The following is a 72,089-nucleotide window of genomic DNA, read 5'->3' as shown; positions in this document are numbered from 1 at the left end:
CTCTGAAAGTCAAAGGGTCTTAAATCTGAAGAGATTCTGGAAGAACAGATGTGCTTAACTTACGCAGCAAAGTGGGATATGTGGTCACCCCTCATAAGATTAATTCCCCACTAATTTTATACTAATGACATTTTAAAACCAGAGTCATGTCTTTTCAAACAAAGATTACTTTTTCCAGCTTCTCTTAAAGTTATATGGAGCCATGTGTTTAATTCTGCTGGCCGGAATACCATTGGTGGTAAACTATTTTATATCGGATAGACAAGGGCATGAACTAAGAATGGCAAAGAGTGTGGAATGAGCTTCATATTATGACACAATATCATAACTATCTTTCCTGATTGTTATGAAATAGAGTTATTATAAAAGCCAAAATTTTTAACAAGAGATAAACTTATATATGTCTTTTTAAACTGCTGTTATTATATGTCTGCCATCTGCAACTTAACTTATCCTCACCAAAAAAACACAAAATATAATAATACCTAACAGAACATGTAAAGAATAACAATGTATAGTAAAAATATTTTTTCAGACTATTGGCAACAGTAAGATGTATTGTTTTAGATAATTATTAATTTATTTAGAGGAACAATCTAGGACATAAGTGGAAAGAATATATCTGGGAATCCAAGCAATTAAATTAATCAATAAGATATTAAGTAATGTATTAGTTTTAGGAGAATCATGATGACTGAAGAGTAACTATCTAACTAAATCAATCAATCAATCTACCTATCAAATTATACAAGATCAAAATATTTTTAAAGAAAAATTTGCATATTCATCCAACATGGCATAGAATAAATTCAGTGAAATTAATATGATCAAACACATATGTCTGTGTAGCTGATACAGGTTGTTTATCACTTATTCAGAATGCTTTGGACCAGAAGAAATATTTTAGATCTTGATTTGTTTGTATTTTATAATGTTTGCATCTACATAATAAGCTATCTTGAAGATAGGACCCAAGTCTAAACATGAAATACATTTGTGTTTCATGTACACTTTATACATACAGATTAAAAGTAATTTTATAGTGCTATTTCAATAATTTTGTGTATGAAACAAAATTTTAACTGCGTTTTTTATTGTAACCCATCACATGAGATCAGGTGTGAAATTTTTGCTTCTGATGTAATGTTAGACTCGAAACATTTTGGATTTTTTTAGCATTTTGGATTTTAGATTTCCAGATTAGGGATTCTCATGCTGAATAATTAATTACTACCTTGATAAATTCTTGACTACATATTATAAAGAGTAAATCAATGAAAAACATGTATAGCATTATAATGCATCTTGAAATGCAGCTTATGTTTTTCTTGAAGATTTATTTTCTTATATTTTTATAAGATCAATGCTAAATTATTTTGAAGATCACTTGGCTATTGTCATTGTTTTGCCTCTCCACCCTCAAAATCAATCCCCATTCCTTATATTTTATATAATCTCATAATTTATAAAATGTTTTTGTATCCATACATGATCTTGATTGGCTTGACAAGCAAGTTTTAATCTTTGGCATGCATTTTATATATTTCTTCATACAAACAACCTAAACACATTGGATTAAACAGATGTCAACAACTTTTTTCTTTAAAGGACCACATAATTATCTGTGGATAACATGAAGTTTTTGTTGAATATTATTGTTATTATTATTATTGTTTCTTAGAAAAATAAAACATTTAACTTTTCAGCTCAAAGTCCCATATATAAGTGGTTTGCAAGTTGGATTTGGCATGTGGTTTGTGGTTTCCCAGCCCTGGTTTAAAAAGACACCATTTTATTTCTTTATAATTCTGTGGATCAGAAATTTGGGTTGGACTTAGCTAGGCTATCCTTCTGCTTGTCTCACCTGAGATCACTGTTACGGTTGTGGTCAACTGACAGCTCAATTGGAATTGTATGGTCTCAGACAGCCCAATTCACATGTTGGGGGTTGGTGCTGATTACACAGAGTGCTTCTTTCTGTAAGTGTTCTCTCTCATCCTCAGGAGGCTGGCCCAACTTCTTCACATGGTTTTCTCAGGGTCCTAAGAGGGAAATACTGGGAACTGCAAGTAACAAGGCTGGCCTTGATTCAAAGGGCGAAAAAATGGGCACCGCCTATTGATAGGAGAGTTCAAAGCCACCTTGTAAAGAAGTATGTATATGTACACAGGAATAATTATAGTAGTTATCTATATAAGCAATATAACTTTAAAGATCTTGAAACATTACTTTTTTTGCTGTTTGTTTGTTTAGTGATAATACATTTTCCTGGAAGAAAGTCGTATGAGAAACTAAACATGAAATCCAAATTTACTAGTTTTCAATAGGATTTATGACTGCCAGGTACTCCAGAATGCTTGTGTCAGGCAAAATAATGTTTTCTTCTCCATAGGCAGTCAAAACAAAAGCTTTTCTTCTTACTTTTGAGAAGGAAATAGGATTGTGTTTGAAGTGGGGGACTTGAGGTATGAGTAGCGGTAGTTAAATTTTTAGTGGTTACTATCTTTGGGACAGATGCTGTGAATTGGTTCTCTCACCGTACCTGACAGCTTCCCACAGGCCTATCTTCCTTTCCTGCAGAAGCATGAAACACCATCACAGAATTTCCAGACTCCCCTGAAGCTGATATCACCTACTAACTACTACTATTGGTTTTATAATAAATTGGGAATCACACGGTATGAAATGAGCTCATCTTCCAAGCACTATGGTGATGGTACTTCCATACATACCACGAAAAATCTCTGGCACCCAACCTACCTATACATTCAATATAATTAAAACAAACATTTCTGGAGAAGTTTTGTAGAATTTGATTTAAAATTGTTGATGTAAGAGTTAATGCCCACAGGTGTATAAAAGAGTTTTGAGACAAAGAAAGATATTTTTTTTATCAGATATTAACACACACCAAGGATATAATAAGAAGAATGTCATGATATTTGTATGTGACCAGAAAACTAGGATTATGTAATAAAATAGTCTATAAAATTGTCCTTTAATATAGGGAAACTGTATGCCATTGGTATGTCTTAATAAATTTGTAAGGAAAGAATGGTTTGTCCAAGAGGTGGGATTGAGAAACCGGATGCTATCTGCAAAAAAAATAAAGCTTTTGTGGACCTCACAACAGTATAACTGTGAACTTTAATTGGATCCAAGATGTCAATGTGAAAGGCAAAACACTTTAAATAGAAAAAAAGACACTACTTTTATTACCATAATGTGAGGAAGTATTTTTACTTAACTCCCTCAAGAATGAAATAGGTTTGCTCGTATTTCTCTTTGGGGAAGAGCACACCAGATAATTCAAGAGATGAATTACTGACTGGGAGAGGATGACTGAAACAAAGAGATCAGAAACTAAAATATATCAGAAAATCTTGTCCATTAATAAAAAAGAGACAGTGAACTAGAAGGAAAATGTTCAAAATATATAAATACTTATCAGAAAGATTTTTTGATGGCTAATCTGTTTATGAGAAGATGTTAAACTTCACTAATAATCAAATAATTAAATGTAATTAAAACATCAGTGTTATAGGGTGACTGTTCATCCAGTTTTGCTTAATCTCAGTTTATGATTGAAATGTCTTTGCAGTTATTGTCTCTTAATTATCAAAAGATTTCTTAATAGTTATTATGTCATATGCATCAGATATGAAAAAATAGCAAATGAATTAACACCAAGAGTTGGTGAGAATATAGAGAATTGAAAGCAAGTCTATCTTGCTAATATAAGTGTAAACTAGAAAAGCCATTATAAATGGCAAACTACCAATCCTTAGTAGATTTGTGCCTTTGTATTTCCTATGACACTACAATCCTGCAAGAGTGTGTGGCCAAGGGACATTCTCATTATCTGTTATTCCATGGCTGTTGAGGGCACCTAAGGTGTCTTTAAACAGGTAAATGGAAATATGATGGGTTGTAATAGAATATTATGCAGAAGTTAGGGCAAAGAAATAGATAAACATACAAAAAGGATCTTAAAATCTAGTATTGAATTTAAAATTGGAAAAAAAATGTATAGGTGAATATCATTTGTCCAAATTAAAAGCATATACATCAATGACAGTACTATTTTAAAAAATGAAAGTAAGGGCATATTAAAATCTATACTAAACACATCAGTGTGGTTAGTGAGGGGAGGAGAGTACACAGGGAAAAACTAGTGATGAGGGGCAAACAACTAAATGTGAATGAAAGAGCCTTGTATAGATGATAATATCATCGCAGGAGATGAACAGTACACTTACGTCTGCCCCTTACATAATGGTAACTCACATATAGAGAGTGTATATATGTAAACATGTGACATTCACGCATGTATATATGTATGGTTCATAATGTTAAATATGTGACTGCAAAAAAATAATTCTTATGTTTATTTCTTTATTTGTTTAGTTGTTTCCTGAGTGACTTAGTGATTAGCTTTTTTTTAACTTTCCTTGAGCTTTAATCTCTGAGTAGTAAGACTATATAAACAGTTATTTATTTTTAAAGAAAGGGGAGAAGGAAAGAAAGAATAAAAAGGAGTGAAGGAGAGGAAGATAGAGGAAGAAAAAGAGGGAGAGAGAACGGGAATGTTGCTTTTTTTAAAAAATGGGCATTGAAAACCTCTTTTATGCCAATAATTGTACTTAATAGTGGCTGATCAATATTTCATTTAAACCTATGAGTAGGTGTGATGTGGTACTGACAAGAATGTATTTTTTATGTATTTAAAGTGGAGAGCTCTATAAATGTTTATTAAGTTTACTTGTTCCAGATCTGAGTTCAAGTCCTGGATATCCTTATTAATTTTCTGTTTCGTTGATCTATCTAATATTGATATTTGAAGTCTCCCACTATTATTGTGTGGGAGTCTAGGAAGTCTAAGTCTCTTTATAGGTCTTATGTATCTGGGTGTTAGGATTGTTAGCTCTTCTTATTGCATTGATCCTTTTACCACTATATCTTTGTTGCTTTAAAATCTATTTTATCAGATGCAAGAATTGCAACTCCTGCTTTTTATTTATTTATTTATTTTTGCTCTCCATTTGGTTGGTAAACATTTCTCCATCCCTTTGTTTTGAGTCTTTGTGTATCCTTGCATGTGAAATGGGTCTGGATGTAGAATACCATTGGGTTTTGGCTGTATCTTTTGATTGGGGAATTTAGTTGATTTAAATTTAGGATTATTGCTGTTTGATGTTAACTGGCTGTTTTGTCCATTCATTGATGTAAATTCTTCATTATGTTGATGCTCTTTACTTTTGGTATATTTTTAGAAAGGCTAATACTGGTTGTTCCTTTCTATGTGTAATGCGAAAGAAGCATTATAAAGCAGGCTTATAAAGCAGGCCTGGTGGTAATAAAATCTCTGAGTACTTGCTTGTTCATAAAAGATTTATGAACAAGCATAAATGTGTTGGTGGTGTTCTCTGTATTACCTGGGGTTGAATATTGTCCTGCTTTGCTAGGCTGGGAAAGTTTTCCTGAATAATATCCTGAAGAGTATTTTCCAGCTTGGAATCATTCTCTTCATCATATTCAGGTACACCTATCAAACGTAAATTAGGTCTTTTCACATAGTCCCATATTTCTTGGAGACTTTGCTCCTTCCTTTTTATCCTTTTTTCTCTATTTTTGACTTCTCGTTTTATTTCATTAAGTTGGTCTTTGACCAACTTGGTCATTTATTTATTTATTTTCCCATCAATTATTGAAACTATTTCTTCAATCTGTTATTCTTCATTAGATGCTCAGGAATAGCTGAACATAGTTATTTTAAGTATTAGTTTGAAACTCAATTTAAAATTTAAAGAAAAATATAGTAATGTTGATATATACTGTGAAATCAATTAATTTCAGCAGACTAACACTGATCAGTTATAAGAATAAAACACTTAATTTATTTTTTTGACAGTGTAAATCAATTGCTGACTGATGCCTATAGCAATGATGCCTATAGACTGATTCTTCTATATTTTAATTGGCTTGGCTGTATTTGCATTTGGCTTTTGTGATAATAGAATATAATAAGGAGAAGCATAATTCAACAAGTATAAGTATAAATGAGTTATTGATATAATATTTCTCTAACTCAAAATTCTCACAAAACAGAGAATTATTGATTTTACTCTAGAAATAAAACAGATATGTTCATACAAATAAAGTATGTCTGTTAAGCAGTTGTCCTGCTAAGTTTTCTAACATTCACTGATCACCCGGCCTTGACTCTTCTAATTGCTTTACATTTATCACCCTCATTTAATCATCATAGTAGCTCAATAAATTAATGTTTAGTATGAGCTCGATTGAGGACAAAGGGGATCCTTCCCTGTAATTTAAGTAGAGATTAAATATGGAAAATGAGTGATTATGGAACTATGGAAAAGGCTGGAGGATCCATTATTAAGTTGGGTCCCAAAGAATCACTTTTGGCAAAATCCCAGATAGACAGCTTACTGAGGGTTGCATCTGTGACAATCACAAATCTGGGTAACTTGGTCACAGATTCTAGAATCACACTACATTTGAAGATCTGGGTTTTAATCTCGCCTAAACAACTCTGGGACCTCTGGCAAGTTACATAAACTCACTGAGCCTGAGATTTCTGTCTGTAAACTGAAAACACAGTATCAGGTTTGATGCCTAGCTTTAACATTTACCAACTGTGTGACTTTGGTAAAACCATCTCAACACTGTGTGGCTCGTATCTTCTTTGTAAAATGGTGATAATGGTCATACTTCCTTCCCTAGGCACTTTACCCAAGTGGCTAATAAAGGAAACCTCCAAGGTCTTAAATCTAATTGTATATTTATAATTTTGTAAAGTCCGCCTACCTGTCTGGGAAGTTTTAATATTATTATGTTTCATAATGACTACTGTCTTTCAGGATTAGGTGGGTGACATTAAGTGTCATGTCTAAGTCAAAGTAGCTGCTTAATTAAAGGTAGTTTTAATAATAATGTTGGCATTTACTATTATTGTTATTCTATAAAGACAAAGTCATCACATCAACTTTGTTCGTGTAATTTTTCCATGTGCAATTTATAATTCTTAAATTATTTACTCAAAGAAGGTTTCTATACCAGTTAATTCTCATTTGCAAAAGTATCTCTTTCATGTGTAGGTATGCATTTTGTTGGTTAACAAAAATAAAAATAGTAATTTTTACTCTCATTATAGTTAGCATTTATTGAGTGCTTACTCAGTGCCAAGCATTCAGTAATTGCCACCTGTAAAAACAGCAGAAAATAAAGTAACAGTGAGTAGTCCATACTGACGCCTTCTGAAATTATATATTTTTAATTTTCATGAAGTGTAATAAAGTAACATGACAGTGTAGCAGGAAATAGATAAATTATGAAATATGATCAAAGTCCTATAGCTTGAAGAGGCAAAGTTAGGATGTGAATGTAACTCTGTCTGACTATTGAGTCTATATTATTAAAACACTACTCCATAATGGCTTTTCATGTTTATAGACACCCTAAACTTATAACAACATCAGATAGAAAAAGTAATATACCTTAGTTCTGAAATATTTGTCGCTATTTTGTTTTCTCAGCATTCATTTCTCCCTTTCTTGGACACCCTGACTTCCTTTTCAATTGTTACTTCCTTTTCACTTTGAGTGATCATAGTGGGGCTGCCAATCCAGACATCCTGCACTCCTCAAAGTTCCTTTTAGAACTCTGTAAAGCAGTGAGAACGTTCTCATGAGATTTGTCTGTCTAGTTGAATTTGAACCATGTCCTTTAATTTCTAATAAACCATTTTGCCATAGATATCAGATTTTTAAACCTAAGGCTGATTAGACTTTTGATAGTCAGAAAACAAGTCTTTATAGCATCTTTCATTGGATGTGAATAATATCATAAAAGACACTCTATAATAATAAATTATTTATCAGTGATGTAAAAAGTAGTGGAAAGTGTGATTCATATGACAACTATTTCTGTTAAAATATTGTTTCTTTAAAAAGTTAACAATCTATCTTGAATGAATGAAAAATATGGTGTTTTTTCTCTTAAGTCAAAAAGTTATGACATTAAGACTCTAATATAAGTTCTAATTAGGAAGTAAAAGTCATCTGTACTAGTTGGTTCTCATGTTGTTATAAAGATACTACCGGAGACTGGGTAATTTATAAAAGAAAGAGGTTTAACGGACTCACAGTTCCACATGGCTGGAAAGGCCTTAGGAAATTTAGAATCATGGTGGAAGGTGAAGGAGAAGCAAGGACCTTTTTTACATGGCCGCAGGAGAGACAAGCGCAAGCAAGCGAAATACCAGACACTTATAAAATCATCTGAACTCCTGAGAACTCACTCACTATCATGAGAACAGCATGGGGAAACCCTCCCCATGATTCAGTCACTTTCTTCCCTTGATACATGGGTATTACAGGCCCCTCCCTGGACATCTGGGGATTATAATTCGAGATGAGATTTGGGTGGGGACACAGAGGCAAACTATATAATCATATTTAAAATAAATTTTAATATTTTTTTAACACAGTGTATCCCAAATACTATTATTTTGACATGTAGTTAATATAGAATTTTTTTTCTTTTTTTATTATACTTTTAAGTTCTGGGGTACATATGCAGAATGTGCAGGTTTGTTACATAGCTATACACATGCCATGGTGGTTTGCTGCATCCATCACCCTGTCATCTACATTAGATATTTCTCCTAATGCTATCCCTCCCCTATACTCCCACCCCCTGCTATCCCTGTCTTAGCCCCCCACCACCTGACAGGCTCTGGCATGTGATGTTCCCCTCCCTGTGTCCATGTGTTCTCATCGTTCAACACCCGCCTATAATTGAGAACATGCAGTGTTTGGTTTTCTGTTCTTGTGTCAGTTTGCTGAGAATGATGGTTTCCAGCTTGATCCATGTCCCTGCAAAGGACATGAACTCATCCTTTTTAATGACTGTATAGTATTCCATGGTGTGTATGTGTCACATTTTCTTTATCCAGTCTATCATTGATAAGCATTTGGGTTGATTCCAAGTCTTTGCTATTGTGAACAGTGCCACAATAAACATATGTGTGCATGTGTCTTTAAAATAGAATGATTTATAATCCTTTGGGTATATACCTAGAAATGAGATTTCTGGGCCAAACAGTATTTCTATTTCTAGATCCTTGAGGAAGTGCCACACTATCTTCCACAATGGTTGAACTAATTTACACTCCCACCAACAGTGTAAAAGCTTACCTATTTTTCTGCATCCTCTCCAGAAACTATTGTCTCCTGATTTTTTAATGATTGCCATTCTAACTGGTGTGAGATAGCATCTCAATGTGGTTTTGATTTGCATTTATCTAACAACCAGTGATGATGAACTTTTTTTTTTATATGTTTGTTGGCTCCATAAATGTCTTCTTTTATTGAAGTGAAGCCACACAGTTCACTGAAACAGTGACATACCTTGGGTCACCACATTAAGACAATAAACAACACCAAAATTATACAGTAATCTCTGACACGTGACATAATCCACCAGAAACACTTAGAATAAATGAGAAAATTTCTCTAAGTAATCATAGAGAATGTTTATTTCATGGCTGGCTGATGTTAATGGGCAGTGAAAAGGACTTTAATGAAACTGTATGATGTGTGAGCTTGATAACTGCTGTGATCAAATTCCTTAAATCACTGCAAGGCTTATTAAAAAAGATCCAAATGCCTTTGATTAAAAGAGCCATGCTTCAGCAAGTCTGCAAGGAACATCCAGCTGTGTGTCATTCCACGTGGCTCATGGGTTAGTTTCTGGTATCGTGTGTCAAAGATTTCAATATGAAAATTCAATTAAAAAAGGGAATTTTGGTAGCAAGCAGTACTGACTTCTGGAGAAACCTTAGCAGTTTTTGTCCCCCTCTCTCTCTTTTTTTAACCCTTTATGACCTAAATGTATGAAATAATTTTTATTTGCAGAATATGTTTAGTAGAGTAAATCTTTTTTTTCCTTTCATGTACAACAACCAGATACTCCTGCATACCATACTCTTCAGGCCTTAATGATCTGGAGAATGCTCAGAAGTGACTGATAAACACACTGCTTTTAATAGCAAGACAGTGGTCAATATGCCCAATTGTATAGACCTAAAAGGCAAGTAGAGATACCCTACAGATAGCTTTTAAGAAGAAAAAGAAAATCTATTTTATATATGACCTCAAACATTTTTAAGGCCTCTAAACATTATTCTGTGTTTTTGGTTAATAGCATTTTTGAAATATCAGAGAGATTAAGACAATAGACAATGAAAATCAAGTGGAAAAGTACAGAGCATCAGTAATGTTTTATTTTAAAATTTCTCTAAAAATAAACTGTAACTTGTATTTGTTTACCTTATTTGTGCTCTTTCTCTATAATGTGTTGAGTATATGAGCCACACATGTAGTGGACATATGATTAGTTTTGGTTTGTGTAATAAACCAATGAATCAAATTTGTAGGTTATTCATGTTAATATATTTTTGAACATAATAATGTTGTGAAAATATAAATTATTTAAGCAAATGTTAATGTAATTCTATATTAATATCAACATTGTATATTTCTTCAAATATGTTTCAGCAAAAAAAATTGATGTTTACAACTTGAAAATAATATTTTGTTTTTAGTAATTTATTGGTTAAGGATTAATTTTGTGAGACAGTAAATACCACACAGAAATTATTGAAGACATTTTTATATTTTTGAATTATATTCTTAGTATCTCCAGTTTCTCTGGTGTCCTACACATATAATAGTACTTAGATTTGTGAACAAACATCACGTCCCTGTTTATTAGAGGTCCTTGAAAAACTCTCTTTATGTCAGTGTTAATCTTTTTCATATAGTAAATGGTCTAAAAAGAAAAACAAAGAAATCTTGTAATTCCTTTGAGAGGGTGAATATAGCCTAATGTATCACTATGAAAGAGAAGAGGTAAGTTCTTCCCTGGAAATCACAGGTATGAAATTAGAAGACTAAGTTAGAAGGCTGTGATAGAGATTTATTTTTTACTTAGTAATTCTTATCAAATAGTCTTTGTAGGTTATATGATTCACTTTAATGCTTTAACAGTATTGACACTTCCAGGGTTACTAAAGAAATTAAAGTAGTGATTATTTACACAGTTGAATAAACAACTAATTTATTTTTCTAATAATGACTTGTGTAAAATAAACTTTGGTAAATTTATGTCTTGCTAGCTAATAAGCTCTCAATGTCTCAAAAAATAATTATTTTTAAAAAATTAGCTATATTACAGGAATTGACATTATACAGAAGAACAAAAGTTTCTGAATATTATGAGGGCTGAGTCAGAAGCTGAAAAGTTTCATTACTATTTATTTGTACACAACATCTATAATACTTAATATAAAAGCAATAATTTTATCAGTGAGATCCCTGTAGCTTTCCAATGCAACTTATCCTAATAGGTGAATTATCTCCTGGTTTTGAACTGTGGTAAACATGAATTTAGTATTGCAATTTTTATGTGTGGGTTCTCTTCTCTCTAGTGTCTCATATTGTTCTTTATTGGAATATGAAGTGAAATGGAATATACTAACTAAATCAGGGAGAATAGCTGCTTGAAGCAAAGGCTGACTTACCAAAATTAATAGCTGTTAACCAAGCATAACAAAGATAACTGAATAGTTCAAGTGATGAGAACAGCAAAAATAAAGGCAATAAAGTGTGAAATTAAAAGTTAAGTGGAGTCGCTAAGATGGACAAAAATGGACTTCTTTTTAAATCACAGAATAAAACCAATTAAGCTAATCGATTTGTTAACAGTGAACACATTCTGCAGACCTCTGGTGATATATTTCAGACTTTTCCCCTAAAATATGAGGGTACAACTGTGATTTTGGTTTTGCATCTCTTCCTGGAGCAAACATCCAAAGCAGAGAGCTTACAATGTAAAGTAAACCACTGTGTTCCCTGTTTTAAGGGAAAGTTGATACCCCCCAAACCATCATAACATCATGAACGCTTAGAGGGTCCAGAAGGAACACCTACGTCCCTGTACTTAGATGCGTTGGAGTTATCACACACCCATGGTATCAAAGCTGGAAGAGGAAGCTGTATGGACATAATCATGAGCATGCTGGAAACAGGTGTGGAAGCACCTCTTGGGAGACTTCTGCTGGTCAGATGTCATAGTCTTCTTCTTATGGGAATTCTGCCATTCATGTTGCAAGTGTTTCCACCATAATAATGATGTGACTTTAAGTAAACCACTAGTGACTAAAGGGCACAGCAGAGCAGAGTGGTTATATGCACAAGAACTAGATAGATTTCCTGCTTAATTACATTATAGAGACTCATTTTCCCTATTTTGGAAAGTGAAGTTCGTAATACTTCTCTCAGGGTTCTGTGTGGGTTAAACAAATTAGATAACAACTGTCATCTTCTTTAGTTAGTGTTTGTCACTTGGGGTAATTGTGTAAACACACGTGTGCTTGAAATCCACATGATCTAGTTTCTTTGCAGATTGAGTCTGTTCATATGTATTTTGAAAGAAGTTCCTGAGAGATTTTGTGAACATATGCATAATGAAGGAAAGCATAAACGTGCAGAGGTCACAAAGGGGAACATGTTTTATTTCTCCTTCCTGTGCCCGCTGTTAGGACTTTTGGATGTCAAAGGAAAATAATGATTTAGATTAGGGAACCTTTTTGTTTGAGACCATTGCATTTCCTTGTATGCTGTTGCTGGCACAGCAATCCTTCTGACTTTGTAGCTTTGCTCTGCACTACTCTCAGTTAACCACCATCTATCAACGTGATGGTTATTGGTTTGTAACTGTTGGCTATTTCACCACTTCTGAGTTCTGGACTTGAATGTAATTCCTTTTCTGTCCTTTAACACTCACCTAGCCAAAGGATGGATTATTTAACATCGTATTACACATTAATGAGTTCTATACCTACACATTAATGAGTCAACACAGATTCCCAGATCAGCAAAGAATTCCAGCTTTTAAATTTATGTGTAATAAATACACACATAATTTAAAAGTATTAGGTACCAATATTTTAAAACAAAACAGAATTACTGAATATATAATATATTAGATGTTTTGCAAACTATCAAATACATTTGCAACCAGCTTAGAAAAAGAATAGATAAAATTTTAAGTGGTTAGTTTTAAAGATTATGTGGTATACTTCAGTTCAGTGGCTCTCAAGTTTTACTTACTAAAATATAAAGAGGTTTATATTTCATTATGATATTCGATAACTGTGAAAATTAAAAATTTCTCTCAAAAATGTTACTCTTAATAGCAAATAGTATTAAATATAAAGACGTACTGAAAGGCATAGTATTTGATAGCAGTGAAGAAGATTGAGAACCTTAGTGAGGGATATGTCATAAAATCAAATGTTATCCAAATTAAATTTAACAAAAGACCCCTAAGTTAAAAACTACAAAACAATGATGATAGAAACTTAAAAGACCTAAGTAAATGGAGACATAAACCAAGTGCATGAATTAAAAGTATCAATTTATGCAAATACAGATCAATGAAAGAGAACAAGGTACACACACACACCCATACACACACATTAGCAATTGATACAAACAAAATAAAGGAGATAAGGTAATTGAATGGGAAAATAAAACTCTCAACAAGTGACACTGAGGGTATAACTACCTTTCAGAATTGCTGTGATGTATTATTTATCATTATTGTGTAATAAATTATTCAAAAATTTAACAGCTTAAATACAAACACATATTTACTCAAACCATTCCTTAGAGTTAGGGGCCCAGGAATGGCTTAGCTGGGGCCTCTGACTCAGTGTTGCTCACAAATTTAAAGCTATCAGCTCAAGCTACTATCTTGTCTTTGCTCAACCAGGGCTGGAGACCCCACTTCCTACAGAGCTCACATGACTGTTGGAAGGCTTCACACTCCTTGGCTGTTGACTGCAGGCATTAGTTCGTTTCCTTGTTGCCTTTCCATAAAGATTCTCACACATTACAGTTCGCTTATCCCAGAGTGAATGATGAGAGGGAAGGAACACAAAGAGTGTGTGAGGGCCCAGATGGAAGCTTTTAAAATAACCTAATCACAGAAATGGCATACCACCCCTTTTTCTGTATACTCTTGGTCACAGAACAAACCCAGTACAATGTAGGAGGGTACTGAACGAGAGTGCGAATACCAGGAGGTGAGGACCACTGGCAACTATCATAAAAGACTCTCTCATGAAAATAAAGGAGTTAAATGTATAAAGCACTCAGAACAGTTTCTGACAAAGAAGAAATACTATGCAAGCATCATCTATTTCTATTACAACCTATACCAATTATTTTTATATTCTTGACAATAAAGTATCACGTTTGAGATAGCATTATTACAGTTTATTCCATATTTGTAATTATGATTTTTTTCCTCTTATATCCTTTGAGGGATGATTGGTAGTAAGTTCACTGAAATTGATGTTTCAAATGCAGAGAATTTATTTTAGCATTTAATGTGAAGTTTCCAGAGTGAGATATTTGAGTGAATACAGGGACTGTCATTTCAGTGTCAATGTGAATTTGGGGAACTGCCCTCATAATTACAGGCTGATTCTGATTGCATTATATCCGATGATGAAAGTCCCTCATTCTAGACTTTGATAAATTATGCCATGTGGCAGTTTCCAGTTTCAGCATCAGCAAGTACAGCCAATGTGCCAGGTGCAAGCTGAGATGATGTTTCAATGCACAACAATTTGGATGCCAATGTTAGTGCTTTACTTCCTCTGGGTCAGCTCATCTTTCTGATATTGAGCTGTAATTGGGTCAGTGCTCTGGTGATATGAGGTCAAAATAAATGAAAGCCATTGTGGGTGATTCTTGTAGGACACGTATCTTTGCACCGAAGTTGTTAACTTTATTGCTGCTTAATATTTTCCTTTTCAGAGTTAGACTCATGACCTCTTTGAAATTTCGTAGGTTGAGTGAGTGGATTTATAGTATCTGAAAATTTTTAGACCAACTTATAAAGTAAGGAAACATAAAATTTTAGATTTTTTGAGAAAAATGAGAAGACAAGTTTGTGTCCAGCATAATTTTACAGTTGCCCTGACTCTGTTACAAGGTGTATATCCTTGAAAGAATGCCTTGAAGATGATAAACAGGCTATAGCACACAGTACCCCAGGTCTCTTGCCTCAGACACTACATTCCTTAAAAGAGAAATAACTCTGCTTCTTGCCTTTTCTTACACATAAAAAAGTGCCTGCCAAGTTTAGCAATTATGCTCCTGCAAACTATAACTAGATATACTCTTAAATACAAGCTCTGATATAATTTGCATGTACTGAATTTTAATTGACTAAATAAAAAGTGGAAGCGAAATGCTGCGTCAGAGCTGACAGAAATTCTCTCAAAGACCCTCCGAGGTTATAATCCTCAGTAAGACTGAATACAGCAACTTTAATTCTTTAAAAATCTGATTTTTCTTTAGTTGAAAATTTAAATAGGCAACTGTGTTTGTTTTTGTGTTGCTATAAAGGAATACCTGGGGCTTGGTAATTTACAAAGGAAAGAAGTTTATTTGACTCATTGTTCTGCTTCTGGTAAGGACCGAACAGAAGCTTTGACTCACAGGCAGCTTTGACTCACTGGCAGGGGGGGCAGTGTGTGCAGAGATCACCTGGTGAGAGAGGAAGCAAGGGTGAGTGAGAGGGGAGATGTCAGGTTCCTTTTCACAACCAGCTCTCAGGAAAACCAGAAGAGCAAGTTCTTCTAATACCAATAATGGATGTTGCTGTGAGGGTGGAGCCAAGGCATTCATGCGAGATCTTCCCCCACAACCAAAACACCTCTCATTAGGCACTACCTCCAATACTGGAAACTTGCAAAGGTAATTTATTTTACTTATAGTTTGCAACCAGCCTAAGTCCGTCAGGCTGATTATATCACCAAAGAGGTACAGAAGTACTGCTTGGAACTCCTGCTTTGAGTTCTCCTAAAGCTAAATTCTTTGTACATATCTGCTTTGAGTTTTCCTAAAGCTAAAAGACAGAGTAAGTTTAGTGTGTGTGTGTGTGTATCAATAAAAAACCCTGGGAACTTGCTGATGAGATGCTTGTTGGAACATAAGGCTTGCCTATATTATCTTTACCTTTTTGCAGTGCATCATTTGCCTTTAAACAAAAGCCTAGTTAGTATGCCCTGTGGAATGTAGTGAGTTTTGAAAGGACTTTCGGATATCTGAATTTGGGAAATCTTTACATTATGTATTGGGAGATTGAATTAAAACCCCCTCATGATATTATCCTTATGAAAGAGAATTGACCTGATGATTTAGACTTGATTAATGAGAAACTGATTATGTTTTCCTAGTCATTCCGCAGATGTAGAACATAAATAAATAGAGTAGGGTGAAAAATTATAGCTAGTACAAAAATAAATATTTTGTTAGTGCAAACAGATTTGTGCTGGTATTGGATCCTTCAGCTGTCTGATTTTATACCAGTCCTAAACACTGGGTAGCACAAATGTTTGGAGTTTGTAGGGTACTTTTGATTCTCTTTTTTTTTTTTTGAAAGAAAGAAAGAGAAAGAGAAGGGAAGAGAGAACAGGAGTCTTGCTCTATTGCCCAGGCTGGAATGCAATCCAAAAATAGGTATCAAAAACCTCCTTTTATGCTTATAATTGTGCTTAACAGCGAAGACAGGAAGGAATAAGGGAAGAAAATAACAAATAAACTCAATATTTCATTTAAGTCTGTGAAACGCTATGCAAATGCTGAAGAGTGATTTACTTCCAATTATGTGGTCACTTTCAAAATTGGTGTAATATGATACTGAGAAAAATGTATGTTTGTGGACCTGGGGTGAAGAATTCTATAAATATTCACTGAGTTTACTTGTTCCAGGTCTGAATTCAAATCATAGATGGCCCTGTTAATTTTTTATCTCGTTGATCTGTCGAATATTAACAATGTGGTGTCAAAGTCTCCCGCTATTATTGTGCGGGAGTCCAAGTCTCTTTATAAGTCATTGAGAACTTGTCTTATGTATCTGGGTGCTCCTATATTGGGTACATATATATTTATGATCATTGACTCCTGTTGTTGCATTGATCCTTTTACCATTATGTAATGTCCTTCTTTGTTTCTTTTAGTCTTTGTTACTATTAAAGTCTATTTTGTCAGAGATGAAAGTTACAACTCCTGTTTTTTTTTTCTCTCCATTTGATTGATAAGTCTTCCACCAACGCTTTGTTTTGAGTCTTTGTGTGTCCTTGCTTATGAGATGGATCTGGATACAGCGTACAGATGGGTTTTGACTTTTTATTCAATTTGCCTGTCTGTGTCTTTGATTGGGGCATTTAATCCATTTAAATTTAGGATTAATATTGATATTTGTGAGTACACCGATCAAACGTAGATTAGGTCTTTTCACATAGTCCCATATTTCTTGGAAGCTTTGCTCATTCCTTTTTACTCTTTCTTCTCTAATCTTGTCTTCTCATTTCATTTCATTAAGTTGGTCTTTGACCTCTGATATCCTTTCTTCTCCTTGATCAATTCGACTGTTAAAACCTGTGCATCCTTCATGGAGTTCTTGTATTCTTCAGTTCCATTAATTCACTTATTTTCCTTTCTAAATTGTCTATTCTCGTTAGGATTTCGTCAAACCTTTTTTCAAGGTTCTTAATTTCTTTACATTGGGCTAGAACATGTTCTTTTAACTCACCGAAGTTTCTTATTATCCACCTTCTGAAGCTTAATTCTGTTAATGGAACACACTCGTTTTCCATCAGGCCTTGTTCCCTTATTAATGAGGAACTGTGATCCCCTGTAGAGGGAGAGGCATTCTGATTTTGGGTATTCTCAGTCTTTTTATGCTGGTTTCTTCCCATCATTGTAAATTTATCCACCTATTGTCTTTGTAATTACCAACTTTCAAATTAGGTCTCTGAGTGGACGTCCAACTTGTTGATTCCCAGTGCCTGAATCTGAGCAACCCACTGCGCTGACTAAAACAGCAGTGTTAAGATTCATGGTGCTTTTCTGCCTGGGAATCTCTGGTCTGGCTTCCTTCTTGAGTCCCTTTTTAAATCAGCTAAATAGGCGACTCTGCCTTCCCAGAGCTCCAAACATCGACCAAGAGGGACCGAGTCCCATTTACTTTGCACCAAGAACTGCCACGCCAGCCACAAGAGTCACGCTGAGCGACCTGTGGGGCTCCTCTGCTGGGAATCTCCTGGTCTGTGAGCAACAAAAATTTATTTGAAAGTGTGGTGTCCTCTCATTCTCTGTGCTTTCACTGGGAGCTACAATCCTGAGCTGCTAGTAATCAGCCATCTTGGATCTCTCTCTGGGACTTTTGATTTTCTATCTGATTATATGATGTTTCAAGGAAAATACTGACAAACAAAAATGATACTTTTGTCATAAGATGGTCTTGACCATCGATTGGTCCGAGGCTTGAGTGTGCTTTGAAAGTTAACGTTAGCAGGTCTGGAATTAGCTTTGGCTTTCCTACTGAAATGAGAAGCACACATACATGGTGCTGACCTCTGGTCAAGGTATTAATATATTGATTAATAGGGTTGTTTTTTGACCAGGAGTGTAAGAACATATAGGGTAGTTTGTCCTAGCCTGTCTAAATTAGTTATTGATTACAGAGAGATTGATTAATGATTTTAACTTGGGCTTAGTAAGATCATTAGAGCACTCTGCTTTTGAGTCTGGCTACTCAGCAGCAATATGCCTATATACCCAGCACTCTCTGAATATATATGGGGCTTCTTAGTTTGGAGGTGTTCTATGCACAACTTCTTTCTATTGTCTGATGATGATTTCCTTTTGCTCTACCTATATGAAACATTCACCAAACATGTATTATAGTGCTTTCTTCAGGCCAGACTTCTAGCCATTTGGACTCCTGTTGCCTTTGCTAATCCCATAGGTTTGTCTAATCCTGAGATCTTAACCTCTACTAGAATTGTCCGTTCTATGAAGAGCAAAATATTTCTCCTAAAACTAACAAGAATAGAAAATAAAAGCTTTGCTCTTCTAAGTCCATTACTGTACAACTAAAATAATTTCTTAAAGTATCTAGAAATAATCACCTTTGCTATGTTAATGTCCTAAATCAGAACCCACAGATATCTGGTTGAGCCAAGGTAATTTGGAATTTTGGATTATATAACCTTAAAACTGGAAAAAACAGTTGCATTGAAATTCCTAAGAAATTGTTGTTCCATTCTGTACCTTCAACTCCTATAGTGAATTGATTATACATGTATTCAAAAAATGGTATCTTTTGATACAGGTGAGAAAAGAAGAATTTCACAAAGCTTCATGAAAAAGTTCAGCCAATTGTTTACCTTAGTAGTAAATTCAATAGGTAAATTCTATTTAGTTTTGTAAAATTGTCTCAAATCTTCTACATTTAACTTTATTCTAACATCTGATTTATAATTTAAATATGTCCATGCAAATCTATATATATATCCTCATTTTATATAAAAGGAATTCTAAAATTATTTTCTCATCCTCAACATATACTGAATTTAAATTAATCACAATAAGTATACATAAGAGTAAGAATATCTAAAAATAATTTTGTGAGTCATTTAATATAAATTTATTCAGAACAGAAAAAAAGAGGTTTAGGCCTGTGCAGTGGCTCATGCCTGAAATCTCAGCACTTTGGGAGGCTCCAATAATTGACATTTAAACCTATTGCATATATAAAGTGATTTCACTTGAGGCCAGGAGTTCCAGACCAGGCTGGGTAATGTGGCGAAACTCCATCTCTACTAAAAATACAAATAATTAGCCAGGCATGGTGGCACACACCTGTAATTACAGCTACTCTGGAAGGTGAGGCACAAAATCCCTGGAACCCAAGAGGCGGAAGTTGCAATGAGCAGAAATCACACCACTGCACTCCAGCCTGGGTGACAGAACAAGGATCTGTTTTCAAAAAAAAAAAAAAAAGGTTTAAATTATTGCAAACATTTTTAAACAGAATAAAGTGACAGAAATGAACTCATTATTGAGGAATTAATTGAAAACAGGCTTGAGATTGATCCATAAAACTTTCTTTTGATACCATTTTTAACTTTTAGTAGTTTGATTTTTTAAAAAAGCAAAGTGATCAAATTCTCCTTAAAATTGTCTAATTTAAAATACATTTTATTTGATCAAATCTAGAGACACATTAAATGTAAAAGGCTCTTATGGAAGTTTTCAAAGGAGACTGATACAGAGGATGAATATTGCAGAATGGTTTAACTTTATTTCATGTCATTCTTAAGAACTAAATTATTTTTTAAAAATTTCTTACTTTCCTGCAATCCCCAGGCTATTCCAGTGTCTAAATTCTTGACTTCTAAGGACAAATATCTTTGTATTTTGTTACCTGTTTTTGAAAACTTACTTCAAAGCATATAAATTCTGACTTTATAATTGACATTTAAACCCATTGCATATATAAAGTACAGGAAGTACCTATTAAAGAAACAGAACAAGAAATGGAAAGAGAATATATAAGTGAATACAAGTAAAACTAAGATTTTAGAGAAGAAACTTCTTTGAAATTACAGATGATAACACAAGAAATGCCCTTCTTGCTATAGTTAAATGTTGTTTATTTTTTTCTAAAACCTCTGTCTATATAAATGCCTATTGCAAAGCCCAATTACTCTGAAATGCATATTGCACAAACAGGCACACATATCTTCTAAAAGAAGGAAGTTTTATCTTTGTATGTCACAAACTGAGCTCCAAGGATTAAATGTCTATTTTATTCTTCCAGAGAAAGAAACCCAGACTAGCCCTATGGAAAATGCTTGTAAACTAAAGGAAGATCCATTTATCTTTCCCAGACAAGCAGAATCCTGAAGAGCAATGAACAGATTCCTCTTTTTCCTGTGTACTCTAGGAAAGTTTTTGAGTGAAGAACAACTGTATTTATTTTTCCTCCTCCTCTTTTTCCTTCTTCTTCTTGTAATTATTATCAGATACAGTTAACCATAATTTGACATTATTCTTAATGGTTAGTACTGCATTAAGTATATTCTGATCAATAAAGCCATGTGAGTCACAAATTAAGAAACACATCATCACATTAATTTATCTGGTAATAAATTCCGGAGCTGACAAATCAGCGTAGAGTTCAAGGGAACACTATGAAGACTTTGACATTAGCTGTTGAAAAAGAAGACCATATGTAAACAATAGGCAGAAGCAGTTCATCTTGATTTGTAGAATAAAGTGTAGAAACTTTCATTCACCTGCTGTTTCTTTAAAACCCTCCTTAAGGTTCATTATAATCTGATGTCACCTGGATAAATACTTTGGTATGGTATGCGAGGTACTGAACAAAAACAGATGGGACTTGGAAGATTTCATCAATTGACTTTTTTTTTGAGATGAAGTCTTGCTCTGTCTCCTAGCTCCCAGGCTGGAGTGCAGTGGCATGATCTTGGCTCACTACAACCTTTGCCTCCCAGGTTCCAGTGATTCTACGACTTCAACCTCCCAAGTAGCTGGTATTACAGGCACCCACCATCACACCTGGCTAATTTTTGTATTTTTAGTAAAGATGGGGTTTCACCATGTTGGCCTAGTTGGTCTCTAACTCCTGACCTCAGGTGATCAGCCCTCCTCGGGCTCCCAAAGGGATGGGATTACAGCTGTGAGCCACCATGCCCCCATCAATTGACTTTTAGTCCTGTCTGACATACAGTAGTTTATAAAAGTAAACTATTTTAAAGCAATTTAATCTTAAATCATTTTTAGAAAATTATACTCTCAGATTAAAAATGAAACAAAAGAAAATTTAAAAAGTAATTGATAGTATCATGAAGATATTTCAAATGAAATAATATATCAACAGTATTTTAAGGCCAAGAGTGTTAGATGACCAAATCTGAAGATCTGATAATGACATAGAAAGGAGAAAAGAAAAATTATAAATGTATTGACTGTTGTTTAGCCATACATATTTGATTTGCTTATTTAGTTCTTTTCTTTATTGAAAACTGATTTTTAAAATTTAGTATAAATTTATATTTAGAATGAATAAATTTACTACAAATAAAATGAATTAGCAATTGTAAAATGGACATTGGTTTTCTATTACTAGTTTCTATCTGTGATCATGGTCAAGCCACTTTATTTTCTTATATGAAAGATTCTCTGTAATTTTAATAAAAATTTTAATATTTCTATAGCAGTGGTATGAGCATTAATATCAGAAGTTTATAAAGTCAATGACTATGACTAGAAACTATTTTAGATAAATAATTTCTATAAATAAATATGTTACCTAAAGACAACCTTCCAAATTTGCAATTTATAAAAATTAAAATTTTCTGTGATGACTGCATTTATCATCTACATTAATGTGAAGCTGAGAGGCAGTTATTGCATATAATCCAGAATATTTAGAACATCTTTCCTGGATTGTGAAAAAGACTATAATTGAATTGCTCTTGAAATATAATTGTGATACAAGGCATTTTTCTACATACATAAGATTGACTAACAGTCCAATCACTTATACTTAGCCATATGGTTATAAGTAGCTTGCAGCTGACTATGGATTTTACATTACAATTAGGAAGGACATACTTTTAAAACCCACAAGAGGAAATTTTACTCATGATGCATCACATTTTAAATTGTGATATATCCAAATCCATATTTAAGAAAACATTAAGCTTTCATCATATTTCTAAATTCATATTTTAAAAAGTAAAGCTTTTATCATATAAATATTACATGCAGTACGCTTCAACCTGTCTAATCACTAGAAGGATAAGATATTACTAAAAAAGGGATGACAGGGGTGAAATTAAAAGAAACAAAGTGCATTTTAACTTGTGATATGGCTTGGCTGTGACCCCACCCAATTCTCATCTTGAACTGTACTCCCTTAATTCCCATGTGCTTTGGGAGGTACCTGATGAGAGAGAATTCAATGGTTTCTCCCATATTGTTCTCCTGGTAGTGAATAAGTCTCACTAGATCTGATGGTTTTATCAGGGATTTCTGCTTTTGCATCCTCATCATTCTCTCTTTGCTTGCTGCCATCCATGTAAGACAGGACTTGCTCCTCCTTGCCTTCTGGCATGATTGTGAGGCTTTCCCACCCAGGTGAAATTGCAAGTCCAGTTAAACCTCTTTCTTTTGCAAGTTGCCCAGTCTTGAATATGTCCTTAACAGCAGCATGAACACAGACTAATAGGAAATATTGGTACCCGTAGAGTATGGTGTTGCTACAAACATACCAAAAAATGTGGAAGCAACTTTGGAGCAAGGTAACAGGCAGAGATTGGAACAGTTTGAAGGGCTCAGAAGAAGATAGGAAAATGTCGGAAAGTTTGGAACTTTCTAGAGACTTGTTGAATGGCTTTGCCCAAAATGTTGATAGCGATATGGACAATAAGGTCCAGGCTGAGGTAGTCTCAGATGGAGATGAGGAACTTGTTGGGGATTGGAGCAAAAGTAACCCTTGTGGTGTTTTAGTAAAGAGACTGGCAGCATTTTGCCCCTGTCCTAGAGATTTGCGGAACATTGAACTTGAGAGAGATGATTTAAGGTGTCTGGTGGAAGAAATTTCTACACAGCAAAGGATTCAAGAGGTGACTTCGGTGTGGTTAAAGGTATTCAGTTTTATGAGGGAAACAGAGCACAAAAGTTAGGAAAATTTGCAGCCTAACAGTATGATAGAAAAGAAAATCACATTTTCTGAGGAGAAATTCAAGCCATCTGCAGAAATTTATGTAAGTAATGAGTCAAATATTAATCCCCAAGATAATAGGAAAAATGTCTCTAGGGCATGTCAGAGGTCTTCATGACAGCCCCTCCCTTCACAGGCCTGAGGCTGAGGAGCAAAATATGGTTTTGTTGGCCAGGCCCAGGATCCCCTGGTTGCTGGGTATGCAACCTAGGGACTTGGTGTCATGTTTCCCAGCTGCTCCTGTCATGGCTGAAAGGGAACAGTGTAGAGCTTGGGCCATGGCTTCAAACCTTGGCAACTTCCATGTGGTGTTGAGGCTGTGAGTATACAGACGTCAAGAACTGAGGTTTGGGAACCTCCACCTAGATTTCAGACTTCAGAGGGTGTATGGAAATGTCTGGATGTCCAGGGTGAAGTTTGCTGCAGGGGTAGGGCTTTCATGAAGGACCTCTGCTAGGGTAGTGCAGAAGGAACATGTGGAGTCAGAGCCTCCACACAGAGTCCCTACTGGGGCACTTCCTAGTGGAGCTGTGAGAAGAGGGTCACCACCCTTTAGACCCAAGAATGGTAGATCCACTGAGAGCTTGCACTGTGTGCCTGGAAAAGCCACAGACACTCAACACTAGCCCATGATAACATCCAGGAAGGAGGCTGTACCCCGCAGAGCCACATGAGCAATGCTGCTCAAGATCATGGGAACCTACCCCTTGCATCAGCATGACCTGGATGTTAGATGTGGAGTCAAAGGAGATCATTTTGGAGTTTTAAGATTTGACTGCCGCACCATATTTCGGATTTGCATGGAGCCTGTAGCCTCTTTGTTTTAGCCAATTTCTCCCATTTTGAATGCCTGTATTTACCCAATCCCTGTACCCCCACTGATCTAGGAAGTAACTAACCTGCTTTTGATTTTACAGGCCTGAGGTGGAAGAGATTTGCTTTGTCTCAGATAATACTTCAGACTGTGGACTTTTTAGTTAATGCTGAAACAAGTCAAGACTTTGGAGGAACTGATGAGAAGGCATGATTGGTTTTGAAATATGAAGATACGAGATTTGGGATGGGCCAGGGTCAGAATGATATGGTTTGGCTGTGTGCTTACCCAAATTTCATCTTGAGTTGTACTCCCACAATTCACACATGTTGTGGGAGAGACCTGGTGAGAGATAATTGAATCATGGGGCAGTTTCCCCTATGCTGATCTCATGGTAGTGAATAAGTCTCACTAGATCTGATGGTTTTTTCAGAGGTTTCTGCTTTTTCATCTCTTTCATTATTTTTCCTTCTGCCATCCATGCAAAATGGTACTTGATCCTCCTTGCCTTCCACCATGATTGTGACACTTCCCCAGCTACATGGACCTGTAAGTCCAATTAAATCTCTTTCTCTTGTAAATTGCCCAGTCTTGGGTAAGTCTTTATCGGCCGTGTATAAACAGACTAATACAACACGATTTAAATGTTATAATCCTTAAGACAGGAATAGGTCCTATTCAAAATATGTGTGTATATAATTTTTATAAACCTTATTAGCTATGTATAGGTCTTCTTCTTTTAAAGGTAGAATTCAATAAAACATTTCAAGTGTATTTTGGGAAACAAATACAATGGTTTTCCCCACAAAATCCAACCCCTACTATTGTGTTCAATTTCACATTAATCCTGCTCTTTATCTTCACTTCAGCCACACTGGTCTTTTTATAAATCAAGCTTTCAAATCCTACATGAGGCAGTAGGCTCCTGTCCAGAGGTCCCTCAAACTGGAATACTTTTCCTGCTTTGTCTGGTTACTCTTCCACCAAATCTTACTCTTGATTGGTTTAATCCTGCTAACTCTCTAACTTATTTATTCATTTTGATGCCATGATCATCATGTTTGACATGACCACTGTTCAACACTTTCATAATTTGTTTTGCTATATCTGTTGAAAACCTGTATTATTTTAAATGTAAAATCTCCCCATTAAATTCATTTTTGATTAATATATTTACATGAAAATTGTTGATATTCAATTATATAATGAGAATAGTTATATATAATATATATTATATAATGAGAATTGTTCAATTATTATATAATGAGAAATTTGATCACATAAATGAACTTTCCATGAATAGGTATTTTTAATATGTTTAAAAAATATTATTTAGACATAAGACACTTTAGGGAAGTTCATGTAATGAGTTGAGAAGACAGTAGCATCAACTCTCTTTCCATAGATTTAGAAATATAAAACTCAAGTAAGTCACCCTACTGATTTGACCTGAAAATGTTGTCAAGGCCATATGCCTTCTTTATAATCTCATCTCTTCCTTCTCTGCAGATGTACCGATTGGCTTGCGTCATTGTTATGAAAATTATCACATGCATATTGTACTGATGTTATACTGTTTCCCTTATAAAATAAGGGAAGACTAAAAGTTTATGTATCTAGTAGCACTCTTGATCTCTTTTTGTATATTATACAGTAGAAGAGAACTGTAGATGTTAGACACTCAATACATATTTAATTATTTTAAACTAAAAATTAAAATTACTTTTAGTTTTAGGTGTTTTGAAGAAGGAAAGATAATTTTTTGAAAATCATAAGACATTAGTATTTCTCTATGATTGTCCTAAAAGTGCTTTTGTTCAACCCACATGCGATATGTGTAGAAAATAGTAAGCATTTTTATAAACATACTCTTAATAAATTAATGGCAGTTATTCATCATTGAATGGGAAATTCATGCAATAGTTGTTAACCAAAACAATTCCATGATAATTATGTCATTTCATTCACACAACCTGCATATTAAAAGGAGAAATGATATTATGTGGAAGTAATTATAACCATGACAATACTGATCCTACTGAGCATTCAAAGTTCAATTAACTAAGTTCGTAAATTTTAATAACATTATTATTCTAGTAATAGTCCGCTTTCATCTCATACAACATATGCCCAATATTATTGATCAGGAAATATTCTTGTTTATAATAAAATAAATACGAATTTATCGAATAAATCGAATTTATGTGAGGGAAATAACCTTAATTGATTTGTGAATATTTAAGAGTTTGGTAAAGTCTTATAAACATCAATATCATTCTCTTAGCATAAAAATATTAATAATACACAGTGCAATATAATTGTTTTCCTCAATTTTAGCAAAAGAATAAAGAAAACTGTAAAGTAAATTCTGCCTTTGATAAAAGGTAAGTCAGCATATTAAATGTTAAAACACACAAACATAGTCATTATAATCAAACACACCTTTATTTATTAAGAGTTTATTGAGAGGGGACTCAAGATGGCGCTGTGAGAACAACCCAGGATTGGAGCCCGCGTTGAATCCGCAAACGGTGAGTCAGTGCTGCATTTCCAGACTGATCTTTGTTGCCCACAGAACGGGGAAACTCCCAAGTATAAAAAGACATGGGACGCCAGGCAGTAGGTCTGCTTGGCGAAGCCGGCAGCCGGGGCGGCGGCAGCCGGCCCTACCCAGCAATCCCCACAGGGCGCGCTTGTCTGGGTGCCTTGTTGAACCGGCAACCTGAGACTTGAGAGGGCTGGACTTGAGACTGAACGAGACTTGCACAGTAGCCCAGCCCAGGGGATTGCAGGGACAGATCATTTGGGATACCCAGTGGGACGAACAAAACCGCGATTTCAAACTATCCCGGGCAGACGGTCCGAGATGCTCTGTGGGGGAGGGGCGTCCACCACTACGGAGGCAACCTGCCCCAACTGATATACATGCCCACTGCTGAGGCAGCCAGCCGTTGCCGAGGCAACCCGCCCCAACTGAGATACACGCCCACTGCTGACGCAGCCAGCCGTTGCCGAGGCAACCCGTCCCTACTGAGATACATGCCCACTGCTGACGCAGCCTGCCGTTGCTGAGGCAACACGCTACAACGAAGAGACTCTGCCACAGGGCGTGGCGGAGACCACAGCAGAGCCGGCAGGAACAGCGCGAATCACACAACAGCAGGGCGGAGCCTCGGCAGCCAAACAGTGGCTAGTCTGCCTTTGAGCTGGGCAGGACACCTGATCGGACATCCAAAAATAAAGCCCAAACCCCTCAACACAGAGCATTTGAGAAAAAAAAAAGGGTTGTTTAATGAGCTGTGTTGCAGCAGAATCAAACATAGCAGCCTAACAGCCCTGAATGAACAACAAAGTGCACAGCTCAGCAATTAAACCCCTATAAAGTACAAACTGTCTCCTCAAGCAGCTCCCTGACCCCTCTATATCCAAAAGACTGTCATTAGGCAGGCATCATCCTGGGACAAAGAGAGCAGAAAAAGAAACTGGTAGCATCCCTCGCTGTGCCACAGCTACTAGAGGTGCACCCCAGACAAGCAGGGTCTGGAGCGGACCTCAACAGTCGTACAGCGAAGGGGCTAGACTGGTAGAAGGAAAACCAAGCAACAGAAATACTTCATCATCAACATTCTGGGTGTCCACTCAGAGACCCAAACGAAAAGTCAGCAACTACACAGACGACCAGCGGACAAATCCACAAAGATGGGAAGAAACAAGCGCAAAAAGGAGGAAAACACCCGAAACCAGAACACATCGCCTCCTAGAAAGGACCAAAACTCCTCACCAGCAAGGGAACAAAGCTGGATGGAGAATGACTGTGACGAAATGACGGAATTAGACTTCAGAAGAAGGATAATGAGAAACTTCTGTGAGCTAAAAGATCATGTATTAAATCAATGCAAAGAAATTAAGAACCTTGAAAAAAGATTTGAAAAAAGATTCGAGGAAATGATAACAAGAATGGATACCTTAGAGAGGAATATGAATGAATTAAAGGAGCTGAAAAACACAATACGAGAACTTCGCGAAGCAAACGCAAGTTTCAATAGCCGAATTGACCAAGCAGAAGAAAGAATATCTGAAGTCGAAGACCAACTCAATGAAATAAAACGAGAAACCAAGATCAGAGAAAAAAGCGCAAAAAGGAATGAACAAAGTCTCCAAGAAATGTGGGACTATGTGAAAAGACCTAACCTACGTTTGATAGGTGTACCAGAAGGGGACGAAGAGAATGAATCCCAGCTGGAAAATACTCTTCAGGACATCATCCAGGAAAATTTCCCCCACCTAGCAAGACAAGCCAACACTCAATTGCAGGAAATACAGAGAACACCACAAAGATATTCCGCAAGAAGAGCAACCCCAAGGTACATAATCGTCAGATTCAACAAGGTTGAAATAAAGGAGAGAATACTAAGGGCAGCCAGAGAGAAAGGTCGGGTCACCCACAAAGGGAAGCCCATCAGACTCACAGCAGATCTCTCGGCAGAAACACTACAAGCCAGAAGAGAGTGGGGGCCAATATTCAACATTCTTAAAGAAAAGAACTTTCAACCCAGAATTTCATATCCAGCCAAACTGAGCTTCAGAAGTGAAGGAAGAATAAAATCCTTTGCGAACAAGCAAGTACTCAGAGATTTTGTCACCACCAGGCCTGTTTTACAAGAGCTCCTAAAAGAGGCACTACACATAGAAAGGATCAATCAGTACCAGCCATTCCAAAATCACACCGAATGCTAAAGAGCTTCAACATTATGAAGAATCTACAACAACTAACAGGCAAAACAGCCACTTAGAATAAAAATGGCAGTATCAAATTCACACATAACAATATTAACCCTAAATGTAAATGGACTAAATGCACCAATCAAAAGACACAGACTGGCAAATTGTATAAAAATCCAAAACCCATCAGTGTGCTGTATCCAGGAAACCCATCTCACATGCAAGGATACACAAAGGCTCAAAATAAAGGGATGGAGGAAGATTTACCAAGCTAATGGAAAGCAAAAAAAAGCAGGAGTTGCAATTCTCATCTCTGATAAAATAGACTTTAAAGCAACAAAGATCAAAAGAGACAAAGAAGGCCATTACATAATGGTAAAAGGATCGATACAACAAGAAGAGCTAACGATCCTAAACATATATGGACCCAACACAGGAGCACCCAGATACATAAGGCAAGTTCTTAATGACTTACAGAAGGACTTAGACTCCCACACAATAATAGTGGGAGACTTTAACACTCCACTGTCAATACTAGACAGATCAACCAGACAGAAAATCAACAAGGATACCCAGGGCTTGAACTCAGACCTGGAGCAAGCAAACCTGGTGGACATTTACAGAACTCTCCACCCCAAATCCACAGAATACACATTCTTCTCAGCACCACATCACACCTACTCTAAAATTGACCACATAATTGGAAGTAAAGCACTGCTCAACAAATGCAAAACAACTGAAATCATAACAAACAGCCTCTCAGAACATAGTGCAATCAAGTTAGAACTCAGAATTCAGAAACAGACCCAGAACCGCACAGCTTCATGGAAACTGAACAACTGGCTCTTGAATGTTGACTGGGTAAACAACGAAATGAAGGCAGAAATAAAGAAGTTCTTCGAAACCAATGAGAACGAAGACACAACGTGCCAGAACCTCTGGGACACATTTAAAGCAGTCTCTAGAGGAAAGTATATAGCAATAAGTGCCCATATGAGGAGAATGGAGAGATCCAAAATTGACACCCTATCATCAAAATTGAAAGAGCTAGAGGAGCAAGATCAAAAAAACTCAAAACCCAGCAGAAGACAAGAAATTACTAAGATCAGAGCTGAGCTGAAGGAGATTGAGACACGAAAAACCCTTCAAAAAATCAATAAATCCAACAGCTGGTTTTTTGAAAAGATCAACAAAATAGACAGACCACTAGCCAGATTGATTAAAAATAAAAGAGAGAACAACCAAATAGATGCAATAAAAAATGATAAAGGGGAAATCACCACAGATTCCACAGAAATTCAAACCATCATCAGAGACTATTACAAACAACTCTATGCACATAAACTAGTAAACCTGGAAGAATTGGATAAATTTCTGGACTCCTGTGTCCTCCCAAGCCTAAACCAGGAGGAAGCTGAAACTATGAATAGACCAATAACAAGGTCTGAAGTTGAGGCAGCAATTAAGAGCCTACCTCACAAAAAAAGCCCAGGTCCAGATGGGTTCACAGCCGAATTCTACCAGACACACAAGGAGGAGCTGGTACCATTCCTTCTAAAACTATTTCAAACAATCCAAAAAGAGGGAATCCTTCCCAAATCATTTTATGAGACCAACATCATCCTGATACCAAAACCCGGCAGAGACCCAACGAGAAAAGAAAACTTCAGGCCAATATCCATGATGAACATAGATGCAAAAATCTTCAATAAAATATTGGCAAGCCGATTGCAACAGCAAATCAAAAAACTTATTCATCATGATCAAGTAGGATTCATCCCAGGGATGCAAGGCTGGTTCAACATACGCAAGTCTATCAACGTAATTCACCACATAAACAGAACCAAAAACGAAAACCACATGATTATCTCAATTGACGCAGAGAAGGCATTTGACAAAATTCAACAGCCCTTTATGCTAAAAACCCTCAATAAACTCGGTATCGATGGAACGTATCTCAAAGTAATAAAAGCTATTTATGACAAACCAACAGCCAATATCATACTGAATGGGCAAAAACTGGAAGCATTCCCTTTGAAATCTGGTACTAGACAAGGATGCCCTCTCTCACCACTCCTATTCAATATAGTACTGGAAGTTCTAGCCAGAGCAATCAGGCAAGAAAAAGAAATAAAGGGTATTCAAATAGGAAAGGTGGAAGCCAAATTGTCTCTATTTGCAGACGACATGATAGTATACCTAGAAGACCCCATCGCCTCAGCCCAAAAACTCCTGAAACTGATAAACAACTTCAGCAAAGTCTCAGGATATAAAATCAATGTGCAAAAATCACAAGCATTCGTCTACACCAATAACAGACTTAAAGAAAGCCAAATCAAGAGCGAACTGCCATTCGCAATTGCTACAAAAAGAATAAAATACCTTGGAATACAACTCACAAGGAACGTAAGGGACCTCTTCAAGGAGAACTACAAACCACTGCTCAACGAAATCAGAGAGGACACAAACAGATGGAGAAACATTCCATGTTCATGGTTAGGAAGAATTAATATCGTGAAAATGGCTATACTGCCCAAAGTAATTTACAGAATCAACGCTATCCCCATCAAGCTACCATTGACTTTCTTCACAGAACTGGAAAAAACCACCATGAACTTCATATGGAACCAAAAGAGAGCCCGCATAGCCAAGTCAATTCTAAGCAAAAAGAACACAGCGGGGGGCATCACACTACCGGATTTCAAACTATACTACAAGGCTACAGTAATCAAAACAGCATGGTACTGGTACCAAAACAGAGATATAGACCAATGGAACAAAACAGAGGCACCGGAGGAAACACAACATACATACAACTATACAATCTTTGATAAACCTGACAAAAACAAGCAATGGGGCAAGGATTCCATGTTTAACAAACGGTGTTGGGAAAACTGGCTAGCCATGTGCAGAAAGCAGAAACTGGAACCCTTCCTGACACCTTACACTAAAATTAACTCCAGATGGATTAAAGACTTAAACATAAGACCTGGCACCATAAAAACCCTAGAAGGAAATCTAGGCAAAACTATCCAGGACATAGGAGTAGGCAAGGACTTCATGAACAAAACACCAAGAGCATTGGCAACAAAAGCCAAAATAGACAAATGGGACCTAATGAAACTCCACAGCTTCTGCACGGCAAAAGAAACAGTCACTAGAGTGGATCGGCAACCAACAGAATGGGAAAAAATTTTCGCAGTCTACCCATCTGACAAAGGGCTGATATCCAGAATTTACAAACAACTCAAGCAGATTTACAGGAAAAAACCAAACAAGCCCATTCAAAAGTGGGCAAAGGATATGAACAGATACTTTACGAAAGAAGACATATATGAGGCCAACAATCATATGAAAAAATGCTCATCGTCACTGGTCATCAGAGAGATGCAAATCAAAACCACATTGAGATACCATCTCACGCCAGTTAGAATGGCGATCATTAAAAAATCTGGAGACAACAGATGCTGGAGAGGATGTGGAGAAAAAGGAACACTTTTACACTGTTGGTGGGAGTGTAAATTAGTTCAACCATTGTGGAAGACAGTGTGGCGATTCCTCAAGGCCTTAGAAATAGAAATTCCATTTGACCCAGCAATCCCATTACTGGGTATATATCCAAAAGACTATAAATCGTTCTACTATAAGGACACATGTACACGAATGTTCATTGCAGCACTATTTACAATAGCAAAGACCTGGAATCAACCCAAATGCCCATTGATAATAGACTGGATTGGAAAAATGTGGCACATATACACCATGGAATATTATGCAGCAATCAGAAATGATGAGTCCGTGTGGTTTGTAGGGACATGGATGAATCTGGAAAACATCATCCTCAGCAAACTGACACAAGAACAGAAAATGAAACACCACATATTCTCACTCATAGGTGGGTGATGAAAAATGAGAACACATGGACACAGAAAGGGGAGTACTAAACACTGGGGTCTATTGGGGGTAAAAGGGGAGGGCCAGTGGGAGGGGGAGGTGGGGAGGGATAGCCTGGGGAGAAATGCCAAATGTGGGTGAAGGGGAGAAGAAAAGCAAAGCACACTGCCATGTGTGTACCTACGCAACTGTCTTGCATGCTCTGCTCATGTACCCCAAAACCTATAATCCAATAAAAAATAAAAAAAAAATAAAAAAAAAAAAATAAAATAAAATATTTTGACTTTCATATTCTTGTGTTTTATATTTAAGATGCTTCTCTTGAGAGCAAAATAGCATTAAATTTTCTTGAGCAGACAATCTTTTGCTTTTAACTGAAATATTTATTATACTTGCATTTATTGTAGTTACTGGCATATTTATATAAATTTAACATCTTCCTTTTTTTTGCTTTTTTACACATCTGACTTATATTCCATTTTATCTTTTTTATCTTATCTTGTTTGCACTAATTAGCATTAGATTTCAGCTTTTTTCTTTATTATCGTTTTCCTTTATATTCTTTAACGATTTTAAAAATTATTCTAGAGAATATATGTCATATCTCTGATAAGAATCTAATATATAAATTTGTACTCTTTGCACTTATTAAAGCAAATACATATGAACACTTACTTTAATATACTTAAATTTAAGATGTATTTTGTGTATTTTAACTTTTAAAAGTCACTAAAGAATGAAAACCTGCCATTCCTAGTACATTCTACTTTCATTTCTGAGTTTCAAAATTGTGATATAATAAAATGTTTTGGAGTTTAAAAATTTTTTTGATAGATAACTGGCTCTGATTTGGATACCAGAAGTGGTGTGCTGCCATAACAGAAATCTGAAATATGAAGCATTGTCTCTGAGTCTCAGAGACACAGAGAAGGTGGAATTTCCTAAAGAGTACATAGTGAAAAGTTGAATGAAGTGAGAAAATTGTTGTCAGTGATATATGATTTGTGACTAGAATCTCCACAGACTTTGTTCTACTTGGTGTCTACAATGACTATTTTATAAATTCATTAACTGCCCCACATGAAATTGAACTTATTATCAAGTCAGAATGCACAAGAGTTTTGATCAGCATGAGAAAAACATAAACCAAAATTATCCATTATCCATATGGTAGAATTACCAGTTCATCAATAATCTGTTCAAACTCATAATTATTAACATTATTTCTTATTTAAACTTATTTTTCATTTTTCATAAATAATTGATGCCAAATACTATTTTAAAATTCACAAAACAATAAAAGAGGTTATTGAAATAAATAGCTCCTTAAAATCACTTCTATATATTTCATATTTTAGACATGGGGAATCTTAAAAAATGGAACCTGAAACTCCTCTCTAAACATTTTAAAATCATTATTTTGCAAGAACATTTTTTAAACAAGAATGTTCTGTTAATTTGATAAACATCTATATAGTGACATTGGTTTCTCCTTTAGAATTGAATAGACTCAAGTATTACATATGTTAATAAAAATCAAGACAATTGCTATACTTGTGTTCTCATTGCATAGGGCAAAAGCAGTGTTTTGGTAGATAGGATAAAAACAAAATCACATAAAAAAGATTTTTTTTAAGATGAGGAAAATATTTCTCCAAAAGATAATGCATAATTACAAAACTTTCAGTGGAGAATCTATTAAAATTTTAGGGGAATAGATTGTATTTTTGGGAAAGGATTTATGTTGTCAAAAATTAGTTATGCTCAACCATCTGAATATTTACTATTATTCTGTCTTGAGTAACTGAGTTATGAGGCAAATCTTTAACCCGTTCCTTAAGTTTCTCTTGTTTAGTGACAGTGAAGCAGAAACTCTAATTAAACTAATCAAAAAGCATTTGGGGATGATAAATTTTGTTTACATGAAAACTAGTGAAGCTGTTCTGGTCAGAAAATAATTCATCATCTAGTAAAATTTAGTCAAAAGGACACATTTCTCTGTTGATGCCATGCAGAACATCTTTCAATAATTAAAGTTTCCTCCTTCCATTTCAGCAGAGTTTACATTTTCTGCCATCTGTTTAGAGTAGACATAGTGCTGATGTCTAATCAGCTAATGCACAGTATTTTTCACATGTAGATTTCTCTGAGTCATCAAGTGCCTTTAGCCAACAGCATAATGGTTCACTGATGATACTCAGATATGGAGCAGTTCCCAGAAAAAAATTTGGTTATCTGTGGTAGTCATAATTGTTGCTTGTCAAATATTTCCAATACTCTAACCCCCGATCTTCCTGCCTTCTAGGCTCCTAGTAGTATGGCCCTGCTGTCTGTTGTGGTTGCAAGTGGTTTGGTTCCTAGTTTAGGTAAATGAGGCACAAGCATTTAATTGTTTAAGTCAGAACTTAGCATGAACTTGCTACAGCAAGAACTCTTAGATCCTTTATCTTTCTTCTGACATGGGAGCCAATATGATGCGCAAAGATGACCACTCCATCACCCAAAGTCTCTGAGTGATTGTAATAAACAAAGGCCCCATGATGGACATAGAACATAAACAAGAAATAAATCTCTGTTGTTTAAAGCCTCTGAGATGCTGGAGGTTGTTTGCTACTGTAAAAATTCTCAACTCAAATCCATATCACCTAAGACTTTCTTTTTTTTTTCCTTAGGGTTATATAATTAGAAATATAATTCTCTTATAGACAGGTCAACTAGGGGAAATAAGTTAGCAAAATCATTTGAATTGGTTGTGTGCATACTAGGTAGGACATTCCTTTATTTTAGCTTCTTTGCACATGTAAAGCACGCCATAGGATGTCCTGTTTTGCCATGGACAATGCAACCATTTCTAGGTCGACCTTGACAAATCACACAAGGTTCAATGGCATTAAGGGGCAAACTAGATTCCATACTTTCTTCTTTGTCTTGTGTTTCTTCTCTTTCAAACTTTTTTACATCTTCTTGGCTACTATAAATAGTGCTACTAGAAGTTGATGGCTGAGACTAGTCCTCACTTTCTTGTGATTCTGAGGTTTGTGAAATTTTATCATCATTTTCCTCAACACACAACTCTTTGGAATCATTCCAGGTGTCACTTTGAAGGAGGGACTGATCAAAAGGACTCTGTGCAAGAGCTGCAGGAAAAGAAACCTTCATCTTCACATTTGATTTCTAGACCTTCTACCTTATCTAGAAGGAAAACAATTAGTGAGACAGAAGAAATTCAGATTAATTATCTGGTGAATGACAAAGAAAATGCCACAAATCTGATTGTATTGGCCTTTCCTTTGATGAAAGCCTGGCTCTGTGTAATAAGGGAGATATGTTGTAGAAGAAGCGGTAGCAATGAATCTACAGGGATGCCATCGAATCTGAATCCTGATGCTGGTTAAGTGAACATTCAAGTGATTGGTTGGATCGGGATTCAGTTTCATATCAATTTAGTGTAGAATTTGAAGTTGAATCATTTGACTCAGAAGATCATAACCTTAGTGAACAAGGACAAGAACTCTCAGATGAAGATGATGAGGTATATTGAGTTACTATGTATTAGGCAGGGGAGAGTGATACAAATTCATTTGAAGAAGATCCTGAAATATCCTTAGCTGACTATTGGAAATGCACTTCATGCAATGAAATGAATCCCCGGCTTCTGTCACATTGAAACAGATGTTGCGCCCTTCAGTGAGAATTGGCTTCCTGAAGATAAAGGGAAAGATAAAGGGGAAATCTCTGAGAAAGCCAAACTGGAAAACTCAACACTGAAGAGGGTTTTGATGCTCCTGATTGTAAGAAAACTACAGTGAATGATTCACCTATGACTTTCAAAGCAGATTTCTATTCCTAAGAGTACAGCATTTGTTTTGTAGAAATCAGTGGTGCATTATTTATTTATTTATATATTGTAAAGTCTCCAAATGGTATATTAGTTTGATGGAGAGATATTTTGTGTCAAAAGCTCTTACTTCAGGAAAATTTACTGTCTAAAAACACCTATATATCCTTATTCACATATACTAGCTTCTTGTTTCCTTGCATCAAGAAAAATGTTACATTGTTGAATGATAGGATTGAAGCAGTCTTTCTTAACTGTGGTCTATCATCAAGAGCATCACAATTAATGACTTTGCTTATTAAAAATGCAGATTTCCCCAAAACCTCATTTCAGGTCTACTGAATCTGAATTACAGGAGATTTGTAGCTGTACAGAAAACAAGCATTTCCAACAAGTTCTCCAGATGTTTCTAATATATAGCAATATTTGAGAATCACAGCTTCCTGAATACTTTCATACAATATTATTATATTCATTTAGAGCATTAAAGTATTAGCCAATTCATGTAATGTCTAGTATTACGAGAACGTTGATTGACAAACTTATAAAACTTGGACAATAAACATTATTTTAGGTACAAATTAAATGTTTAACTTTTTTCACAGCCTTTAAAGCTCAGAACAATTTTTGTTTGACTTAGCTTTTTGCTTACAAACTAAATTGTTAAACTGTGCTGTGCATCTCTTTGTATCAAAGGCTGAAAAATAGTGGCTGAGTAGAGTTAACATAAAAATACAATAAAATCTGTTGTAGAATGACAGGTTTAAGTTGTCTTCACTTGTGAGTTGCCAAATTTTCAAGATAGCCCTAACATTTTCTTTGTATGAGAAATATTGTAAGTTGCACCTCAAACTTTTATTTACAGAAGTATTTTAAGGGCTATAATATAATGATATCATCCAAATTGGTGGTGTTCTGCCATGAAGAAGTCTGAAAAAAAAAAACCCCACAAAGATCGGCTTAGATTTTATCAAAATTCTTTTACACATTTCCAAACACAATCAACATTATTTCCATTCTTGACCTCAATTGTTCTCAAAAGCATTATTATCAACTAGCATAGGAATTAATGACTGATGAAATTTTATTGGTGGGGAAAACAGATGTTTGTGCTGATACATTTTTGCAGTTTTGGTAGCATGCCATGATAGACACAGTTATAGTCTATTTACATACATTGTATATTGTCATGTTAGGGAATTTTAAAAAGTAGTATTCAGTAGTTACATATCTACTTGAATGAATTTGGAAAATGATTCCACATTAATGCCAGTACTTCTACAAATATCCCCAAAATAACTATGCAGCTGATCCTGTCACTCTTTCTGGTGTAATAACAAAATAGTTAAAATATTTTTTTGAGTAGCAAGTGATATGTATAAATTGTCTCATTTATTTCTTACAGTGACTCTATGGGATGAATACTATTACCATCACCATTTAATACAAGAGCAAACTCAGGTTCATAGAAGTTAAGTAAATTTCTCAGTTTATACTTTATCGTTCAGCTTTGCATAGGACATTCTCCTCTCCAGATTGAAAACCAAAAGATAAATTATTCAATAGCTAGATGATCATTAATGGTTTACATTGGCAGTTCTAATGTCACATTTTATACATAAATGCATATGCCTTTTCTACACAAGAAAAATAATATGAATATATTTTAGATAAGAATATGAAAAAATGTATTTTTAACCATGTCTTGAAGTACCATTGATCATTCAATACTAATTCATCTTTTGATGATTTACTAACTGATATTTCCTGACATCAAACCGATACATATTAAGTATGTTATGAGCAATGCTGTATGTTCTAGAGATGTATCTGTTGAACTAAACAACAGTCCTTTTCTTCAAAAATTTATATTGTAAAAGGTCAGTGATGTGTGAAAACGGACATTCAATAAACATATAATTTCTATTGCATATTATATAGTGATAAGAACTATGGAAAACAAGAGGAACAGAAAAGACTACATTGAGTTATAAATACTGTAAGTGAGTGGTGAGAATGAAATTTAAATTACAGAACTCTGGAGGGATATTTTTAAAAATATCTGGCCCTATATAAGTTACAAAGATATACTTAAATGTATTTAAGCACTATTATCTGTCTCTATTTTATATGCATTTTCCCCACCATTAAACATCTCTACAATATAGATCCATCTTACTAAATAGTTGTTATGAGGATTACACTACGTATAAATGTAAAGCCCTTTAATGTTTCTGGCATGTAGTAAGTGCTTTATAAGTACTGCTGTGCTTATCCTCTCCCTCAATTCTTAAAAATAACATCTTGCTTCCAGCAGATTAGAGGTGCATTCTTCCTAAAAAGTATATTCCTTTAAAATAAAATGTTATTTTGTATAATTACCTTTTGCTGTTTTGGAAGATTTCAGGAAAGAATTTTATTTTGTCATTCTACTTTGTAATTTTGCATATTATGATTTGTCTTAGCACTTTTAAAGTTTTATGTCCATACATTTTCCCAAAATTAATTGTTTCTCAAGGAGTTTATGTCATCGATGGCCGGCAGTATGAGATGTTTAATGAAGATAGTATTAATTGAGAAGAAAATGTTTTATGATAAAAGAAAAGACTAGCTGAAAATGAACTAAGATGTTAAAGCTACTACAAAATAAAATATCTGAGACAAGAAGCAGAATATATGTTAGTATTTGAGCGTTTTTTTCATCTCCTAGATGCTTATACATTTCCTTTAAATAATCTACTCAAAATTGTATAAAGCAGTTAAAAGACAATCAAAGAAATTTCTGAATTTCTTGTTTTCTTAAAATGTCTTCTACATTTTTGTTTCTAAATATGCATGAATCACTTGATGAATATTGGGCATTCCCCACTAATAAGTCTCAAATTTATAAGTATATCATGGATTTTAAAAAATACATGGCAGAATGATATTATTTTCCTTTATAACTTGCCTGTTTCATTAGTCACTATAATATATATCACCATGAAACTTATTTACTTTTTGTGAGGATTCGAATAGGCTCAGAAAAATTAAGAAAGGCCTTAATCGCATTAAAGGAAATTGATTATTTTTATTGAAAAATTCACAGCCCTTAAATAACAATAAAATCATATATTATAAAATTATGCCATACTCTGAACAGGATTAAAATATACTTTTTGGCATACTTGAAATGAATGTAATTCTTTATTAATTATCTCAAATGCAGAATGGTTTCTGGAACAAAAAGATTGGTTATTTTTAATCTTAAGTATTAGCATAATATAAATTTTTGACTAATGGTAAAAATATTGTTTCATTTTTTTAACATTTAGTATAAGTCAGTAAATAAATTTGAAAGGCAATCAGCAGCAAGAATCAACAGCGATGGCAAAATGGTTATAATGCTGTTGCTTTTCATATTTTTCCAGGAAATGATGCTCTTATGATGAGCAATAATAAACAACTGTGTTAGTCAAGATTGCTTGTATTATTTAAATTAATCACAACGTGTGATTTCTCTGATGGCATATAAGCCAGAAGGTTGATAGAGAGGTGTCAGTATTATTTGTACTAATTGGTCACCATGTATTATTTCCTCCAAATAAAGTAACAGAATTTTGTTGCTCACACAAAGTGCCATGAGTTATATTCATAAAACTATGCAAGTGATGCCTATGGACACACTCTAGTTTATAAAAGTCTGATTTGAAAATTATTAACTTGAAAACTCAGATATATTTAAACTTTTGAATGACCCATCACAGATTTTCTTCAGGTAGATATTTTTTTCTTTCAACACTGAAATTAAAACTTACCCTCAAACCCACAGATATTGTCCTTCAGATAACTGTTCAGGGATATAATGGACTACATCAGCCAGTACATTCAATCAACTAATCTGTGAAGATATAAAACTTAGATTTGATTAAATTAATAATTAAGTTAGTTATCTGTTTCTGTGTGGTATATCTTACAAATGATGACAACCCAAACAAATGAAAGATTATAAATCAAGTTTCTCCAAAAATGCAGATCATCTTTAGTAGAAATTGTTTCTTTTTATTTATTTTTAAATAAGGTGCTAATATGGAAAAATACAAATTACTCATATTAAATCAGCCTCTATTTTTATTGATATATAGTAGTTGTTCATATGTACAAGGTACAGGTATTGTTTTGATACATACACACAATATGTAACGATCAAATAAGGGGAAGAATTGAGATATCCATAGCTGCCAACATCATTTCTTTGTTTTGGGAATATTCCAAATCTTCTCTTTTAGCTATTTTGAAAGGTACTATAGATTCTTATTAACTATGGTGATCTTACTGTGCTACTGAACACTAAAACTAATTTTAAGTGAAATATTACAGAAATATTTTTAAAACTTCAGGGGAGGAAACATTTTTGAAAGAAAATTATAATGTAGAGTTTTTATGGTGTTAGGTCTTATGTTTAAATCTTTAATCAATCTGGAGTTAATTTTTGTATAAGGTGTAAGGAAAGGGTCCAGTCTCAGCTTTCTGCATATGGCTAGCCAGTTTTCTCAACACCATTTATTAAATAGGAAATCTTTTCCCCACTGCTTGTTTTTCTTAGGTTTGTCAAAGATCAGATTGTTGTAGCTGTGTGATGTTACTCCCAAGGCCCCAGTTCTGTTTCATTGGTTTATCTCTGTTTTGGTATCAGTACCATGCTGTTTTGATTATTGCAGCCTTGCAGTGTAGTTTGAAGTCAGGGAGCATGATGCTTCCAGCTTATTATTATTATTTTTTTTTATTGTGCTTAGGATTGTCTTGGATATGTGGACTCTTTTGTGGTTCCATATGAGGTTTAAGGTGGTTATTTCCAGTTCTGTGAAAAAGGTCAATGGTAGCTTGATGGGGAAAGCATTGAATCTATAAATTACTTTGGGCAGTATGGACATTTTCATGATATTGATTCTTCCTAATTATGAGCATGAAATGTTTTTCCATCTCTTTGTGTCCTCTTTTATTTCTCTAAGCAGTCATTTGTAGTTCTCCTTGAAGAGGTCCTTCACATCCCTTGTTAGTTGCATTCCTAGGTATTTTATTCTCTTTATAACAATTGTGAATGGGAGTTCACTCATGATTTGGCTTTGTGTTTGTCTGTTATTGGTGTATAGGAATGCTTGTGCTTTTTGTACATTGATTTTTGTATGCTGAACAATACCATTCAGGACATAGGCATAGGCAAGGATTTCATGACTAAATCCTGCATCATCTGCACATGTACATCACAACTTAAAGCATATATAAAAACAACAACAAGTACCTTAATTTTAAAAAAGCACTGGTATCAAAAGCAAAAATAGACAAATGGGATCTAATTAAACTTAAGAGCTTCTGCACAGCAAAAAAAAAAAAAAAAAACTATCATTAGATTGAACTAGCAACCAACAGAATGGGAAAAAAAATTTTTCAATCTACCCATCTGACAAAGGGCTAATATCTAGAATCTACAAAGAACTTAAACAAATGTACAAGGAAAAAACAAACAGCCCCATCAAAATGTGGGCAAGAGATATGAGCAGACACTTTTCAAAATAAGACATTTATGCAACCAACAAACATGAAAAAAAAGCCCGTCATCACTGGTCATTAGAGAAATGCAAATCAAAATCACATTGACATATCATCTCATGCCAGTTTGAATGGTGATCATTAAAAAATCTGGAGACAACAGATGCTGGAGAGCATATGGAAAAATAGGAATGCATTTACACTGGTGGTGGGGTATAAATTAGTTCAACCATTGTGGAAGACAGTGTGGCAATTCCTCAAGGATCTAGAAATAGAAATACCATTTGACCCAGCAATTCCATTACTGGGTATATAGCCAAAGGATTATAAGTCATTCTATTATAAAGACACATGCACATGTATGTTTATAATGGCACTGTTTCCAATATCAAAGACTTGGAACTAACCCAAAAGTCCATCAATCATAGACCAGATAAAGAAAATGTGGCACATATACATCATGGAATACTATGCAGCCTTAAAAAAGGATGAGTTCATGTCCGTTGCAGGGACATGAATGAAGCTGGAAACCATCATTCTCAGCAAACTGACACAAGAACAGAAAAGCAAATACTGCATGTTCTCACTCATAAGTGAGTGTTGAAAAATGAGAACACATTGACACAAAGGGGAACATAACACACCAGGGCCTGCTGGGGGATAGGGTGACTAGGGGAGGGATAGCAAAGGGTGGGGTGATTGGGGAGGGATAACATTAGGATAAATACCTAATGTAGATGACAGGGAAATAGATGCAGCAAACTACCATGTCATGTGTATACCTATGTAAAAATCCTGCATGATCTGCACAGGTACCTCAGAACTTAAAGTCTATATATAAAAACAACATTAAGTTAAAACAAGAAAGAAAATTATACTACAAATAAATTATTTTGAGCCTGTAGACTTTTTAATGGAGTATCAATTATACATTTAAACAACAGACTAAAGTTCTTAAGAGTAATCTGAAGAAACCAAAAAGGATTTAGTGAAAAACTAGTGTTATCAAGGGTTTGAAACAAAAACTTATGGAGAAAAATTTCTCTATTGTGATTTTTTTCAGATATAATATTTGGGAGACAAATCCTAAATGACATTTCAGTGTGGCATAGAAGGATATAACAAGAATGATAATAATTCCATTTTTAAATTTTTTAGTCTTGATGCTACACAATCCTGATTAAAAAATATCTTGGTAACATATATGTATAGATAGGAATTATCAACTAAGAGAAATGAAAAATGCCTTCTGTGGCAATGTGTGATTCCATTATGTGTGGTCCTGAGTGCAAGTTTGGGCTGCAAGCACATGCCATAGTCTACAATTAGAAAAGTTCCACGTGGCCAATACTTCTAGATTACAGAGTGCATGTCTGAACAACACTTAGACATTCCATGTCAAATTCAAGTGTTACATCCTTCTTGCTAGCTCTCAAAGAAGCATATGTGGAACACGCATATGACATCTCTGAGAAGATGTGTCACTAAAAGAATGTTCCCTGAATCTAATGAAACAATATTTATGTATGCACATCCATAAACTCACAGATAAACTCAACCATATTATCTGGAGATTGACTTTAGTTTTCATTTGCCTACTTCTTTTCTTCTTTAATCATGTCTTAATTCCATATTCCATATCCATTTATTAATTACCTGCTTAATATGGGACCATATCACTATGCTGGACCTGAACTTAACACTAGAGAAAGTGAAAGGATGCTCTGGTTAAAAGGACACACACAAATACAAACAAATGTGCACACACACACATCTAAGTATTAATATATGTGTATATAAACACACTAACATACATACACACATATACGTATACGTGTAAAAGTAGTAAAAGCAAAAGAAAATAGATATAAAATGTATAAGCCCTAGAATTTCACAATAAAATCTGTGTATCTGTGTATTGTAAGATAAAAACCTTATTGAGGCATTGGTTACTTGGAGGAAGTATTAAAGGAAGTATAAACAAAATTTGGAAGGTAAGAATTTTCGGAAAGTGAAAAGTTTGTTCAACGACCCCCATAGGAAAGAAAAATCAAGATTTCTATATTAGGAGATAAGAAAATTGCTTTGGGGGGGGATAAAATGAGATAAATGGTAAATAGAGATCAATTACAAATATATTATACTGAGATATTTTCTTCAATATCTTTTAAGTAATCAATTATGGGTGATTTTGATGATGATAGTGGTAACAATGAAATGACATGTTGGTGAAATTTGCAATAAATTTGGGGTTGAAAAGCAATGTGCACTTGGAATCCATACAAGGTACTAATAGTTTGGCAAGTTAGAAAAATTAAGACAATGCCATAGTGTTGCAAGATATAGCAATAGCATGCTCCATGTGATTCTATCCTCACATTTAAAAGCACTTTTTATTTGCAACTGCTAATGTAAGCCTTGATATTTCCAGCACTATTTAAATCGCTTTGTAAGAAAGTTATTTTTGTACTTGTAAATATTTGTTAATTCTAAACAAAATTACCACGTCACACAATAAAATGCATACTTTCTCATGAATAGGAAATCAAAGAAATACTGTGTGTGCAACTAAAAACAAAAAAACCACAATCGAAGGATGTATTTTCAGATAAATAAATTACTACAAATGAGTTGCCAATGAAGTATTCTAGATTCTCCATTGAAGTTCTGAAAAATAATTATCTGATCTCTGAAATTGCCTTATAGGGAGTAATTATTTATATAGAACAAATTAGCTCAATAAAAATAAATGATATTTGTACATAGAAAATAGGGCAATGTCAATTAAATAGCAAATGACATAATTTTGCATATATAAGAAAATTATGAGAAGTAATATTGCTCAGGAAATAATTTATTTTCTGAATGTATATAACTGTAGATAAAAATTAAAATTACTGCTGTAATGAAATGCACTTTTTTTGAAGAAAAATCTAAAACTGTCCAAATTACACTGAAGTACTTGTGCCAAATGAATGAAATGAGTTCAATAGCATTAAAATTTTATTCCCAGCAAAGCAAGAATATTATCTATTCATTATTGAGATCAATCACATTTATATCTTTCTTTGTTAATCACAGTCCTCAAATTATAAATAATTAGGGATCACCAAGAATATACATAAAATATGAATGGCTGATTTTATTAGTTTTCTATTTGTTAATTTTCTGCATTAAAGAGACATAACTTAGGTTACTTTAGAGGATGGGGCTTTATTTTAAGGATATAGAGAACAGTTAGGAAATCTATGAAATAATCTTATTGGCATAGTCTGCATTCAAGTATTGTTGGGCATGTTTGAGATGCCACAAAAAATCTGAAAATGCAAATCCAACTTTGAAAGTTTTGAAAATCTCAAAATGCAAATCCAACTTTTTAAATTTTCTTAAGTATCTTTGTTCTATTTTTCCTATTTTTTTTCTAATAACTGTGTTGATTGCCCCTTCTGTAGTCTGCTTCTTTTTATATTTGACCTTCTGCTGTCTATATCAGCATTTGCATTGCTCTATTCCATGTGAGGAACTTGTGCTCAAGAACTACAAAAGCACAATGGGTTAGCTAGCAAGTCCCTGAGTCTTTGGGCAGAATTCTAATGCTTGCCTAGTCAGATGGCTTTGGAAACAAATCTCCAATGAAAGCAGCTATGTCCAAGCAGGGATGGTTGAAAAGTTCAGAGTATTCCAAGCTTAGCATAGGGAGTGTATAGAGAATCTCATAATTTGATCAAAAATAGCCATGAAAGTTTTCCAAAATAAGATATAAATGTCTCCTCTGTCACTGAAAATGGCAATTACCAAATCCAGGACAACAAATATTGCAAAAAGAAATTATCATATAAGAAGGAACCAAACTAACAAGTGACATAATTATGACAAATAGTTTTTTGTATAAGAGAATACTTTTTCCATTGATATTTATAAGACTCATTTGAAAGATAGAGTGATTACCTCTCTTTTATGCAATCATTTTACTTGGTATTTCCATTAATATTATTTTCACTATTATCATTCAAGACTGATTGTGTTTAATTGATACAATGAGTGTCTATAAGAATTCTCCGAATTTCTCAAGACTTTTCCACAACAAACAGCTATATCACAGGAATACCAAATACCAGTAGGACTGACAGAACAAAGTACAGACAAATAGGCAACTCTAAATATAAATATCCCTCAAGTAAAAGGCTTTTCTATAATTAAATGTTTTAAATATATTTAAAAAATCAAAATTATATTAAAAGTGACAAATATGTATTTATTAAAATTATATTCAACATAGACCTATGCTTAAAATATTCACTAACATATAACTTACTCAAAATATTATATACTCTGTTTTTGGCCTAATCATTTTTTATTATGCTAATAATTTAAAGCACTTTTAATAAATTTGATAAAATAATATTTTCTATGTTAATGCCAAAAATATTAACTTATTTAATAGTTTAAAATAAATGTATTTATTGAAGTAGTGAGCAAACATTAGGTCTATGTTCAACACACATTGAAGTTACCATATTATTTCTACTCATATTACAGTATGTTCAAAGAATGTCCAAATACGTGCAGGGGTTTCCTTGTAGTCTGCATGTTTGAATATTTATTATGTCTTCTATTGCTCTCATAGAATTAATGAAATGTCAGATTTCAACTTAAGTGACTACTTTGTCATGCTTAAGGAAAAAGACTATCATAAACAATTCCAGTTCCAGAAATAAATATCTCAAAATATTTGTCGTATAAAACCACTGCAGATGTGGTTTAAAACAAAATGCTAGTAGCATCTTTGTTCTTCCATTATCATCTGAAATGAGAATTAAAAGTAAAAAGTAAATGATTTTCTAATAAAATTAATAGTGAGATAATTTCTTTGAACTCACACTAATTAGCAAGTTATAATGTTAAAATATAGTTCAAAATGTGATAAATTTCTTAGACTTCTGTTTACCAAATAAGTTACATTTTCATAGATCTTTTCAGTCAAAAGGAATTCTTGAATTTAGACAATTAGTCCCATTTATAAAAACAATAAATGCACTGTTATTAAAAATAATATTAAAATTACAGTAAGTATAAATAAATACCACTAAAATTTTGTTACATTTATTTTTAAACTTTAAAAATATAGTTATAATATTACATTTGATTTTCTGATATGATTACCTATGTATCTTGGACAACATTTTTTATTTTAATTCAATGGATAATGATGCTTTCAATTTTTCTGCCAGCAACCCACAATGTATAGTCACAGCCAGCAAGGTATAGGCTTGTGGCTACTTTCCTGGGTTTGTAATAATGATCTCTCTATTTTGGCAAGATCTCTCTTCTGTGTTCCTTTATTTGTTCTATGAAAATTTTATGACATCAACTGACAACACTGTTCTAGGAACAAGGTTTTCACAGTGCACATGCTCTCACATTTTATTGTAGAGAGTTAGACAATGAATAAGCCAACAACCAGCTAAGATAATTCCACATCGTGATGACTGCTAACAAGACACCTCTTTTGTTGATAAATCTATGGGGTATTGGGCTACAGATTTAATTGTGTGTTGAGAAGCTACATTAGCTCGATTGTGCCTTTCTAGGCAGCCAATATTTAATTTAAAGCTGAGTATTAAAAAGGGTCCAGGCATGGGAAGTATTCCATAAAAAGAGACAGCAAATACAAAAGACTAAAGCAGCAATGAACTTTGTGGACATGATATTTTAAAAAATGGCTTTGAGGCTGTTCTATGGGAAAATCTTTAAAGCTGTGTAAATCTACTGTAAGAAATTATTTACTGCTTGAACACATTATTCTCTGAAACTTTAGTGAACTTGTCAGGACAATGATGAACAAGCAATCAATAAACTGGTCTTCTATCACATAACATCAAGAATTCATCTTGTTAGACTTACCTGTCATGCATTACCCTCTGTGAAAAACAGGGCAACAATGAATGGGAGAGTTAGTTAAATTGTGTCCAGTTCCTAAACTCACTCAGAGAGATGCCACTCCTTTATACTTCCTTTGTTCATTCCTATAACCTTTTATTTGCTTGCCTGAGTGCATATGGTCAAATAACAGATTTTAGACTTCTGCGAAGATGGTGATGGGGTAGAAAGATAGAGTACATTTTGAATTATTACACATTCAAAAATAAAACTTCCTAGGAGTCTCTGTTAAAAGGTTAGATTGGGAAAGAGAGTTGAGTTATTTGCATAATTAAACATTATAAATATATTTTTCGGTTCAACCAGATTCTACTATTTTTGACCCCAATTAACATAACTAACCAAGGACCAGTCGACATATCACACTTTATTGACAGTCTTAGTAAGTGGCCAGTTAACATCAGTAACTGCCAATCATATTTATTTATTTATTTACTTTTATTTTTGGAGACAAGTCTTACTCTGTCTCCAGGGCTATAGTGCAGCGGTGCAATCATAGCTCACTGCAACCTCAAACTCCTGGACTCAAGCAGCCCTGCCACCTCAGCCTTCCAAGTAACTGGAACTACAAATGCACAGCACCACACCCCGTTAATACCAATGTTATTTCTTTGATTTTCAACAGGCCTATAACTTTTTATTCTGTGGGATGAACCTCATTTGTTGAAACTGTGCTACCAAACGTGGATAAATCGGCAGTTGCAATGAGATTAGAAAGTTAAAAATATGCTTTTACAATATAAAAGTCTAATATATTCAGAGGCAGCATGAAATTTTACAAAATGTGGAATTTTTAATCAGTAACATCTACATATCTATTCACATATATACATATATATTATTTCACGAGAAAATATAGGTATTTAGGATTTAAATAGTTTATGCATTTGATTTCTTAATCTATTCAAATAATTCAAGAGACTTACTTTATGTGAGAATTAAATAAGCAATTAAATGACAGCCTATGGTCACCTTTAAGAGAGATCAACAAAACGGGCTTTATAAAAGATTAACATATACAATTTTTATGTTTCTTTTATATATGCAAAAAATTAAAACAATATTTTTTCTGTTCAGAATTTAAAAGGACAACAACTATGGAAAACTGAAACTACTAAGACCTAATAATGGGCAGACACACAGATAATATCATAAATATTGAAAGTGGCATTTCAAATCAAGGGGCAAAGTATGGACTATGTACTAAGCTATGTAGAGTGAGGCTCATTCCGGTCAAGCTCTTAGGTGGCTGAGATTCAATGACTGATCAAGGCCAATACCAGACAACACTGATGGCCATTTCAGCTTCAGATCTCTCCCACTGGGTTAAGTGAGGCTGAGATCTAATCTACATCACAGCTCAGCTTCTCCCTCTGGACCATCTGGACTCCTTCCTTGCTATTTTATAGGTGATGCTCCATGATAAACAACATCCAACACATAAACCAGTACCTCAGAATCTCTTTCCCAGAAAACCCAATCTGTAGCATGCTCATAATTCAGAGTTATGCCATATGAAGAATATTTTCTTACCTGGAGGGCAAGAAACATGAAGTATAATAGGCCTGCATAATTGGAAGTAGAATGGCCATGATTAGACATAACTCCATTTTTTATAAGCCAAATGAGACTGAACTCTGACTGAAAAGACCTAGAACACTTATTTCTTTGTTCTAAAATGCACTCACTTGTTAACTCCCCTATGAAAATATCCACAATAGGCAAAGCTACCTATAGAAAATAAGTTTTAGTAATATGGACTATACTTATGTCAAAAGTTTTTCTTAGAATAATTTACATTAAATAATAATCTGGGCTGGTCCGAGTGCAGTGGTGTTTACAACCAATTGATCACAACCAGTTACAGATTTCTTTGTTTCTTCTCCACTCCCACTGCTTCACTTGACTAGCCTTTAAAAATTAAAATAATAATATTCTGAATATTTTTCTTGCTAAAATTAACTTACAGAGCAAATGGAAATTGGAAACTTACATATAAAATTTCATGTTTTCAGTTTTTCTTGACAAATTAGATCTAACAAGCAGCCCACATTGCTGCTTTGGTGGGAAAGCCCTTTTCCATGGAAAATGTTTTCCTACTTCTCGACAACAATTGTCTCCCTCATTCAGTCATATATGAAGTGACCATATATCCCTGCTGACCTAGAACCGTCCTGTCGTACCCTTGTCACAACATTTCATTCTCAAATGCCAACACTTTCATTCTCACTAGTGTCCCAGTTTAAGTAATAAAGTTCATGGACACGCCACCAATTTACCATTCTGGTTTGTAAAGGCATTTAGTTCAAATACCATAAACATGTAATGGGAGAGATTCTCAATGACTCCCTGAATCACCATCAATGCAACTTTCCTCTGGTAACAGCCAATTACTATCAAGAAACTTGCTGGTACACTGGAGTTCAATCATGACTTTTTTCATACTGTAGATGGTAATAAGATTTCCTTTATTATCTGTCAAGGGGATTTTCAGCATGTTAGTGTAAAGTTATTTGTGGTCCTGTCCCCAATGTGGAAACACATAGAGAGAAGCAAGATGAGAGACCAAATGAGTCCTAACAGGAAATAAAACCTATTTCCATGGCTACTATCATCCAGGCTTTTTCTAATTATAGGGGCAATGTATATCATTTTTATTGAGCTAAATGGAATTCAGATTCTGGTAAGATGCAAATAAAAGGAATCATTTACTTTTATTCCAATAGCTTAGCTTGTTCATTTTTACTTATATATATAAATAGAAATAAAATAAAAATTTAGACATATATTTCAGTGAAATAATTTAATACTTTTTCTCTTCTTTCTCTTTTATTCTTTTAGTCTTAAGAATACTGATCTATTCCTTTATCTAGCATTTCATGTTATATCCTAAGAGAGAAAGACAGAAATTAAATTTTAATGTGTAAGAGAAACTTTGGAAACCACCTTCTGCAGCTATGTAATTTTACAGAATCCAGAAATGTTACATGACATAACTGTTCATATCCAGTCATAATATATCACTGACTAAATTTTTTAAATATTAATTTACCTTTAATTTCACTTATCCTTCTACACTTATTGTCAACCTTTATTTTGGCAGGGGTGGGGTGAGGGGGCTAGTTGGTGGTGGTTAAGGATAGAAGTGGACTCATTTATTCTTTGAAAGAAGCACTATGCTTCTCCTTATGGTTTTATAATAATAGCTAATTTTTACTGTGTACCATTGTAATGATGAGACTGAAAGATGGGAAGGGCTCCCTAGCTAAACTCCAGCCAGCCTGGACACTGGGATGGAGCCACAGAAGTTCACACCTATTTGCAATGGGGAGGAGCCTGGCCCCTCCTCTTCCTCGGTGGAACCTGGGATTCAAGCTGGAAGGCAGGAAGCTCACTAGCAGGAACTTTGGCCTTGAGAAGAGTCCCTGTTCCCCCTTTTTTCCATTTTTACCCAATAAAACCTTGCCTTACTCACCCTTCAGATCATCTATAAGCCTACATTTTCAGGTTGTGAGACAAAATCCCCATCTTTTGGTGAACTAGGGAAAATTCTGCAACATTTTTGGCATACAACATAGATTTGAGAAGCGATGAGTGAAATGGGAACACAAAACGTCTCACTCTTGCTTCTAAACTTTTCCATCCTTGTATTTCTGAAGATAAGGGACACCGTGCCCTCACCCCAGTCACTTCCAGGGGTGGAGATGTCAGCCTGGTCTCCATGGCCTTTCCATCCTTTTTTGGGATGGACCAGTCATCAAAGCAGCTCCTCTCCACTCCCCACTCCTTGCCAGAGCTGGGCCACATGGCCCAAGAAACCCTGGTTGGCTTGCTGGCATTTTCTCCCACATGCCCACGGAGTCTCCCTGTCCTGAGGTCAGCTCTGTCCCATAGCAATTAAACCAGTCTCCCTGGTGGAAGAACCACTTACATTAGAATAAGAGTTTCCATATACACCATGGAATATTATGCAGCAATCAGAAATGATGAGTTTGTGTCGTTTGTAGGGACATGGATGAATCTGGAGAACATAATTCTCAGCAAACTGACCAAGAACAGAAAATGAAACACCGCATATTCTCACTCATAGGCGGGTGATGAAAAATGAGAACACATGGACACAGGGAGGGGAGTACTAAACACTGGGGTCTACTGGGGGTAAAAGGGGAGGGCCAGTGGGAGGGGGAGGTGGGGAGGGATAGCCTGGGGAGAAATGCCAAATGTGGGTCAAGGGGAGAAAAGAAGCAAAACACACTGCCATGTGTGTACCTATGCAACTGTCTTGCATGTTCTGCTCGTGTACCCCAAAACCTAAAATGCAATAAAAAATTTAAAAAAAAAAGAGGTTCCTCCCCAGATGTTTTACAACTGTTTCTTTTTTGACTCTTCTTCACCCCATCAACAATTAACTTTTATAATTTTTTTTTCTTTTTAGAAGACTTTTTACTAGGCCAGGGCCCCCAACTATCACTTTATAGTCTCTGTAAAGTGTTGGTTGTGAAAAAGAATCTTGTGGGACCCGGGCTTTCTCCTTCCTGTATGTGTGATGTGTGTAATGTCTGTAAAAAGGGCTCTAATTAATTTGGCCTAAGAAAGACAGGTGCTTGGATCAAACATTTTTTAAAGGGAAGATAAAAGCTATGGTGCCTTTTAGTTCATGTGACTTTAATCTCTGAGAAATAAAAACAGCCTTAAAGATTATTAGTAAAATGCAGGTGTCATTAAAACGTAAGCAGGTGACCTAAACTATGCAGGACAGATGCAAGGTTTACTAAACGCTTTATGGTTATAAACTGCATTCTGGGTTTTGAAAATGATTTGACTTGTCGACTTTACAAATGGTAAGGCCTGGGGACATAGGGAATTAACCACACCCTGAATTAGGCAACTAGCACACAATCTGCCAGGTCTTACATTAAAGTTAAAAATTGCTAGGAGTTACCATTATAACGTGTAATTGAGACTACTGGAAATAGATTTACATGCAAGGTGTGTAAGAAGAGTAAAGTGTGTTTTTCTTTTGGTGAAAGGTTATAAAAAGAAATGTAAATGTACATTTTTGCATAGGATTAAATGATTGTTTGGATTAGATAAGGTAAAGCTGAAGGTTCAACCAAATGGTGGAAGGAGTGTGGAAATTAATCTTGCAGAAGAGGTTCTCTGTGTACACATATTGACTAAATTCAAAAAACTACTGTATGATTTTTCAGTAAACTGATCATTAAATAAAAGCACAACAGTGTTTTCTTAAGGTACTATTATTTTCTTTGGCAAAATCTGTAAAAGGTTATAAAAGATTTTTGCTTCTTTAAAATTTCCGAGTCATCATTTTGGCAAAATAAGTAACTTAGAGTACTCTAGAATTCTATTTCACAATATCAAGTATTTTAAACCTTGAAGATATTTAACAGTCTTCCCCAAATCAAACTTCAGTTTCAAAGTTGTCTTTTCTAATAACCTGGTTTGTCTCTTCTCGACTTCAGGCCCTCAGACTCCAAATGGCCATGCAACCTGAGCCTTCTGTCAGGTACCCTCGGATAAGCCTCTGAGGGAGCTCTGACTGCCTTTCCCCAAAACATTGCCCCTATCAGCAGGAAGCAGTTAAGACCAGTCTTCGTCCTTATCCTTGTCCTCATCCTTACCCTTATCAGGTCAGTTAGATGAACTTCTTTAGAGAGGAGAGTGAGACAGACAGGTGGGTGGGGACCCCCAGAAAAACTCCACCAGCCCTGCACACTGGGGTGGAGACACAGAAGTTCATGCTGTTGCAGCAGGAGGAGCTTGGTCCCTTCTCTTCCTGTGTGGAACCTGGGATTCAGCTGCAATTCGGGAAGTGTACTAGCAGGACTCTGGCCTTCCGGAGAGTTCTGGTTCCCTCCTTTTCTCCTTTTACCCAATAAAATCCTGCCTTACTCACCTTTCAAATTGTCTGCAAGCCTAAATTTTCATAGCCATGGGACAAGAACCCTGTCTTTAGCTGAACTAAGGAAAAGTCCTGCAACAATGGCATTTAATCTTTTTCATTTCATCCCTGCTTCAGTGTTATAAGATATTTATAATCCCTGATTCAGCTTTATGATTAATTTCCCATCCAACAAAGCATTCACTCAGAAGTAGCAACCATGGACTCCTGTTATTGGATCTAATTTATGAAGTAAAGCTGGAAATGTGAATTTTAATGTAAATTTCCAATTTTTCTATTATTGACAATGGATTCAATTTAAAAAAATTTTTTTTAAATTTATTTTTAAAACTTATTTAAAAAAAAATAAAATTAAGAGTTTGGAGACCCCAGTTGGGAAGTCCTGCCCAGTGAGGAGAAATGGAATCTGGAACCATTTTAAAATTCAGTGTGGTCAAGTTTTAGTAGAACAGCCGTGCTGTGCTGGGTCCACTTTGGCCCCTGATTGTCTCATACACTCCAAAGCCAAAAGGCTGGGACAACTGAATTACCCATACTGCAAAGATGGCAGCCAGCTCTTCCCTCTGGGAGCCAGTCCCAGGGGGAATTCAGATCTCTGCTGGCTGGGTAGCTCAGGCAGTGGTGGCTGGAGGTCCTGATTGGGAGGTCCTGCTCAGTGAAGAGGAAAGGGGTCAGGCACCTGCTTAAAGTCAAAGTTTGGTAGAGCAGCTGTTCTGTGCTGGGGGATCCTTTCTGCCCTGGACTGGCTCAGACTCTCCAAAGCCCGAAGGCTGGAACAGCTAAGGAACCAAAATAGCTAAGGAATTAGAACAGCAAAGATGGTAGTCCAGGCCTCCCACTCCAGGAGCTCCTTCATAAGGAGGTGCAATGCCATTTCTGGTAGCTGGCTGGAATTCTAAACCAGTGAGTCTTATCTTGTGAGGTGCCATGGAAGTGGGGCCTGCAAGCTGCTGTTGCTCAGTTCCTTTAATTCAGCCTCTTTCCGTGTGTTACACATGGGAGTCTAACCTCCCACTTCGCTAGAGCTGCAGCTATTTTTGCTGGAAAACTCAGATATCTAAGTCTCCAGTGTTTCCGTCCATGCCTGAGGGGCTGCTCTGCCGAGATTCCACATAGCTGTCTGTCAGACTAAAGACTGAAGGCCCTGGAGGAGTGAGTTCACAAGATCTCCTGATCTAAGCCTTGCCAAGTTCTGTTGGAGAAGCATGGTTTCCTGGGGTTGCTCATTCACTCATCACTTCCCTGGGCAGGGAAGAATCCCCTAGCTTCATGTTTCTCCCAGTTGGACGGTGTCCTGTCTTGTTTTTCTTCATTCTTGGTGGGTTAAGTTGTTTCCTTAATTAATCCCAATGTGAATACCTGGATGTTTGAGTTGAAGGTGCTGTATTTACTTGTCCCTTCTGTTTTCTCTGTGATAGCCATGCAAATTAGCTGCTTCTAGTTGGCCTCTTGGCCACTCCTTGAGATTCACTTTTGTAAACTCTTTAAATATTTTGGAAACTTCTTGCTAAAGAACCTAAAATCGGGCTGGGCGTGGTGGCTCACACCTGTAATCCCAGCACTTTGGGAGGCCGAGGCGGGTGGATCACGAGGTCAAGAGATCGAGACCATCCTGGTCAACATGGTGAAACCCCGTCTTTACTAAAAATACAAAAATTAGCTGGGCATGGTGGTGTGTGCCTGTAATCCCAGCTACGCAGGAGGCTGAGGCAGGAGAATTGCCTGAACCCAGGAGGTGGAGGTTGCGGTGAGCTGAGATCGTGCCATTGCACTCCAGCCTGGGTAACAAGAGCAAAACTCTGTCTCAAAAAAAAAAAAAGAACCTAAAATCAATGAGGTCAAAGTTGGCCCTTGAGGTAAGAGACTAACCTCAGATTTGCTCCTGAAGCAAGACTTCTAGACTTCTTTCCTTCTCTCCAGCAAGCACACCATGATGTTCACTGTATGAAGAAGCCAGGATTCTTCTATTTTTTTTTGTTCCACTGTGTAGGAGGTATCTAGTTCCAAGGAACTTCATGGTTCAAGGAGGCTTTGACTCCATTTTAAATTCAACCTGTAATCAAGAAGCTTATTGCTCCAAGTCTAATAAATCAGACAAAATTATTGACTTTTTCAATGCCCTACTCACAAAAGTATTTAAAAATCCCACATAAATTCTGTAAGATCTATCTCTCTCCTACACAAATTCTGACAAATCATAATGTGCATATAAATTTAATTCACAGCTAGAGATTTAACTTTGTTGCAATGTATTTGGGACTAAAACATAAGATGATGACATATCCAGTATGAGTCAATTTTGTCCCATCATGCAAGCAGTATTATAACCATGTAATCAAATACCTGGAGCTAAGTGTATGTGTATATGGTGCAGGATAATGAATGAGTATGGTCTTAAGGGAAAATGGACCCTGATAATAAAAATAGTGGGCTCGAGGTACCTAGTCTCATACTCCGATCTGATCAATCTCTGACATTATCATAACTAGATATGTCTGGGTGAAGTATTTAATGAAGGAGAAGGCACTTAAAATACACATAGCCTTCTGGGAAAATTATTTTCATTTTAGAACTCTTTACATGACAAAGCCTTGGAACAATGTTCTTTTTGCTCTATATATGTATGATATGGATCCCAGAGCAGAGCATTTCACATTTCATTTAACTTTCACAATTTATCATTCCCAAATAGTATGTCTGACTGACATGCTATAAAATATTTTTGGAAGAGAAAAGCTGAGGGTCTGTGGATGAATGATTGAGGGAATTGGAAGGCAGGTAAACCACACGCCCGGATCATTTCATGAGTATTAGAGATAATTGCCATGGCTCTGAGGCCAGGACCTCCAGATAGAAGAATAAGAATGGGAAATGAAGAGATAAGGCAGAAAATGTGACTGTTCAATGACAAATTTGTTCAGCATACAGAGTATAATATCCATATATTAACTTTTAAATCATGTCCTCTATATTTCTTCAAAGAAATAACTGCTGCCAATTACAAAGGCTATTGGTAGTCTTTCACACTTAGTCATAGCTGACCTGCTAGAGCTCTAATCCACAGGAAATATAATATGACAATATTAATACCACAATCACTATTACTATACATGTAAAATACTTAAAAATAATCATATAATTGATCTATATGACTTAATGTTTTAAGATTTTTTATTCAGATATATCTCAATATTAAGGAGTTTTTGGTGATTATATTTTATCTTTATATTTTTAGTTTATTCTATGTTCATGTTAATATAACAATTTCTGTTCATTTGTTCATAGACATATGCCATCTATTTTTTGTCAGCTTTCAAGATCTATGTCTAACATTTAAATATTAAATATGTTCATCTTCATTTTTAAAAGGGCTAGTGTTGAATTACATGTAGAGTTTTAGAAACTGTATCTTCCTCATGAAAGAATTTTTGTAAAGGTAAATTGTGTATACATTTGAGGCTTTGTAGTATCACACAGTTGTACTCTAGTATTAAGTAGAAGAAGAAAGATGATGCCTGATGTGCTCAGAGATGCTCAACCTTTGGCACCCTACTTCTCAGCATCAGCAAAGAGTCCAGTGTTCAAACTGAATGCAGAAAGAACTGGACAACTAGACTTCAAAAGGTGATGAAGCCTTGACCAAAGGGCATTTCAGAGGCTACAGGTGAAGAGGAGATGAACGAAGGCTTATGGACCTGTCTTTTTACTGTGATGAAAAATCTAAGGAATTTTTCACCATTGTTACCATAGCTGGATAAGACCATAAATGCAGAGGTTCAGTGGACTCTCAGAGTTAGAATTAATTTGCTTGCAGTATATAAAATATCATGACATTAATTGCTCACCTAAATTAATGGCAGAAGCATTGTGCCTGTTACAACTTCAAGTACCTTAGATAAATCTTTAAATTATTTGTTTTTAATGTTTCTAACTTAAATTATAAAAAGGTATAGAAAATGTTTTCTTTCATCTTTCTAATCAGAAACAGGCTTTTAGAAATGCTCTGAGTTTAAAAATACGTAAGCAAACTCATGAATCAAGGTGTCCAACAGAAACTTAAATTTTCTCAATGATTTTTAAAAATCTGGATACTTACATTTTTACTGTTTTGAAATTGGTAACCAGCATCAGTTCTTTTCCCCCAGAAGCAGATCTCTGTGATGATTACTAGATCGGGGATGATAACCTTGGAGTACCATTGGCATTCTCACATATTACCAACCATCCAAAATACAGTATATTCATTACTCAAGGTCAGCTGGACACATGAATGTGGTAGTATTCCTTACTCAGACCCTTACATTGCATTTACAAATGTTGTCAATAAGCTAAAGTAAGCTTTATTTCTAGACAAGAATAAATAGAGGAATTTATTACCATTAATTTGAAGAGTTAATTATATATTATATAGTTGTATGCATTCTAAAAAATTAAAAAAAAATCAGGGAACAGCTGACTGGGGAGCTTTAGGAGCTAGTGGGGAGAAAAAGAATAAACGATAGAGAATGAACAGCAGCCACAGGGGAAGGAGCATCATGAATGTTTACTACAACTTTCTAGGATCATTGTCTGATGTACTTTAAGGATATACACTCTTACTAACATCATTTACATTTAATAGATGTCTTAGTACCATAAAGCAAGAACAATAAACAAAAGACATAGAGTATAAAAAAGTAGAGAACTTATTATACTTATTCCCAGACTATCTGATTACTTAAAATTCATGGAATCTACAAATACAAAAATCTAAAACTAATAACTGAAATAAGCAAGATCTCAGTATAGAAATTCAGTATCAGTTGTATTTCCATATATGAGTAATACTTGAAAATAAAAATAAAAAATAGTGTTTATAATAGCATAAAAGGACATATATAACATATGATACACAAAATTCCCACATTAAAGCTAGAAACAGTACTGAAAGCAGTTTTTAATACCTAGATAAATGGAGAGAGATCCTGTTTCTGAGTTAGAAAACTCAATATTGTTAACTCACTCATTCTCCACAAAATGATCAACAGAATCAATGTAATACCAATCAAAACCACATCCAGTTCAGCCATTGAAGTGGCCAGGTGATTCTAAATTTATATAAAAATACAAAGGTCCTAGAATAGCTAAATCCACATTGAAAAATAAGGCAAAATTGGAAGAATAACTGATTTTAGTACTATAACAATACAGAAATTCAAGCAGGGTAGTATTAGTGTAAGGATAGAAAAGTACAACAATGGAGGGAGCAGAGAGCACAGAAACAGAATCACCAATATGTGATCAACTTGTGTTTGACAAAGGTACCAGAAAAATTCAATAGGAAAATTCAATGAGAGATAGAGCTGGACGCTGTTTTGCCTATGAAATAGCCATTCTTTTGTTTCTTTACTTTCTTAATAAATTTCCTTTCACTTAAAAAAATGGAAAAGAAATAGTATTGGAATAAGTGATGAAAAAAGTTGAATAAACCTTGAAAAACCTACTCCACACCATATACAAACATTATTTGGGGTTGTAGTACAAACCTAAATATTAAATCCAAACCTATAAAATGTTGGAAGAAAATATAAAAGACTATCCTTATGATTCAAGTAGACAAAATTATCTTAGAAAGAAAAGGAAACCTCTAGGCATATTAAACACTGGTAAGCAGAACTTTATCAAATTAAAACTTATGCTTTTCCAAAGACAACTTTTAGAAAATTTAATATCTTCTCCAAAACTGATTTGAGACGACATTAAATATGTATGTATATGTTTGTGTGTGCGTGTGTGATTGAGAGAAAACTATTTATATTTAGAATATATCATGAACTCTTACAACTCTAAAAAGACACCATCAAATTAAAAGGTATAAGAAATTGAACACACAACTTGAGAGTAAAGATACATAAATAGCCTGTAGTACAGATATGTCTCGTCTTATTGTGCTTCACTTACTGTGTTTTTCAGATGCTATATGTTTTACAATTTGAAGGTTTGTGGCAACTCTGTGTTCAGAAAGTTTATTAGCACCATTTTTCCAACAGCATGTGCTCACTTCATGTCTTTGTATCACATTGTGGTTAACTCTTACAATATTTTTAATCTGTCCATTATTGTTATATCTGTTATAGTGATCAGTGATCTTTGATGTCACGATGATAATTTTTTGGGGGATGGCACATAAGATGGTGAATTTAATTTATAAATGTTATGTGTGTACTGACTGCTGTACTGACTGGCCGTTCCACTGTCTTTCTCTCTCCTCAGGACCCTCTATTATCTGAGACACAACAGTATTAAAATCATGTCAGCTAATAACCCTACAATGGCCTCTAAGTCATTAAGTGAAAGGAATAATCTCACATCTATAACTTTAAATCAAAAGTTTAAATAATGAAGCTTAGTGAGGAAGTCATGTCAAAAGCCAAGATATACCAAAATCTGGGACTCTTGAACCAGTTAGCCAACTTGTAAAAGCAAATAAAAAGTACTGAAGGAAATCAAAAGTGCTTCTCCAGGCAGGACATGGTGGTGGCTCACGCCTGTAATTCCAGCACTTTGGAAGGCCGAGGTGGGAGGATTATTTGAGGGTGGGAGTACATGACCAGTCTGGCAAACAGGGTGAAACACCGGTTTTACTTAAAAAAAAAAAAAAAAAAATCAGCTAGGAACGGTGGCATGAGAATCACTTGAATCCAGGAGGCAGAGGTTGCAGTGAGCTGATATTGCATCACTGCACTCCAGCTTCAGTAACAAAGCAAGACTCTGTCTAAAAAAAAAAGAATCTTAAACAGCCATATTGCTGATATGCGGAAAGATTTAGTGGTTTGAATGGTAGATCAAACAGCCACAACATTCCATTAAACCAAAACCTAATCCAGAGCAATCTAATCCAAAAACCTAATTGAAGCTTAACTCTTCAATTCTATGAAGGCTGAAAGAGGTAAGTAACCTGCAGAAGAAAAGTTGGAAGCTAGCAGACACTGTTTTATGAGATTAAAGGAGAGAAGCCGTCTCTGTAACATAAAAGTGCAAAGTGAAGCAGTAGGTGCTACTGTAGAAGGTGAGGCAAATTATGTAGATTTAGCTAAGCTACCCAATGAAGGTGGCTGAACTAAACAAATTATATTTTTTAAAAATCTTTTTAAATTGTAATTAAGTTTTGGGGTACATGTGCAGATTGTGCAGGATTATTACATAGGTATACACATGCCATGGTGGTTTGCTGCATCCATCCCTCTGTCATCTACAGTAGGTATTTCTTCTAATGTTATCCCTCCCCAATCTCCTCACCCTCTGCTATCCCTCCCCTAGCTCCCCAGCCCCCAGCAGGCCTTGATGTATGTTCTTCCCTTCCCTGTGTCCATGTGTTCTCATTGTTCAACACCTACTTACGAGTGAGAGCATACAGTGTTTGGTTTTCTGTTCTTGTGTCAGTTTGCTGAGAATGATGGTTTCCAGCTTCATCCATGTCCCTGCAAAGGACATAAACTCATCCTTTTTTATGGGTTCAATAGTATTCCATGATGTATATGTGCCACATTATCTTTATCCAGTCTATCATTGATGGGCATTTGGGATGGTCCTAAGTCTTTGCTATTGTAAACAGTGCTGCAATGAATATACATGTGCATTTGTCTTTATAATAGAACTATTTATAATCCTTTCAGTATATACCCAGTAATTGCATTGCTGGGTCAAATGGTATGGTATTTCTATTTCTAGATCCTTGAGGAATCACCACACTGTCTTCTACAATGGTTAAACTAATTTACACTCCCATCAGCAGTGTGATAGCATTCCTATTTCTCCACATCCTCTCTAGCATCTTTTGACTTCAGATTTTTTAAAGATTGCCATTCTAACTGGTGTGAGACAGTATCTCAATGTGATTTTGATTTGCATTTCTCTAATGACCAGTGATGATGAGTATTTTTTCATATGTTTGTTGGTTGCATAAATGTCTTCTTTTGAAAAATGTCTGTCCATGTCCTTTGCCCACATTTTGATGGGGTTGTTTATTTTTTTTAATTGTAAATTTGTTTGAGTTCTTTGTAGATTCTAGATATCAAACAATGGAACAGAACAGAGGCCTTGGAAGTAATGCCGCACATCCACAACCATCTGATCGTTGACAAACCTGACAAAAACAAGCAATGGGGAAAGGATTTCCTGTTTAATAAATGGTGTTGGGAAAACTGGCTAGCCATATGCAGAAAGATGAAACTGGACCCCTTCCTTGCCCCTTACACAAAAATTAACTCCATATGAATTAAAGATTTAAACATAGACCTAGCACCATAGTAACGCTAGAAGAAAACCTAGGCAATACCATTCAGGACACAGGCATAGGCAAGGACTTTAGGCCTAAAACACCAAAAGCAATGGCAACAAAAACCACAATAGACAAGTGGGATCTAATTACACTTAAGAGCTTCTGCACAGCAAAAGAAACTATCATTAGAGTGAACTGGCAACCAACAGAATGGGAAAAAAGTTTTACAATCTACCCATCTAACAACTTTTCAATATATACAAAACTGACCTTTATTGGAAGAAGTTTCCATCTAGGATTTTTGTATCTAGAGAGGAGAAGTCAATGCCTGACTTCAAAGCTTCACATACAAGCTGCCTCTCTTGTTAGAAACAAATGCAGCTGGTGACTTTAGGCCATTTGTCATTTACCGTTTTGAAAATCCTAAAACCCTTAGGAATTGTGCTAAATCTACTTTGCCTGTGCTTTATAAGCGGAACAACAAAATCTGTATGACAGCTCAGCTGTTTACAGCATGGTTCACTGAATATTGTATGCCTACTACTGAGACATATTACTTAGGAAAAAAGATTCCTTATAAAGATGACTACTCATTAACAAGACACCTGGTTACCCAAGATCTCTGTTGGTGATATACAAGGAGATTATTGTTGTTTTCAGGCCTGCTAACATAACGTCCTTTCTGTGGCCCATGAGTGGAAAAAGTAATTTTGATTTTCAAGTCTATTATATAAGAAATACATTTTGTTAGACTATAGTTTCCATAGACAGTGATTCCTCTGATGGATCTGTGCAAAGTAAATAGAAAATCTTTTGGAAAAGATTCACCATTCTAGATGTCATTAAGAACAGTTGTGATTCATGAAAAGAGGTCCAAATATCAATATTAACATATTTGGTAGAAGTTGATTTCAAATCTCATGAATAACTGAGTGATTCGAGACTTCAGTGGGATAAGTGACTGCAGATGTGGCAGAAATAGCAAGAAAACTAGAACTATGAAGTGGAGCCTAATACGTGACTAAATTGTTGCCATCTCACATCAAAACTTTAACAGATGATGAGTTTCTTAGTATACACGATCAAAGAAAGTGATTTCTTGAGATGGAATGTACTCCTGGTGAAGATGCTGTATACACTGTTGAGATGACAACAAAGTATTTAGAATATTCTGCAAATTTAGTGGACAAAGCAGCAGCAGAGTTTGAGAGAACTGACACAGAGAAATCTTACGTGAAAGGAGTAGTCAGTCAGTGCAGCAAACTTCATTGTTGTCTTATTTTAAGAAATTGCTACAGCCAGCCCAATCTACAGCCACCACAACCCTGATCAGTCAGTAGCCATTTATATAGAGGCAAGATTCTCCACCAGCAAAATGACTATAATGTGTGGTAGGCTCAGATAATCATTAGCATATTTTAATCATAAAGTATTTTTAAATTAAGACAGGCATATTTTGTTTTTAGATATAAAGCTACTGCACTCTTAATAGACTGCAGTATAATGCACTGGGAAACCAAAAAATTTCCATGACTTGCTTTATTGCAATAGTCACTTTATACCACTGTTCTGGAACTAAACCTGCAATATCTCCAAGTATGTCTTGGAATAATGGAATAATATATGGTCAGTGAATAGTTATATATATATGTGTGTGTGTGTGTGTGTGTGTGTGTGTGTGTGTGTGTATGTATATATGTATATATACACATGGGAAATATATATATACAAACATATATATATGGGAGATATATATACACATGGGAAATATATATATACAAACATACATATATGGGAAAAGGGAGTTTCATTCTGTCACCCAGACTGGAGTGCAGTGTTGCCAACTGGGCTCACTGCAACCTCTGCCTCCTGGGTTCAAGCAATTCTCCTGCCACAGCCTCCCAAGTAGCTGGGACATGCCACCATCCTCAGCTAATTTTAGAGACGGGATTTTGCCATGATGGACAGGCTCATCTCAAACTCCTGACCTCCAGTGATCCTCCCACCTCAGCCTCCCAAAATTGCTGGTATTACAGGTGTAAACCACTGTGCCCACCCAAAGAATACCAATATTTTGAAAGGAATCTTTTTTCTAGCAGCAGGTCTCAACAGTGGGCTGAAAATATTAAAAAATTTAAAATAACTTTTGAAAGCTAACATTAATAAACATTGAGTGAATATCTCTGTAAATTAACTTCTAATTTCTCATGGTTATAGTTTTGTTTCACTTTTGAATTCATTGATATGAAATCTGAAATGTGATTTTCAAAAAAGTTACTGCTTGCAGAGAAAAAATAATACCTAGAAAACTACAGCAGATTACATAAGTAAATTTATATAAAGATTTAAATCCTAAAAAATTACAGAACCCTTATCCTTTAAATTAACAAAGAAACATTACCCTTTTTGTTCACATTAAGCAAAATTATTGTATACCATTGTTTTGGTATAATTTTATATTGATATTAAGATTTCTAAACTCAACACCTTTGAAATTATAGCAATGAAAGTATAATAGCCAAATGGTAGGAGAAAAATGAATATATAGTCAAAAGCATGATTGTAACAGCTTAAAGGTTTATAATGACATTTAACAAAACTTTGATATTCACATTGCTTTCAGAGTATACTGAAATTTCAGAGGTATTAAATGTTCCTCTTTGCAGGGACTGCCCTATTGTGACATTACACTTTGTCTTAGTCCAATTCCTTCTTTTGTGCTCTGAGGGATTCAAATTGAAGTATGAAATACGTGAAGAAAACATTCAAATAAAATCCTTCATTTGAAAATACTGGCACGCTGAAAAAAACTTGGCACACACTGATACATTATATAACACGTGAAACCTCAATTTGGACTTTCCATTTTATAGTTTGCTTTGAGTATTACATATCAGCAATTTGTTCAGTATTACAAAAGCATATTGTCTACTGCAGCACTTTAAGAACATCCAGAAGCAAAGCTTGTAGTCAGCCCTGTATATTTCATTTTATATTCTTTTTGTTACAATGATGTGCTTATTCATTTAATCCCTTGAATACAAGTTATAGAATAATTTAACATTGGGATTATTTAAAACTTCCATTTGTAGTCCTTTAAATTTGCTTTACTTTAAAATATTTATTACTTAGACATAGAAAAAAACATAGAAATAGTAATTTTTAAAAACTTGTAAATAAACCCAGCTTCAACAATGCATACATCACCCAGACAGAAAATCAATATGAAAACAACAAACTTGAATGACACTGTAGCTCAAATAAACCTAACAGAGACATACAGATCATTCCATTCAACAGCAGCAGAATACACATTCTTTGTAAGTGCAGGTAGTATATTCAAACACTCAACAGGATAGATCATATGTTAGGTGCCAAAACAAAATCTTAACAAATTTAAGCCTGAAAGTATACAAAGTATTGCTTCTGATAACAATGGTATGAAACTAGAAATTGATAACAGGAAGAAAACTGGAAAGTTCACAAATATGTCAAAATTAAACAATTTACTCCTGAACAACCAACCACTGCGGGAAAGCAGAAATCAAAGGGAAATTAAAAAAAAATCCTGAGATGAAGAAAAATGAAAACATAGCATACCAAAACTTATGGGATGGAGCAAAAGCAGTTCTAAGAGAAGAGTTTGTAGCAATGAATGCCTACATTAAGAAAAATGAAACCAACAGAATGGAATCTACCCATCTGACAAAGAGCTAATATTGAAAATCTACAAAGAACTTAAAAAATTTATAAGAAGTAAACAATCCCATCAAAAAAGTGGGCAAAGGATATGAACAGACACTTTTCAAAAGAAGACATTTATGCAGCCAACAAATATAAAAAAAAGCTCATCATCACTGGTCATTAGAGAAATGCAAATCAAAACCACAGTGAGATACCATGTCACACTGGTTAGAATGGCGATCATTAAAAAATCTGGAGACAACAGATGCTGGAGAGGATGTGGAGAAATAGGAACGCTTTTACACTGTTGATGGGAGTGCAAATTATTTCAACCATTGTAGAAGACATGGTGGTGATTCCTCAAGGATCTAGAAATAGAAATACCTACAGCTGGGTGCTGTGGCACACGCCTGTAATCCCAGCACTTTGGGAGGCCGAGGTGGGTGGATCATGAAGTCAAGAGATCGAGACCATCCTGGTCAACATGGTGAAACCCCATCTCTAGTAAAAATACAAAAAATTAGCTGGGCATGGTGCCTGTAATCCCTGCTACTCAGGAGGCTGAGGCAGGAGGATTGCCTGAACCCAGGAGGCAGAGGTTGTGGTGAGCCAAGTTCGCGCCATTGCACTCCAGCCTGGGTAACAAGAGCGAAACTCCATTTCAAAAAGGAAATAAAATAAAATAAAATAATAAAATATATAAATAAATAAAAATTAAAATAAAAAAAAAGAAAGAAATACCATTTGACTCAGTAATGCAATTACTGAATATATACCGAAAGGATTATAAATTGGTGTGTTATAAAGACACATGCACATGTATGTTTATTGTGGCACTGTTTACAATAGCAAAGACTTGGAACCAACCCAAATGCCCATCAGGGAAAGACTAGATAAAGATAATGTGGCACATATACATTATGGAATACTATACAGCCATAAAAAAGACAAGTGCCTGTTCTTTGTAGGGACCTGGATGAAGGTGGAAACCATCATTCTCAGCAAACTGACACAAGAACAGAAAACCAAACACCACATGTTTTCACTCCTAAGTGGGTGTTGAACAATGAGAACACATGGACACAGGGAGGGGTACATCACACACTGTGGCCTGTTAGGGGTGGGGCGCTAAGGGAGGGTTAGCAGGGTGTATGGAGGTTGGGGAGGGATAACATTAGGAGAAACACCTAATGTAGATGACAGGGGAATGGATGCAGCAAACCACCATGGCATGTGTATACCTATGTAACAATCCTGCACGATCTGCACATGTACCCCAGAATTTAAAGTATAATAATAAAAAAAAAAGAAAAGATCTTAAATAAATCCTAAAAAGAGAAACAAACTACATCCAAAGTGAGCAGAAGCACGGAAACAATAAAGATTTGAGCAGAAATAAATATTACAGAGTTAGAAAAACAATAGAAAAGATCAATCACAGTAATAGCTGATTTTCTGAAATGGTAAATAATATAACAGAAATATAAAAAATCACAAGAGGCAATTAAGAGTAATTATATGCCAAGCATTTGAATAACGTATAAGAAATTGATAAATTCCTAAACACATGCAGCCTACCAAGATTGAATAATGAATAGAAAATCTGAACAGACCCATAAGGAGTAAAAAGATTGAATCAGTAATAAAAAGTCCCAAATTGAAGAAAAGCCCAGGACCTGATAACTTCACTGCTGTGGTCTACCAAACATTTAAAGACCTAATACCAATCCTTCTCAAACTCTTTAGGAAAATTATGGAGGAGAGAATACTTCCATACTAATTTCACGAAGCCAGCATTACCTTGATACCAAATCCAGACAAGGACACTATGAAAAAGAAACCATAGGCCAATGGCCCTTTCCCTAACATATATGATGTATTGTTTCTAGAGCAATACTTCAACAAAAGTCTTCAACAAAATACTAGCAAGCCAAATTCAACAGTATATTAAAAAGGTAATTCACCATGGTTAAGTGGAATTTATGCCTGAGTTGGAAGAATAGCTCAACATACGCAAATCTATAAATGCAATTTATGCTATATTAACAGAATTAAGAACAAAAACCATGTTTGTTTCAATGGACAAAGATAATCATTTGATAAAATTGAATATCCTTTTATAATGAAAATTCTCAACGTTTAGATAAGAAAGGACTGTCATTCAACACAAAAAAGGCTATATATTATAAGCCAACAGCTAACATCATACTCAAAGGAGAAAGGTTAAAAGTTTTTTCTCTAAATCTAGAACAAGACACAAATGGCCACTCTCACCACTGTTATTCAATATGGCACTAGAAGCCCTATCAGAGCAATTAGGCAAGAGAAAGAATAAAAGGATTCACAACTGAAAAAGAAAAAGGTAAATTGTCCCTGTTTACAAATGACATGATCTTATATAGAAAATATAGAAAACCCTAAGGATTCCACCAACAAATGTTTTGAACCAGTCAATCAATTCAGCAAAGTTACAGAATACGTAATCAACATATACAAATTAGCAGCATTTCTATATAACAACAAAAATTATTTTTGAAAACCTGATTCCTCCTTGTCTCTTTCTGGAACACTTAATAAATTGTTGAACTTTTTAATTTTTAACTTTATGTTGATGTCTTTCAATTTCTTCTTCTTTTTTTTTTTTTTTAGTTTCGCTCTTGTTACCCAGGCTGTAGTGCAAAGGCGCGATCTCGGCTCACCACAACCTCCGCCTCCTGGGTTCAGGCAATTCTCCTGCCTCAGCCTCCTGGGTAGCTGGGATTACAGGCATGAGCCACCACGCCCAGCTAATTTTTTGTATTTTTAGTAGAGATGAGGTTTCACCATGTTGACCAGGATGGTCTCGATCTCTTGACCTCGTGATCCACCCACCTTGGCCTCCCAAAGTGCTGGGATTACAGGCTTGAGCCACTGCGCCCGGCCCTCAATTTCTTCTTAAGTTTCCTTAATCTATTTTCCCGTTCACTAATTTTATCTTCCTAACCTGAGGTTAATCTAATGTATTAAAATTCTAATTCAATGAGTTAAATAATTGCAATTTCTGATTTTTTTCCAAATTTTCCTATTATAATTTTATAGTTGTTATTTTAAATAGTTTTAACTTATTTTCATGTTTATTTAAACCTCTATAAGACTGTGTTATTTATTAAACATTATTTTAGCTTTAAATTTCCTGTTTACTTTGCTGATTCTATGGTGAGTGCTTTATAGTGTGATTTATATAAAGCTCACATGCTTTATAGTGTGAGAAATTATGACTTCATCAAATAAGTTGCACCTGTGACCATTAAGTTCAGATTTGCATGAGCTCGTTTCCCTTTGGAGTAATGTCTGGCAAATATCCTAGTTTGTCACAGCCTGGGACCACTTTACATACATTTGTCAACATCTAAGTTTGGAGACTATATGGATAATATGAATTTTAGCCCCATGGAAGAGACACTTTCCCTCTCATATCCCGGACAGATTTAGAAAATGATCCCTTTTATTTTTACATGCCAGGGTTTTCCTTGTTTCTAGAACACTGGAGACAGCTCTGTTAACATTATTTTCTTCATATGGCAATCTCAGTTCCAGTTGTGACCCTGAATGAACACAAGGACATTGATCCTGTTCCTGGATGGGCATGAAATACCAATTTTCTGGTCTAAACACATTCCCATGCACCTACACACACACACACACACACACACACACACATGCTCTCGAACAGTTAGAGCTTCATCTTCTAGCCAGTATTGTAGAAATTTCAGCAGATGAGCTTTCGAGTTATTTAATTTTTTTATATTTACAAAAGTATATATAAAGCCATACGCTTTACTGACTGCTATGGCACTTTATCAACAGTTTTTAGTCCTATGACTGTTGTGTAAAAAAAAAAGGCATCATTTTATGTGTAGTGATTCATCCAAGTTTCTCTAATCTTTGCCAAAGATCTATTTTCTTTACATGTTTCCATCAACAGTGGAGACTTGCTCTCTTTCTGGAATGTAATATTATTTTTTCTTTTGCCTCATTAAAAAGGGGAAGGCTTATTTATATTCCATGTTATTTCCAAGTGACGTTTCTCTAAAACTCATTTAATGAAGTATATGTAATTTAACTTGAGCTAGCAATATATTTGTTATTCCAAATTCTGAACGTATGCCTTTCATTTGTTAGGTTAATTTAAAGTATCTGCAAAAAAGTGGGTAAATTTTGTATTGGTAAGTTACAGGGCATAATAAAATTATACTAGACTCATGTGGCTATTTTTGTGGCTAAAACTGATGTTTCTTTTGACATTAGTTGATATGTTGATGTCATATTCCTTTCTATATCTTTTCTTTTAAACTTAATGTAGATGTTCTTTCCATTGTTCAAACAAATTACATAACAATTTGCTTATATTTAATGACTTTTTGCTCATATTTGATTATTTATATGCTACATATGTGCTCCTCAGCTGACATCCTAGTGTATATCTTCGTGAAAATATTCATTTTCATGATACATACCATGGAATACTATGCAGCCATAGAAAAGAATGAATCATGTCCTTTGCAGGGTGGTGGATGAAGCTGGAGGACAGTTTCCTTAGCAACTAACACAGGAACAGAAAACTAATGTTCTCACTTGTAAGTGGGAGCTAAATGATGAGAACACATGGACACACACAGGGAAACAACACACACTAGGGCTCTTCAGAGGGTACAGGGTGAAATGAGGGAGAGGATTGGGAAAAATAACTAATGGGTACTACACTTATTACCTGGGTGATGAAATAATCTATACAAAAAACCCCCACACACAATTACCCATGTAACAGACATTCACTTGTTCCACTGAACTTAATAAAAGTTAAAGAGACATAATTTCCAGAAAGAAAAAAATCTATTTTGTAGCAAGCATGTCTCCTTCGGTCATATAGGGATAACAATGTTTTATTGATTTTATGAATCATTTATTCAAGGAAACAAAATCAAATTTTTAAATACCCTTAGGCATCATAGTGCCAAAAGGTAGATTAATTAATAATGTCTTAGATTAACCAATAAAACTAATTAAAAACTTACAAAAGAACAGATTTTGCTGTTATTTCAAGGAGACAACATCCAGAGAGGGCAACAACAGAGATGAAATTTAGATTTTTGACAGGTATGTTCCTCCACAGTATGTGATATTCACTTAGATTTAGAATAATATTATATATATCACATTATACATATATGTGTATACACATGTGTATATATGTGTCTCTGTGTATATGCACACTCACAGACACATGCATATACATACCTACATATACCCACACTTACAAATACATTCAAGTATTATTTCTGCAACAGAGTTTATAATTACCTAGATGTTGAAGTATTTACTAGGATTTGTCTAAAAAAAGAAGACAAAGGTCCTCAAAGTTACTATGAGTTTTGAGTTTTTTTCCAGAGTTTCTATGAGTTTCTTTCCCAGAGTTTCCTTTCTCTACCTGGCTCTTTATTTGTTAGTTTGCATGTCTCTCATTCACACTAATTGTTTGTATTTCATGTTCTAGTCAATACACCCCATACCTCTTCATCTCGTATTCTTTTCAGTCAGCCATAGAATTTTAAGTAAGCCAAGATTTATTCTATGTGAAAGAATATTCTTGGATTTGTAGTTCTGTTGAAATTTTTCTTACTTGGTCTTAATACACACCAACTTTCCAAGTTTATTCATATTTGTTATTGGCCAGGTCCAGATCCATCCCACCTGCCTGCAGCAAGTCAATCATTGTGACATGAGTTTTGTAAAAGAGAAA

The 72,089-nt window shown here is 35.0% G+C and overlaps 1 pseudogene; it reads left to right on the top strand.

Moving 5' to 3' along the window:
- Nucleotides 1-36,132: 36,132 nt before the first annotated feature.
- Nucleotides 36,133-36,986, top strand: LOC100393423 (E3 ubiquitin-protein ligase Mdm2 pseudogene; annotated as a pseudogene).
- The last annotated feature ends 35,103 nt before the right edge of the window (nt 36,987-72,089 follow it).

This window comes from Callithrix jacchus, chromosome 6 (assembly GCF_049354715.1).
Source record: "Callithrix jacchus isolate 240 chromosome 6, calJac240_pri, whole genome shotgun sequence".
Taxonomy (NCBI): Eukaryota; Metazoa; Chordata; class Mammalia; order Primates; family Cebidae; genus Callithrix; species Callithrix jacchus.
The sequence above is the reverse complement of the archived record's forward strand: the minus strand, read 5'-3'. Positions and strand labels throughout refer to the sequence as shown.